This window comes from Aegilops tauschii, chromosome 7, assembly GCF_002575655.3.
Source record: "Aegilops tauschii subsp. strangulata cultivar AL8/78 chromosome 7, Aet v6.0, whole genome shotgun sequence".
Classification (NCBI taxonomy): Eukaryota; Viridiplantae; Streptophyta; class Magnoliopsida; order Poales; family Poaceae; genus Aegilops; species Aegilops tauschii.
The window spans coordinates 79,408,780-79,480,868 of NC_053041.3; the positions used below are offsets into that span (position 1 = coordinate 79,408,780).

Below are 72,089 nucleotides of genomic sequence, written 5' to 3' on the forward strand. Positions count from 1 at the left end.
GCAGGCAACCGGAGGATGACGACGTCCCAATGGAGAACATGGTAGTCGACGATCCGGCGCCAACCCCCTCCTCCACGCCATCCTCGCCGGTGCATTGCACCATGACCATCGGCGAGGCCCGTGCCCAATATATGGACAGGGTGAGGCAGATGCGTGAGGAGCAGTTCCGGGAGGCGTAGGCCGACGCCGCCTACAACCACCATCTCCTCCAGGAGCACCTGCAGGCGGAGGAGCAGATCGCCGCGGAGCGGGCGGAGCAGGAGGCGCTGCTCGACTCGTACCGCTCCGCCCACAAGGGCCGCCTTGAGCGCTGGCGCTACCGCATGCGGGTGGCGGAGGCTGCGGCCGCCTACAAAGAGGCTAGCAAAGAGGGCGATGAAGCGGGCGAGGCTGGCAAGACCGAGGACGAGGCAGAGGACAATGCCGGCTCTGACGAGTCCCCGCTCCGCTGGCGTCGATGAGGCCCTGCTCCGCCGAGGCTCCGCGGCGCCAACAACGAGGCAGAGGACACCGCCGGCTCCGCCGAGGCCCCGCCCCACCAACAACTAGGCAGAGGACACCGCCGGCTCAGCCGAGGCCCCACCCTGCCGGCAATGTGGGGGAGGATTTCCACCGCTCCGCTGAGGCGCCGCCCGCCGGCAAAGAGACAGAGGACATCGCCGGCTCCGCCAAGGCCCCGCCCTGCTGCCAACGAGGCAGCGCCACACAGAAAATGAGGAAGAGTAGAACACGGTAGGTCGCCGCCGCTCGGGTCCAAGTAAGGCCACCGCTGCTACCCTCCGGTTGAAACCAAGCTAGGCGGGTTGACCATTGACGGCCGGTTAGCTTCTTGGCGGCGACGTGGAGTCGGAGAGCTGCGCTGGAGAAGAACGCTGCTTCTACTTAACTGCTGGTGCAGTTGGCTGACTGAGACGTGGGCCCAACAGGCCACATGTCAGTTACGCAACTGCACCTGCAGTTAAGTCACTGAAGCTTCTATTCGGCTCAACGGGACACAGGTGCGTAGCTTCGGTTAATTAATTATACCTCCAGCGCACCCCTTTTTAGTTGAAGAATGTATGAAATGTAATGAAATCCGGCATGTTTATATGAAATCCGACCGTGTATGAATGAATTTATTTTGATTAGTTCGAATTCCTGTATCACTGGCATTGGATGAACATGCAAAACAATACGTACTAGCATTATTCCCAGGGTGATCACCTTGTTTGCAGCAGTTTCATATGTACTCCATCCGGTCCTTTCTAGTCTGCATACAAGTTTTGTCTGCAGTCAAAGTATCTCTACTTTGACCAATCTTATACAAAAAAGTATGCACTTTCACAATGTGCGAAGTAAAAAGGAATAGAAGGAGTACAAAGAGTTTGAGTAGCTTTTTAGCGTTTCTGTACATTGCAATCAAACACATAGGTCTGCCAATTCATAAAGAACATTCAAAACAATCGATGATTATGCATCTCAGCTACTCACATGTCAGAGGCAATATTTACTTCACAAGTAAAGAATAAAGAAAAAATTGATCGACGCTGCTGACGCAAAGGGCGTCCCATTCGAAAATATCAAACGCATGTCTTGCTAAAATCAATGAGCAAAATTTGACAAGGTTGTCCCATTCCAAAATATCAAATGCCTACGATTGTGGAATGGGCAGAGTTTGCCATCAGTTCGGACATTGACATGGCACCTCGTGCTAAAAAAACCAGCTGTTCTTTTTGTGCAGTTCCACCAAAATCAACCAAATTCGCGCGTAGCTTGTATGATTTCGCCCTTATATGTTGCAACGCCTTGAACTTATCAGCACCTCCTTTCTTGTGGTGGAAATGAATGATTCGATGTATTCATGAACATTTTGTGCAGTTCCCATTGAAATCAAGCTGAGCACCCCTGTTTGCACAAATACAAAAAAGTGATTAGTATAAAGCAAACTGTACTATGAATTGACAGTTTCAACAGGCACATACATGGTCCATGTAGAGCACACTTTTAGAAAAATGGAACTCACCAGAAAGAATCCTAGAACAACATTGTACTCGCGCATCACAGCAAAAAATTGGAGATTTGTCAGTCCTTCTGAGCTGAAGTTAGTTTGGTCTTGTGGGGAGTAATGTAACCATCCTTCAACTTCTCCTTGTGAAATATCCTTATCTTACCTCAATGGGATATTACGGTGCACATGCAGATTGGAAGTCTTGTCTCCATTTCTGTAGTTCACTAAAATCAAGCAACATTATCGTACAAGTAGCACAACATATGAAAGCACACTGTAGAATCATGTGAAAGAAGGCTAGTACTGACCTCTCATGATGCGGAATTCAAACAACTCACAAGAAGAAGATTTGAACCAAATTTGCCTTAACGGATAGGAAGTAAGATCTCCTCTTGTGCAGTTCCACTAAGATCAAGCAATCAAGCAACATTGTTAGTGTGACATTTTGGTTGAGCTGCACAAAACACTCTTAAAACAGAAGTGAAGTAGATAACCCTGTTTACACAGAGGTGCAAAGGAAACAATTAGTGGTCAATAAAGGTGGATGACACAGAAGCCAACAAAAAGAAGCATCTACCTTATCTAAATGGGAAAGAAAGCAAGACAGTAGCATTTCTCAAACGGTGGCATTGATTAATATTAACATAGAGATTATATTAACAATAAAATTTGTTAAACATGTAATTTGCTTTTAACTGTGGCATTGCATCAATTTTCCAGCGGCATTATTAGAGGGTGTTTGTTTACAGGGACATTTTGGTGTAGGGACTAAAAAAACTCCGTGTCAGTCCCATCTAAACCAAACAGGAGGGACTTTTAGGGACTAAAAGTGGGCATTTGGGACTAAAGAAAGAAGACCCCGAGGGAGTCTTTTGGGACTTTTTCCAACAGTTTCCCCTGCCACGCATCGCACCTTGTCTCTATTAGTTCATTACTAGGCGTAACATGGTCTTTTAGCATGTCATTTAATAACCTCTAGTCCATGTTTAGTCCCTGGAACCAAGCAGGTAGGGGCTAGGGAGTTTTTAACCAAATAGGGCCTTAGATTAACAACAGCTAATGAGTTGCACGGGACAGTGGACGCACCAGCACCATGTGCATCTACCGATGTACTGTGGTCATGCACAGTCTGTTGCAACAAAGAACAAACAACCAAGGAGCATATTTGTGTTGGTCCCAGTTTTGTTATCTTTAGACACCTTTCCCTATGTGAGCGCAGCAAATCTAGTCCTGCTCAAACTCTACAGCCTTGTCCCTTCCTTTCCTTTTTGAACTAGTACTTTCGCCCCTTCCTTTCCTCTTTGAACCACGTCCTAGATTTATGCGATACAACTTTCCCCACTACTTTCCACCATTCCTTTCCTCTTTGAACCACGTCCTAAATTCATGCTATACAACTTTCCCCCTTCATTTCCTCTTTGAACCACGTCCTAGATTCATGCTATATACAACTTTTCCCACTACTTTCCCCCACTCCTTTCCTCTTTGAACCACGTCCTAGATTCATGGTATACCTGCAGCTAGAGCAATGCATGTGGAGTAAGTAAATTATACCTTAAGGTACTTGGGGCGTGGTTCGGTGGGCGACGGGACGGCGGCGAAGAAGAAGGGGTCGGAGGCCCTCCCGCGCCGCCGCTGGGTGGAAAGTGAACAGCTGCGCCGGTAGTCCCTCGCCGACGGCGACAGCGTTAAGCCTCCTTCCCTTCCCGGCGGATGGATCCTGCTGGCTCTTTGAGCAGCAGTGAGGGGAGAGAGAGGCCAACGAAGTCTTGTTTAGATCTGGAGAGGGCGAGAGAGTGTGAAGAGAGCAACTACAAGCGCTGAGGCTCCAGGGGGAGAGGGCGAGAGAGTGTGAAGAGAGCAACTACAAGCGCTGAGGCTCCAGCGTGTATATATACTGGAGAGAGTGTGTGAAGCGTGCAAACCCTAGAAAACATTTTGACCAGTCAAAGAATCCTCCTGGCACAAATTATGCTCAAGTGTAGTTATCGAACCTGAGACCTCAAGTTTGATGAGCGAACAGGCTAACCAGCTACACAACCCTCCCGTTATGTTCAACGAGAGGGAAATAACCTTTTATAAATTCCTGCATTCGTGTGACAAGCATGCCGTGTTTTTGTGTGTGTGTGTGGGAGTCATTGGGATTTCAATCATAATCGTGTCATGTGGCTTTGGTGGTAAGACTATCCACAGTGGTGCAGAAATAATGCAGCCTTAGTCACCTTACCTCTCTCCACGTAGTACGTTGGGTCCCACCAGTCAGAGTGTGAAACAAACAAATTAATAAGAAAAATTAAAAGCGCCAGCGGTGTATCTTACCTCACACATCTCGCTACTGCTCTGGAACACTGTCCAATTGATCCCTCTGTTCGCTCACGTACTATTTTAAGTGAATCCTTATTATAACATGCACACAAATTTTGGGCACTTGTATTCGACTTAAGTCAGTGTGCCATCGTACCTCGTATACTTACTACTCCCTCCTTCTAGGTGTAATAAGTCACGTTAGAAGGTGCAACGGGACCAAGGTACGTGCGTGTGCGTGTGTGTGTGTGTGTTTAACAGTATGTGTGTGTTAGAGAGAGCGACAGATCGACCTACTCCTACAGAGAGATGTTGTGTAGTGTACGATTTTAGCCGCGAGAGTCGGTGCATCCTCTCGTTTCCGGGCGTGTCCGGTAGGGACATGTGGATAGCTGCCACGCCCGCTCCTGACCAGCCTGGCCCACCCAAAGCCCCTCCATCGCCCGCGCGCGCTTCCCGCCCGAAACGGTCAGCGCCGCTCCAAAGAATCGGTGCCGCATTCATGCCCGGGCAGAGCGGACGCGACCTCTCACTGGCGCAAGAGTGATGGTTGCTTCGTCCGTCCAACTTACTGTTGGGTCTATGTGATTTGACGGCTCATTGGTCTTTATTACTGAGGTGGTAGGACTGCTGGATGTCCCACGCTTTCGACGAAAGGAGGTACTACTACTAGATTACAATTTTCTCCATTCTTACAGCGGAGGCATGCAAGAGAAGTGAAAACACGCAGGCTCAGTGATTATATGGCCCACCTCACACTATCACCGTGCGACACCTAACTCTTTACATAGTACTCCCTCCGTTCCTAAATATTACTAGATGAGTCCCCGCGCGTTGCCGCGGAACAGCGGTATATCTCTCTGCGCAAAATTATCGATTTCATAGAACTAAAAAAACTCTATAACCGCATGACAAATGTGGTAGCCAAACTAAATAAACTCCCATCATCATTTAGATCATCCCACGTCAGGAAAAAAGATCAGCCAACTCCTACTGCATAATAGGATTATATTTTTCTTTTTGACATGTTAATGGGACTTAAAAGCTCACTTACATGCATGCTACCGGTGCATGCTTGCATGCAGACATGTTGATGTGATTTAAAACCCACTCACATGCATGTGCCACGGTATTTCTGCATGCTTGCATGTGGCTTAGTGCGGAGCCTCTCAACGTCTAGATCAGACGGCTATTATGGACTGATTTACTTCATCTAACGGCTACATCAATTTTGATGATGTGGCTCAAGGAGAGGATAGAGAATTCCTAGTAGTGGGGGCTAGCTATTACTAGTAGATAAGTCTTTGTAGAGATTCCACTACATACGGAACAAAATGAATGAATCTACACTTAAAATGCATCTATATACATCCGCATGTGGTTCATGGTGAAATCTCTACAAAGACTTATATTTAGGAACGGAGGAAGTACTAGTATAGTACGTACTGTAATTTATCAGCGAGATAAATTTGTACAATGCTATGAAGCTTCCAGCTTCTGTTACATGTATCTTGCGTCCAAGGTTGCCCGTTGCAACATTTCATCAAGTACAAAGGAGATTAACATGCATGCTATTGCCTCTCAATGATTGACAGATCATAGCAAATATGTACTCCCTCCGTTCCAAAATAAGTGTCTCAACTTTGTGCAAACTTTAGTACAAAGTTGTACTACTACTAAAGTTGACACTTATTTTGGAACAGAGGCAGCTAAAGAAAAAAACGATCCATGCAGTCCCTAGCCCTTGAACCGTGAACCCTGACCAGGCTTCAATTTGTTGGCAACGTTCGAGCTTCCTATTAAATGAAGTTTGCAACCTTTTGACCATCGTATCATTTTGTGCAGTTTCACCAAAATCGAGATGAGCATCCCTGTGGCAAAGAAATTGAAGAAGCGTGATTAGAATAAGATTACTGGGACTAGTTGATGAGACATAAACTCATCAAAAATACAGTACGTAGAAGCCAGTAGAGGTATGTGCGGGGCAAAGAAGTAGAGAAATATCCACAGGTAGTGATGTGGGCAGCTGGATGAGTGGTGCAAGACGGCTGTAAAGGGAGTTGTACCTGAGGGACGTAGCACAACCTTGAGGAGGGCGGCGGGAGGCGGCAACTGCCCACGTCGCGGCAGTGAGCAAGGGACGAAGGCAACCTCACCGGCTTTGTGAGAGAGAACGGCGGGGACCCCTGATCGGGACGTGCCGATAGTGGGTTTTCGCCGTCGGCGATGGCCACCGCATCCACACTAAGCATCCACCCCTTCCCCAAGCAGACGTGATCCGCCGGGATGTTAGAGATGTGGCCACAGTCGTTTTGTGCGAGAGAGTGTGAAGAGAGCAACCCCAGCAAGCAACCGTGTAGGCTGGCCCGTCCTGACTATGTATATAGTGGAGCGGTTTCCTTTTCTCTCCATATGAACCTATCATATTGCGTACGTGCCACTGAAGAAAAAAAAACTTTATTTATAAATGACGCGGCACCTACTACTCGTTCTCCTATAACCTTGCACTTGGCATCTCCAAAATATTAACCTTGCGATTGGCTCTTCGCCTCTTCGGGAAGTCAAGCAATAATGGTAGTGCAATATATATCGTTCTGGCTATATGAGACCGAATGAATTGCTGCACGTCCACCACGTGGGCGAGGGTCGAGGGGCGAGGGAGAGTGCTACATACGGAGCAAAATGAGTGAATCTACACTCTAAAATACGTCTATATACATCAGTGTTTGGAGTATGTACTAGTAGTTCATATTGAAATCTACTAAAGGACATATATATTCGGTAGTAGGGACGAGGAGTAAACGGAGGGAGTAGTAAATTTTTCTCCTCGTCCTGCGAGCCACCGCGCGCATGGGCGAGGGAGCGGGCGTAAGGCGGAGCAAGCTTCACCTCATCCTGCGAGCCACCGTGCCCGTGGGCGAGGGAGACGGCATACTAAGCAAGCTTCTCCTCGTTCTGCGAGTTGACGGGACACATCAAAAGTACTCCAGTGTATAGAGCCTTGCCTCTAAGGTAGGCCCCACATGGTTTGCCTCTTTTTTTAACATAACACGTCAAGTCGCAATTTGTTTGTTCACCCGTGGTAGACGATCCTCCCTCCACCAAGTGGACAACCAGTACACGTGCCAAATTACCACGTGGGCTGCCTTTTTCATACAGAAATGAGCTCCATCGTGTACCGCGCGGGTGTGGTTGGGAAAGAGACGGGAGTACGTGCGCCGTGCATGCGCCTCTTCTCTTCGTGCACGTCCCCCACCTACGTGGGTGTGTGTGAGAGATACAAACCATGTTCGTGAGTGTTTTTTGTTTTGGGGTGGGGGTGGGGTGGGGGTCGATTTCGTGAATTATTTGTGGGAATATGTGTCGATGACATCTCAAACAAAATTTTGCATGCAATGTGTGTGAAATGGAGGCCTATCCATATCATACATAGAGGGTCAGGCAATCCACGAGAAGAGAGGGAGGGGTCATAGCTATCGATAGAGTCGAAGAGAGGATCAAGTGGGTGGGTGCGAGATCGATGAAGAGAGCCATCGAAATTGTGTGTGTGTGCAAGTCAAAGATATAGGGCGACTGGCCTACTGGAACGTTAGAGGGCACATGTCAAGTTTGTGTGTGGCGGGGAGACATGACTAGAGCGCTCGATGTATCGGTGTGTGTGGGGGGGGAGGGGGTGGGGGAGGGGTAGGCAGAGGCCTAACTATAGAGGTAGAACGACTCGTATATGTGTTGAGAAGGAGAGACCCAGCTATGTCTTGAGGGAGATCGGTCGACATCCATACATAACTGAAGGATGGGAAATATGATGGGACAAAGAGAGAGAGGAGAGAGAGGGAGGGAGGGAGAGGGGTAGAGTGCTGGATGGGTGATGGAGTTGCTTCTCGAAGATGGTGGGAGAGGCCTACTAGACAAACTGAGGGTGGAACTGCAATGTTATCAATAAGAGTGGGGATGTGTTTCTATGTGTGCCTGTGCGTGATAGATCTGTCGGGACGCATCCATGGATGATGAAGGGGAACCATGTGTTTGGTAAGCAAACCTAACTAGATCGGTAGATCAATTGTTATTTGTCGGAGGAATGGAGAGACACAACTAATGAGGTAGATCGATTGACGTGTGGGTAAAAACGAGTTATAAGGACCTAGCTAGCTATATGTATAGCGAGAGATCGGTCGGTGTACGTCCATTTGTTAGAGGAAAATAAGGCCCAGTGAGACGGATAGACAGAGAGAATGGAGCTAGGAGGTGGTGCGAGAGGCCCAACTACTAGCTAGAGAGGGGGAGGAGTGTGCGGTTGTGAGATCGATGAAAAGAGGGGCAAGAGTTTACACGTGTGTCTGACCGTATGAGAGACACGAGGCAAGGACACATAAAGGAGGAGATTGAAGGTGTGTGTGTATGTTGTAGGCAGGCATCGCTGGAGAGGTTTATCGATCGGTGTGTGTCGGAAAGGAGTTGTGGAGACTCTGGGAGAACGACCTAAAGAAAAAAAATGAATGTGCCCGGTGGATAGAATGCCGAGGGAGGGGGAGGGCGAGGAGGGCGTGTGCATGCACGAGAGAAAGTTAGTGGTAGCTACAAAGGTTAGAGGATTGTGTGGGTGTAAGAGACTAACAAAGATCATAATTTGATATGAAAGCGGATTCATATATTTGAATAGGAGATCATAGTATTTTAAACATTGCATGCATGAATATAGCGGTGATACACATGCTGTGCACATGTTATACCATAATGTGATAATGCATGGCGTTTGCAACTCACAACTAAATGCCGAACAATCTAAACCATACTATACATCAAACAATCTCACATTTTATTTGAATTTGTGATAATGTGTGGCGTTTGCAGCTTACAACTAAATATCGAACAATCTAAACAATACTATATATTGAAGATTCTCACATTTTATTTGAATTTGTGGTAATGTGTGGTGTTTGCAACTCACATCTAAATACTTGTAGGCGTAGGGGGCGGGGCACCATACATAATGTGATAAACACATTATACATATGAGACATGGTTTAGATTATGAAGATCTAGCTAGAGCTAGAAATGTAATGTGATTTGAAATCAAAATAAAGTGGATTCAAAAAATCTAGTTCGAGTTCATATAATACACATAGTTCATATGTAACTCGAGACTAATCATGTGGTGTGCTTTGAAGATAATACACAAACGATGGTTTAACTTGACAATAATGATGATTGTAGATCTTATTAAAATAGAGAAACGAATTCAAATGCTTTGACTTCACAACAATCATTACTGTAGATCTTATTCAAATAGAGAAACGAATTCAAATTTAGTTCATATTGAAGCGGTAGTATGTACGTTTGGAATGCACTAAAACGTTCACTTGAGTAGTAGGTTGCATGGATTATACACGTAGCGAAATATTTTAATTGAACATAACATGAATTCAAAGTTTTGAATGACATTTGTAGTGCGCATTGATTTGGTACAGTACACGTTAGGCTTGTCCGGAAATTTCAACCCGCGCCTTGTTAGCTCGAAATATTTAAGATATATCTTTGTCTCGTTGTGCTCCGACAACTCCCTCCATCTCAACCCGCGCCTTGCTATTCCGAAATTACAGCGCGCGCGAAAACTCCCACCTCCTGTGAAATCCCGACAAGCAAAATGCCCGTGCTACCCCTGAACCGAAAGAACCGCCTCAAATCAGTGGGGGTACTTTCGTAACTTACCCCACATTTCGGACAAGCGCGTCTCTAAGCCATGGTTCCCCACTGCCATCCCATCCGCCGACCCATTCATACACCGAGGCCGCGAAAACCCGCGACGAAACCCCACACCCTGCTCCGTCCGCCACCCAGCCGGAGCCTCTTCCCCGATGACGTCCACAGCAACACCTCGACGTCCCTCATCCACTGTACCGGATGAGGATCCGTCGTCGATCTCATCGTCCCGCCGATTCAGCCACCCCGTCCTCCAGCTCCAAGGAGCTGCCCCGACGTTCCCCTCGTCTTTCGCGCCACCTCCATTCCCACACCGCCGTCTTCACCTGCACCACCGGAAGAGCATCATCATCACCGTTTCCTCGGATGAAGCTGCGGCCTAATCGGCGCCACCAAAGAGGTTGTACACTAATCGCCGCATTTTCTTCTTGATTCAATCTCACGGTGCTGCCGGCGCTCGGTCCCGAGCCGACACGGCGCGGCTCCATCCACGGCGGCGTCGCCGGCCACTTCCTCCACGGCGTCGCTCCCTCGGCGGCGATGTCCACATCAGCAGGAGCTACTGCTGCTTTAGCTCTCGCTCGCGCTGCTGCTCTGCTCTTGCTCTCGGTCCCCTACCTGGTCTGCTCTTGCTATTGCTCTTGCTCGCGCTGCTGCTCTCGCTCTTGCTCTTGCTTGCGATGCTGCTCTGATTTAGCTACACTTCAGTCGACTGAATCGACTTTTGGGTCAGTCGATTTTTAGGGGGGGGGCTCGCCGGGGTGAAGGAAGAACCAGCCGCAGCGGGGAGGGGGGCTCGCCGGAGAGGTACCCCACTATCTATCTTAGGGTTCAGGATGGGGGCGGTGGTCGCCGGTGGTGGCGGGGCGTTGGCGAGGCGGTGGCGTGGGGATCACCGGAGAAAAAGCTTGGCACGGGGGGGCCTAAAGGGATGGCCGGGGTGGCGGCGGACCGGCGGTGGGGAGTGTTTCCGGGGCGGGCGGGGCGGCGCACCGCCGGCCGCGGGCGGTAGGGGGCTGCTGTTTGGCCGGTGGTTGCTGGCGGCTCAGGGGGGTGGAGGTTGAAGATGAACCGCAGGCCCTTGATTTCGTATCCAACGGCTGCAAAATCGACTGACCAGAGATGAAAAAGTCAGTCGACCGACGTGTACCCTCACCTTGCTAGTGCGTTCAGTTTCGACAGCAAAATTCAGTTTCGACAGCAAAATTCAGTTTGAAAGTTAAGTTCAGTTTCGACAGTTAAGTTCAGTTTCAATAGTTAAGTCCAGTTTCGACAGTTAAGTTCAGAGATGAGCGGCTGATGTATTTTACATCTAGCACTTTGTGGTTATGTATTTTACGTCATGTATTGGAGATGCTATTAGAATTCCACTCAGGTTAACGTTGTTCGTTGTCTCTCTTGTCCTGCTTCAGCCTCGGCGTCGTACAACTCACCGGAGCTGCTCCAACGACGAAACCCTCCATCACAGCGGAGCAGTACCTCGGGCTCCATCTCCAGACGCCTAAGATCTTCTTCCCCTCCTCCGACAGCAAAGTCAGCCGGAGCATCCTCACCGGCCAACCCAATCACGCTGAGATCGACATGGCTTCGCCAAAGAGGTTGTACACTTGTTGCATCTCATTTTTACTCTACATGTTATATACATTGTCCACTGAGCACACGGATTTGTTCCTTTAGTGTCTCCTTGAAAGAAAAAACGTAGGAATTTTAATTTTCATTTGTCCTCCTTTTCAAATTCCTATTCATGAAGCACAAGACTAAGAGATAGTAGCATAATAGCATTATAACCGTACATTTTCTTGTGGTTTGACTTAATCTCACCATGCTTCTTTGCATCCTGTGATCTTCCAATTGTTGTGAATCAAACACCCAGATTGGCAGAAATCCTGTGTTTTTAAATTCTCTGTTTTGCACGTGCATTCCTATCCTATTCATGTCTATTTCCTATCCCTGCATTGTTGGAATCCTCCAATTCAAACGAGCCCTTACAGAATTACTTCTCTTACAGATAGTTGTCAAAGAAAACCTTGCGTGGTTTGTCCCGCTCCTGCTGCGCCGTCGTCCACCCCAGCTCAGCTGCTCCAACGACAGAAGGGTCCAGCACAGCAGGGATCCGGCCTCCAGACTGTCTTTCGCCGCCTCAGATCTTCTTCCCCGCCGCTGGCAGCCATGAAAACTGCATTACCATCATCAACCGAGCAGATGACCTCGAGGACTACACGGGTCCGCAAGAGAGGTCGCACTCTTTCGTGTCTACTTACGTTATGCATCGCTTAATATTACATGCTACTTTATTGTCCTGTTCACCGATTAGACTCTGAGTCAGCTCCAAACTAATGGTCAAACTTGAGTTTTTAAATGGTTGTGAGGTACATATCGGGGCCGCTATCAATAGTATCAATCTACTATCTGGTTAATCTCCGGTGTCTACTATGAGTTTCATGTTGGGTGGGGAACAAATAGTAAAGAAGCCATTATCTGTATTTTTTAACTGAAGCCATTATCTGCCTGCTATTATTGGTTTTGGGTCTATCCACATGTTGCTACCATCACTCTGGATTTCTGCATGCACTCCTTACATAATCTCACTATCTTTTATTCCTATGCATGGCAGTTATTGTAAACAATGGAACTGAACATGTAGAGCAAAAGAGACGAGCCTTGCGTGGCAATAAAATTTCATGCAGACGTCGCTCCATGGTAGGCGCAAAGGCAGCCCCCCCTCCACGCATTTCGGATTGTAATCGAGAGGAAGATATCTGTTCTAAGGGGGATTCAGAAGGAGAAGACAACTCCTATTTACCCCCTGAGGTCTTCGCTCTAACTTGGCATGCTGATGTTGGTTATATCATGCATATGGTGTCTTGCATTGCTTAGTTTATACATCAAATATGTCATCTGCTTAGTTTAGACATCCTTTGTGCGAATGCCATCTGTTTAGTTTATTCATCGTTTATGTGAATTATGCAACGCCATCTTGTTTAGCCAGGCATCATATATGTGAATTTGGCAATGCCATCCTGCTTAGCCAGTCATCTTATATGTAAATTATATCAGGCCATTCTTTTTTTCGTTACATATTACATTTGTCAACAATGTTAGTACATTCAACTGCTCTTCGTGTGCATCAGCCATTTGACACGGTGATGGCAAATTCTAGAGTGAAAACAAGGTCTTCAGAGCAGACTATGCTATCTGACGAAGCACATATCTCGCTGGTTACAGATCGCTCCTCAGAGGAGGATTCAAAGACAGATGACCAGTCCTATCCCCCCCCCAAGGTGTATGCTCTAACTTGGCAAGGTTATGTTGCTCATATCGTGTGTATGGTGTCTCGCATTGCTATGTCATTTGATTAGTTTAGACATGCTTTGTGTGAATGCCACTTGTTCAGTGTTTAATTACCATATATGTGAATTATGCATTACCATCTTGTTGCAAGACATTATATATGTGAATTATACAATGCTATCTTGTTGCAAAGGCATTATATATGTGAATTATGCAACGCCATGCTGTTTAGCCAATCATCATGTATGTGAATTATATCATGCTATCATTTTTTGTATTACGTGTTCCATTTGTCGACAACGTTTGTATATTCAACTACTCTTCCTGTGCATCAGCCATTTGAAGCGGTGATGGAAGTATCTGGAGTGAAAACAAGGTATTCAGAGCAGACAATGCTACCTGCTGAAGCAGACATCTTGCTGGTTACAGAGAGCTCCTCAAAGGAGGATTCAGAGGCTGATGACCAGTCCTATTTCCCCCTAAGGTCTATGCTCAAACTTGGCAGGGTTATATTACCCATGTCATGCATGTTGTCTTGCATTGCTTACTTTTTTCATCATATATGGATTGCCATCTGCTTACTTGCTTACTATATAAATCATATATTTGAATTATATCATGCCATCATGTTTACATAGTACATACACATCATCTATCTGAATTATGGCATGGCAACCCATTTAATAAAGACATCATATAGTTATATCATCTCATCCTATTTAGTGTTTACAGTCATCATATTTTGAATTATGGCATTCTATCCGTGAATGTATGTGAATTATGGCATGCCAACCTATTTAATAAACACATTATATAGTTATGTCATGTCATCCTGTTTACATAGTCTCATATTTTGAACTATGTCTTTCATCTTTTTTAGTTTGCCATCATAATGTGAAATTGTGTCATGCTATCATGTTTAGTTAGCCATCATATATGTGAAATTGTGTCATGCTATCCTGTTTGGTTAGACAACATAAATATGAATTATTTCATGCCCTCTTTTATTCCCCACTATCCATTGCACCTGTCTATCATACAATGTCTATACTTTCAATTACTTTTCTTGTTTATCAGCCATTTGAATTGGAGAGCGTGATGGCAGTATCTAAGGGAGTAACAACACGGTCTTCAGAAAAGATAGTGCTACCAGTTGATGCAGATAGAACCACGGTTGTACTTGCCCAAGGACCAGATCCACCACACATAACCCAGACTCTCGCAGATTGTACCCCTACCCAGTTGGACAGAGAACCAACTACACCCCTTCTAACCCCAACCCCGGCAGATAGTAACCCAGTTCCAGTTGACACAACACCGTCTCCACCACAGAGCACCCAAACACGAGCAGTTAGTAAGGGAACTGCAGTGCCCAAAGCACGAGGACCACCACTCCGAATCCCAACTCAACGCTTAAAGGAGAAGAAGATTTGTTCTTAGGTCAGGTTCTGTAGCTATGGTTCAGACTCCATTGCTCTTGCATTACTGTATTTAGTCATACCAACTATTTTCAATTTTGAAGGATGGAATTGAAACTCCAATGGCGCAACAGGTATGTTTTAAACCTGTTTCTTTAACTGGTTTGCTGTTGAACCTGCTCTATGTTGATTTCAGTTTCAATTGAATAAACAGTTATGTTCTCATGTCATGCACATTACAAGTGTTGTTATTGCTCTATAGTTACCCACACTTATATTCTGTCTATTCTGCTTTGTCTTGAACAAATATTATTTGAACTGTGTCTCTATCTTGATTTGGCAACAAAAACTAGAATGATATAGACCATAAAGTGACCATGGTACATAGATATATGTTTGTTTCATGCTGTTATCCTGTCCACTTTACTACTGAACTCATTTACCAAAATGAGTTTCATATACAACATGGTAAACATGTGATGTGTCTGCTTGTTTCTCTTTTAGAATGCGGACAAAATATTGGAGAACAGTACCGCGTTATCCAATGGTAAAGGAAGTAATGCAGATAAGGTTCAAGATAGTGAGACATCCCTGTTGGTCTCCAAGAAAGCTGATAAAAACTATCTTGACGACAGTGAGGGAACCCAAAAGTCCTGTCTTGATGTAGTGTTCGAGTTACTGGCCACTACTGCTGGCACAAGCTCTTCAAACTCGCTGCCTGAATCAGTTCGTCTTCTTGAGTCTCAACTTCAAGTTGAAAGACATCGATCAGATGTGTTGCGACAGGAAGCTGAAGGACTGAGGAAGTCCCTGCAGAATTCAGATGCATATTTTCTGGTGCAACAGCAAGCGCTGGAGGATTTAAGCGCCAAACAAGAGAAAGATAATAACCTTGCTAAGCATCTTACCATCATTATGGGTACCCAGGATATTGTTTCTTGAGATCTTCTGAAGTGGTTTCAGTTCTGGATTTGTTTTGCTGTGGTGTTTATTTGCGCTGGTCGCCAACTTTGACAACCAGTGTATATGATATGCTGCTTTGTTCCCTATATTTGCACTGGTGGCGAACTTTGATGCCCAGTGGATGTAATATGTGTAATAGCCGTGATAGCCTAGCGTTAGTTGCTTGCTTATTTATTTCCTTGTTGTCTTGTTTATTTGTTTGCTTGTAGTCATTGCAGTTCTTTTTCCGCGGTTAGCTAGTGGCTGCAATAACCTATTTTTTAAAACTAGGCCACAATATCCATGGGCTAATATTTACTATAGTGACACTGGGCCTCCTACTGGCCGTAGAAACAATGGGCCTTCTACGGGCCGTAGAAACAATGGGTCTTCTACGGGCCGTAGAAACAATTGGCCTTCTGCGGGCCGTATCATCAATGGGCCTTATATGGGCCGTATGATCGATTGGCCAAACATGGGCCAAACAGACCGCATTATGGCCGTAAACGGGCTAGATTTGGAATCGTTCGTTCATGGGCCGACCATAACGGGCCATCGTTAATAGGCCGTATTTGATGACGCTATGAAAACGGCCCAACGTATTAACGGACCACAAACGGGCCGACTGTAACCACGGGCTAAATTTGGCCCACAAGCAGAAAATGACAGTAACGGGCCGTAAGTAAACGAATGCTGGAAATGAGCCCAAGAATAAATGGGCTCTGAGAAGGCCGAAAGATAACATGGGCTGGAAATGGCCCAACGGAATAACGGGTCGTTAATGGGTATAAAGTGATACACTGTTCATTACGGGCCAGTTTCACCACGGGCCGTTAATGGGTGTAAAGTGATACACTGTTCATTACGGGCCAGTTTCACCATGGGCCGTTAATAGGCCAAGAGTTACATAGGGCCTCATATGGGCTGAAAGACGTCATGGGCCATACATGCGCCAGAAGTGAAAACGGGCTGGAATCATATTGGATGGCCCAGATGATGCTACTGGGCCTAATTCGGATAGGGCGTAACGGGCCTTGGGTTAGCGGGCTGTAAATGGGCTATATGTGAACAGGCCGTTAACAGGCTTACCACGGGCCGGCCCGCCACCTTTTGACCAAGTCAAACGGGCCGGCCTTTTCACAGGAATGGGCCTCTGTTGGGTCGTGCCACGTGTCGACGTATAATAGGCGCCTTCCGTCCAATGAGTGGATGACATCTATCCCAACGATGAGCCGACACGTGTTTCCTCCAGCCAATGATGATTTTACACGTGGAAAATCCCCATTGGTCGGGGCTGTTAACGGGTTATCGGATCCAAAACCCGACCCGATAGCTTAACGGCGTTCCGTTACGGTGGATGCCACGTGTCGGTCACCCTTGACGAAAGCACTTCTGTGACGCGCGATTTATCGTCATGGAAGTGGACACTTCCGTGATGATAATTTTGGCAATGTCATGGAACACTTCTACGACAGCACAGGTATGACTATCTTGATTCTGTCATAAATTTGTTATGGATGTACATGCATGACAGAAAACGCGACCTAATGTGACAAACACGTATCATCACGGAAGTGTTTTTTTTGTAGTGGTTGGTCACAGAATTGGGACCGATGTCTTGGGGGCGCAGCTGAAAATTGGCTAGTACATGTCGGAAAAATTTCGAACCGGGAGGGCTAAAACCTCGACTCAGATGATCAGCAAACACGACTACCTCTTCGTCCTTGGGTGTAGGAGGATTTTCCGGACCAGGGACCCTCCAGTGGATGACATCTTTCTTGGCTAAAGCGCCCGTTTTAACAAGATTGTTTAACTGCTCTTCAGTTACTCGAGAGGGAGCCCAGTTGCATTCATAGACTTGCTTCGCCATGACAATGGAAATCTGAAACATGATTATTGCCGGTTTAAGATTTACAATGGAAAACTATACAACGGTATAAGGATACAAGCATATTGATAAACCGGATTTGGTTATTCGTAAACCGGAGTCTGACAATGGAAACGGTGTAATGCATTGGCGGTTCAACGGGGGACTAATGGTATCTACCGGGTCATCATTTTTTCCGTGAAGTTAAACCACCCAATCTGGTATTAAAGACGTATAAGTGAAGGGAAAAACAAGTTTCACAGTTTGGCATGAGAATTTCAGATCTGCCGCGCGTTGGATAATCAAAATATACTCTGGTCTAATATCAAGCGCTCAAAAAGTTCAGTGAGTTCAGATGAGTTGGATGTCAAGCAGGTGCCTTAACAAGAAGAAAGGAGTCTAAACTACAAAAGGCGCTAAAAATAGTCAGATCTAACCGGCCATTGGTGCTACCGAAGGAAGAACAGCTTCAAGCCATGAAGAACACCGAATCCTAATGGCGGATCTAGGGCGAGAAGAAGAGGGACTTACTGGTGCAGAAGGAAGCAGCGGAGGATCACCGCTTTTCTCTGATACGATCAGGTTGATGCAGCGGCCTTTGTCGAAGCAGAGGTGAAGGACGACGGCGGCGGCAGAGCTTGAGGGTCGGTCGGCGCGAGGAAGACGACAACGCGAAGAGGCACGAAGAGGAAAATGGAAAGACCCCCTGGCCCTATTTATAAGGGCAGAAAGATAAGCATCAGGCGCAAAAATCGAGGAGCCTAAATTTTGGATATGAGGCAGAGTTGTCGCCTCGATTGTCGGAGGCTCATTAATGAGGGTGGATTATACACAGTTTTAAATAACAGGTGACATCACGGCGGTTTACCATGATCCTAGAAGATGATGTCACAGCGGTTTACAAGATCATGTGAAGATGTTGAAGAAGAAAATTTCTTAAGTATTGAGGATTGACATGAACCAGTTAAAATCAATCTGGGGCCTAATGTTGGGGATATTACTACTGGGCGTAAAGCGGCCAGGAGAGGCCGGGTTAACCCCATAAGTAGTTCATCTGTATCTGAAGTCCATGAAAACAAACGGTGACGCTTTATGGAGGCCCAGGGCCCAAAGCCAGTTTAAGGCATGTAGACGTAAACCGGCATTGATATGTAAACTTGTGTTGTAAGATAGAAGTAGCAGAGACCGAGCCGAACACGATTATCAGCCGGCCTCGGGATTCTGTAAACCGACGGGCGTCAACCCATGTATATAAGGGGATGACCCGTTGGTGGTTCAAGGACAACAGACAACAACTCGAGGCCGAGGTAAAGCGTATTCGCTCCCTGTTCATCGAAACCCCAGCAATTCCATCACAACTAGACGTAGGCTTTTACCTTCATCGTAAGGGGCCGAACTAGTATAAAAACTCTCTTGCGTCCCTTGTCAGCTTTAACCCCTTTAAGTTAACCCGTAGCGATGGCTCCACGACTAAGTCCTTTCTCTAGGACATCTGCCGTGACAAAACCACGACAGGTGTGGTTGAATTGACAACTCAACTGCTAATACTCGCGAATATTCTTTGGCACCCCTTGTGTCGAATCAATAAATTTGGGTTGAATACTCTACCCTCAAAAATTGTTGCGATCCCCTATATACTTGTGGGTTATCAGTGCTCAACGTTATATATTATTTCCCAATGATGTATGGTTATCCTATGATGTTTGAGTAGATCCGTTTTGTCATATGGGTTGATTGATGATCATGATTGGTTTGAGTTGTATGTTTTATTATTGGTGTTGTCCTATGGTGCTCTCCATGTCGTGCAAGTGTGAGGGATCCCCATTGTAGGGTGGTGCAATATGTTCATGATTCGCTTATGGTGGGTGGCGTGAGTGATAGAAGCACGGACCCGAGTAAGTGGGTTGTTGTGTATGGGAGTAAAGAGGTCTTGATACTCAATGCTATGGTTGGGTTTTTACCTTAATGATCTTTGGTAGTTGCGGATGCTCGCTCGAGTTCCAATCATAAGTGCATATTATCCAAGTAGGGAAAGTAAGTTAGCTCATGCCTCTCCCTCATATAAAATTGCAATAATGATTACCGGTCTAGTTATCGATTGCCTAGGGACAAATAACTTTCTCGTGTTACAAAAAGCTCTCTACTAAACACCTAACTTTATTATCTTGCAATTTACTCGTAGTTTTATTCTCACTAAGTAAACTAGTTTTATTCTTGCAAACCTATCCCTTTACACCTACAAAGTACTTCTAGTTTCATACTTGTTCTAGGTAAAGCAAACGTAAAGTGTGCATAGAGTTGTATCGGTGGTCGATAGAACTTGAGGGAATATTTGTTCTACCTTTAGCTCCTCGTTGGTTTCGACACTCTTACTTCTGGAGAAAGGCTACAATTGATCCCCTATACTTGTGGGTTATCAAAGGCCCCATTCTTAACCTCAAGGTCATGAATGCCCAACCCGCCTTCGACTTTGGGGCGGCAAACCACACTCCATTTAGCTAGTCAATATTTCTTTCTCTCGTTATCTCCTTGCCAAAAGAATCTTGATCGGAAATAATACAATCTATGTAAAACTCGTTTCAGCAACTGGAAGAAGGAAATCATATATAGTACCATATTACTTACTACTGAATTTATGAGGACCAATCTTCCACCCAGAGAAAGTAGTTTACCTTTCCAACTGCTAAGTCTTTTTTGCAGTCTCTCCTCGATGTGTTTCCATTCAGCATTTGTGAGTCTCCGATAATGTATTGGTATCCCCAAGTATGTGATTGGAAACTGGCCAAACCCGCATCCAAACAAGTCTGCGTACAGGTGGGCCTCGTCCTATGCCTCGCCAAAGCAAAATAATTCACTTTTATGAAAATTGATCTTAAGACCTCAGATTTGCTCGAATGATGATAAAATTAATTTCAGATTTCTTCCTTTCTCGAGGTCATTGTCCATGAAGAGAATCGCACCATCGGCATATTGAAGGATAGAGAGATCACCATCAACTAGATGATTTTGGTACCTCGTCAATTTGTCCATCAGCCTTGGCACGCTCAATCATGACCGCTAGCATATCCGCTACTATACTGAATAGCGTGGGCGATAACGAGTCACCTTGTCACAATCCCTTCTTTGTTTGGAAATAGTGGCCCATGACATCATTGACCTTAATGGCAATACTACCTCCAGAAACGAAGCTATGGATCATAGAGCGCCAATCTGTAGAAAATCCTTTCATTCTGAGAGTTTGTTGAAGAATGGGCCACTTGCCTTTGTCCTAAGATTTTTCAAAATCTAATTTGAGTACCACCCCATTCAAATTGTGGATTGTTTCATGAAGGATAATGACTCCATCTAGGATGTGTTTGCCTTGCATAAACATTTTCTGTGAAGGATGAATCACATGTTCAACAATCGAATTTAGCCTAATAGTCGCAACCTTCATGAATATTTTAGAACCAACATTAAGGAGGCAGATAGGTCTATATTGTTGTATCCTTTCGGCCTCATTAACCTTGGGTAATAAAATAATCTCACTGAAGTTTAAGCGAAACAATTCTAGTTATAAAAGCTTCTACGATCGATGGATCTGCATCTTCCCCTTTCCCAGGTATTAAAGTAGCTAGTACTTGGTGAATTAGACTGATCTCTGCAAGGTGTATTGCTACTCATCTCAGGGTGATTGCTGAGACCATCTCGTGTTCGTTTCCTCTAATTTGTTCTCATATCCTATCAATTGGTATCAGTAGCCACTTCTATCCTTGGAGGAGAATTGGTTCGTTTCGAGCAAGGATTGGGATCTCTCCTAAAATACCTCTATCTCTGTCTGAGCTATGGCGGGGGTAGACATCATCTAGTCCGTGGCGGAATGGTGAGGTCATTGGCAAGGGATTCGTGATTTTCCCGCGTGAAGTTCCAGAGTTGTGTCCAATCTAGGCATGGGCACCCGCACAAAACACAATGAGATCACTAAGGAGCTAACATTCTGCGTGATGAGGTGACAATACTGGGGCTCAACGAGGATAAAATCTAAGACCAAATTGATGAAGTCAATACTCGGTTGAGCAGTTGAATCGCATGAGGTACAACTTGGCAAGCTGGAGGTAATCATGGAGAAAAATTTTGAGGTTCAAACAAAAATGTTCTTACACTATAAAACATGTCATCTCTTGTGACGAAAATCGTTGTGATGGGGAAAGAACCATCATTTAAGATCATTCTATATGACGGTGACCATCATAAGCTGATGGCCACCCGAAGCAGCCTCCCCCGATATGTCGGGTGATGATTCGATCTAATATTACGTGACTCCGATTAAGTGTCACAAGTCATGTGCATATTCAGTGATTGTCTTGACTGTCATAAAAAATGTTGGACGCGTTAGTGAAAGAAATATAAATAGAAAATTTACCGATTATTTTTGCAACTGGGTTATTTTGTGGCATGTTCTTTGTTAATAGAAATTGCACTGAATAGAGATCGTCCAGTTCCCTCGTAAACAAAGGAATTGGGAACATTAGTACGATGATGTAAGGTTGTGCTCGACTACCATGTTGAATAGAATAAGGATTGTGTGGTTCCCTCGTAGGCAAAGGAATTGGAAACAATGGTACTACGATGCAGGGTTGTGCTCGACTACCACGACACCGGCAATGCAAGGTGAGAGGGCGTCATGGTGAGGCAAAGTGCGCCTGCTGCACATCGAAGTGGTGTGTGATTGTGGGACAGTGAAGTAAGGGTGATTTTAAGTGAGATCTAGTTATTATGAGACATTCTAGCGAGATTGATTCGGTTTTCTCCATTAGGCGATGCAAATTATTATGCAATTTCATGTTTTGGAGGCAATGGGTCAAAAATGGATAACTGATTCAATCTAGATGACCCCAGAATACTCAAAAGGTATTAAGTAGTTTATGCAATTCACGGTTGATCACAAGAACGAAGGTGAAAATATGTTGTGGCCATGAAGTATGTGGAATAATTTGCTATGACATGACATGATACAGACCTTATTGATATTCACATACACATCAATCTATGTCCATCACCTATATAAGGTGGGTCTATCATGGGGAAGTTGTGAGCAATGGTGAAAGTCATAGTACCAATCATGGTGGTTATGTAATTTTTCTTTTCTTTTGAAAGCATATCCAATCTTTATTCCTTCATGTAGTGTGGTGCAACATAATATAATTGCATATTATTATCTTTTACAAAACAATTCATCATGGTAACATACGAAAGCCTTGTTCATATCGAGGCATTGTTTGGGAATCAAGGAAATTCTTACGAAATTTGAGAGATGATCATATGTAATAGTTCATTTTTTAGCAACAATGGAAATTTGACACAATCATGTGGATTAAATCTTTAAATTTAATGCAAATACTAGTCTCTGCCCATGACTTAACTTTCTTGCATCATACACCCATGCGATCATTCGCCGATCAACCATATGTATATTTGAATCGTAATGTTTGTGTTGTGCATTAAATTGATGTGCACGTAGACGAAATATCTAGTGGAGAAATATACATATATATATATATATATGTATATACATATATATATATATATGTATATACATATATATATATGCCATTTATAGATTCTTCAAAACATCCTTTAGAAGATAGACAAGATCAAGACTCTGATGTCAGTGTTTGACCTTCTACATTGTCACATGGCAAGTCAAAATAGTGTGCGTAATATCGCGACTTATAGTAAGATACACTTTGATTATATAGCACTTAATGGATCATATATGTGACGTAGATATATATATTTTGGGCGAGGCATTACTATTACAATTGAAATATGCATTCATTGTCCATCAATACTATATTGACAGTTAATTAGATATGAAATTGCTAGTCTCGATATGTCATAAATCGAATATAATATTTCATCAGAAGATACATGTCACTAGCATTTAAAGTCTTTTAATCATGTTTGACCATCAGAACAAGATTTGCTATATGGTGATGCTATAAATATCGTACCCTCCTCATCAGCCTCTCCATACAAACACTCTTTCGGTATCATACCTCTCATAGTTTTATCCAACTCTCATAAGTTCTCCCCTAAAAAAGCCTCAAATTTCCTCCATGAATCAAAGAGTCAACCAGGAGTGGAACCCCTCTGAGGTAGAGGGGGCAAGATCAATCATTGATTATCTCAACAACTACTACAACAATAATGGCACCAGCCATGAGAAGAACAAGAAGCATGATATCGTGGCCAATCTCAAAGCATGGTTCCCTAGGAAGACCATGCAACAGGTAACAGTCTTGTATGATGATCTTGTTACGGAGATGCATATGTTGCAGTTTCCAGAGAAGGAGTACAATGGTACCAATGGTGACCATGGTGTCATTTACACCGTGGATGGCCTTGTGAATAAAAACTTTGGATTGCAAAAGGAGGTTGCCATGGAAGGAATGGGTATTTTGTTTGGTCGTCCATTAGAGAGTATGCGAACCATGGAGATACAAGAAGAGGTGCAAATGGTGGAGGAGAACAAGGTGGTGTTGGAGAACAAGATGTGCATCCCTCAACCAGTGCTTGCACCACGTGCCAAGGGGTTTTGGACCCCGGAGGAACACAGGTTATTCATGTTTCATCCTTCCTAATTACATGGGATTTAAAAAATTATTTGATTTTGATTATTCGCTTGGAGATGCCGGGTGTATTTTAACAGAAATCATACTATTAACTATTATGTGGGTTTTAATTATCATGAATCGGAGGTTTTTTTATTTTTACTATACTCATAGTGCCCATATCACATTTACCAGAAACAATAGTACCAAGATGTATATATTTTGTTTGTGAACAACCGACTTTATTTCATTATTGTGCTTCCATTATAAGTTAATACCACCCACGCTTATCCTTGCAACTAAAGATGGAGTAGTTAATTATATATTCATAGTAAAGAATGGAACAACTATTGCAAGTATTATCATGGTCTATTTATATCTATTATCAATATATGACCATGGTAGTTATGAAATTCCTTATTCATTTATAATCATCTATTATCACATATTATATTATAACATCATAAAAGATAAACAAAGATGTCCTTTATTAGCACAAGGGTTACTATTTGGTTACAAGTTTTAATACTCCAACTATTGCATTTTTTCACCAGTATATTAATAATCAATATGTCCTTGAAAGAATTAACCTAACTAGTTCATCTTGAACATGGTTATTCTAGGCTCTTTCTCCATGGATTGAGTGCATGTGGTCGTGGAAAATGGAAGGACATATCAAAGTACTTCGTCACTAGTAGGACTCCAGCCCAGATTTCGAGCCATGCACAAAATTACTTCATGAGGCTACAGAGCAAAGGGTCAGGAAGCCAACGCTATAGCATCAACAACGTGGAGCTCGATGATGCTGACCCATGGAAAATGGAAAATAGCTTTAATTTTTGGCAAGCACTCGCCTTGCAATCTACAATTGGTGCTGATAACCAAAATCCAAGTTTTGATTTGCAAAATCCTTCGAATCCATTTGTCACCATGAACAATATAGTCTAGTTTGGAGTTGTCTTTCCTGAAGAAATGGAGTTAGTTGTAGTATATTGTGAGAATGATATGATGTTGTCGTCGTAGTAGGGGCTAGTGAACTTTGTTCCAACAGTATACAAGTATTACTTAGACTTCCTTCAAAGTATTGTATGGGATATCATGTATAAGATGCTATGATTTAAATTATATTTGCATATGTGTTTGGAGAGTCAATAATATGTGTTGTTACTATTTACTATGGTTGTTGTATAAACATTGCAACTGAAATTGATGTGGTATTGGTACGAACATACCATTTTTCTCTGGGTGGTCCTACATATAAGGAGGTGTGATGTGACAACGCTAATAGGCCAGTCAAGAAGGTGAAAACTAGCCTCATTAGTGAAAACTGGTGTCAACCAAGATCGGGATTGATTCTTGAACGGATTGACAAGTTGGATGTGTGCATTAACTAGTTTTGTAGTTCATGGTTGAGAGCAAAGAGGTAAGTTGTGTATTGAAAAGTGAACTAATCTCAATTGGAATCATTTATCTAAACTACATATACTGAATATACGTGTTCATTTTTTCTAAATAACAAATATAGTTGTTCCAACTTCATGGAGGCTTCAAGAAAAAAATGAAGGCTAAAGAGAAGCTTTATTCTGGAGACGAAGCGGGCATTTTGCCTATTAAACTTTAGTACACGATTCAATTCTATTCGACCATAGAGTGTAAACACAATAGAATCTTGGAATGCGGCTACAGAGGCCAGCTGGATCCGTAGAGCCAGCAAGAAGTATGCGCTTGAGAAGCAAGCCTTTGAAAGAAAACATTGTTTCGTGAAAAGTCGATCACTTCTTAATTTTTTATTTGTCTTTAGAGAAATTAGAAGATCAATCTAGGGTTGAAAAACAAACTCACGAACACCACAAATGGTTTTTTATTTGGATCTTCAGATAGAATGTAGGGTAGTGGCCGAATTTCCACTACTTCAGATACAAAATTCCTACACTCCATGATTTTTCCATGACTTCTATAGAAACTAGGAATGGTCAATTATTTTTTCCAAGATATCATCAAGCGTACACCATCAAAGATGGTAGGGTAGTTGGAATGGAAACCCGAAAAACAATGTATACAATGTATACAAAAGCAACACTATGTGTAGCCTATGATGTCAGCTTACCCATAACTTTGCTGAAAAGCCTTTTTTCCTTCTTTTTTACGCAATAGTCCTACAGTGTCTAAGACATCAAAATGCATGCACACCAGATGCCATGGGTTCTAGCATCACCACTGAACACATATGTAGCATTACCATGTCGGCCAAGGTCTTAACTTGAACAAACGGAAGAAGCCCCTCTGGTGTGTCCAAAACCTCATACCGAAAACGATACCAACTAAAGATTGAAGAAACAGAAAGTCTTGCAGAAAACGTATAATAGAAATTTTTGCTTCCTCCGCCTTTATCGCTATTGAGAAGACAAAGTGGCGGACGAGATAAGCACCTAAACAATAGATTACATGATCTGGAGATCTTGATTTGTCGAAATCTAATTGTACGAACACCATGGCGGCACTAGAAGCAACATCACACCATACATACACAAATGGAGCCGAGAGAATCTTATTGTGTCCTGCCACAATTACAATGTGTCACACATTCCAACTAAGCAACAAGTTGAACGTGGACGGTGGTTTCGACGCCGAAGCTAGCACAGGAGGTGCACGAACGGAGGCAGGAATCTTACTAAAGGGGGCCAATGGGAAAGAGAAATATTGAGGGGGGGGGCAATGTTTTCAGGAAGAAGTTTACCATGGGGGGGAGGGGAGAGCCATGGCCCCAGCTCGCCCTCTCTGGCTCCATCCTTGGGGAGGAGCCAACATGATCCTCAGGGATGACAACGGCTCAATTGTGCTCTCCTCTTGCAAACATCTTCATAATTGCGACAGTCCTTTGGAAGTTGAACTTTTGGCATGCATAGAAGGAATTAGCCTTGCTCAGGAATGGTGTCTGAGCGCTCATCATTGAGACCGATTCTGAACTGGCGACCAACTATCATGAGATGAGAGCCAGATCGATCGGCCAATGCAGCGATTGTTAAGGAGATTAAACACCTACTCTAGAGGGATAATCAACATGTCATCTCCATGATCCGTCGATCGAGGAACTGTGTGGCGCATCTCCTCGCTCAGCTAGGGCTTCTTTTTTATAAAATAAAAGAAAAAGAAGAAAGGTTTGTTCTCGCAAAAAAAAGTGAAACACCTAAGAATTGAACTACTAAGAAGTTAAGTAAAAAAATTGAGAGGTAAAGTTGAGTAATTAACACTGAAGAGATCAAAGTGAAACACTAAAAAGTGACACACCACCAGCAGGCGTTGTGTTGTCATTCAGCACAACACACGCAGCATTGCGAGCAGAGGACAACGCGCAGCGCAACTAAAACGCCGGGTGAATCTCATGGCAGACCAACACTTCCTTCCAAGCGCTAGCGAGCAACAGCAAACAGCAAATCCTCGCAGTCTCGCCGATCTGATGGTGGTTCGCTCGCCTCCTCGGTGCTGTCGCGTTGCCTCGCTCCCCTCGCGCCGGCCGGTCGTGGCAGCGTACGTGCGCTCGCTGGAACAATGCAACAAGGGAGCAGTGCCGTCGGCCGCTTCATGGCTGCAACGATGCGCTGGGGCAGCATGGAGGGAGAGGCTCGCTGATGAAGGGAAGGAGAGGTGTTGCCGACCACGGCCGCCGCCGCGGCGCATCTGTTCGGGGGAAACAATGGAACCCATGCGGGCCTGTGCGGGAGGAACACAGAGAGGCTCGGGAGTGTTGGCCAGGCCGAGGAAACAGCCCTCGGGCCCGTAGGCCGATAGTCTTTATTGGAATCTCTAAAAAGACTTATATTTAGGAACGAAGGAAGTAGATTTTTGTGAATATATTTTATGAATTCGTAATGCGAAGGCACCACGCTATTTGGGCACATATATTGTCCTTGCAACTACGTAGCTTGCACACGCGCTGACATACACAAGCACAAGATGATGATGATCAAGATATGGTTTACTCATAAACAATATATGGTTAGTTTTTCTTTACAGCAGTGTTGTTAATTCCAAGATCCTCTGATGCACAATTTTACTAGCTCGTATCTCTAAAGAACCACTAGCATAAACTTGGATGGAGATGATTGATCTTTCTTTGAGAGGAGTTCTCACAGAACAGACTCGCACGCTCAGCAAGATGTCGAGATCGCGAGATGGCACAGGCAGAAAGTATAAGATTAATTTATTGTTAAAAAACAAAGTCAACTTCTTTCTAGAAAAGGACGATATCCCTTGGTCTCTGCATCAATCATTGAAGACAAACACGACTAAGGCAATGAATAATTTTTCTTTCTTTCATTATGATGGAATGTAGGGGCAGCGGTCCAATTTCTACTCCGGGTATAAACTTTTCTTTTCGGACGAGGTACAAACTTCGTGCGTTCACTATTGTCATGTCTAAGGACATCTTCAGAGCGGACCCTCAATTCGCCCGCAAATGTCTAGACCGAGTTGTCCGGGCGCGGTTTTCCATATAACGGCATCCAGCATCGGTCCATGGACCACTTTGCATGTTTTTTTCTCGTAAACCGGAAGCAAACTAGGGGGGGCTTGGTGGGAGTCTGGACCTCCGTCACGTAGGACTCCGACACCGCCGGCCCACCCAAAACCACACCCGAACCCCGTGTCTCCATCCCTTTCCCATTTCTCTACATCCGCTTCACCCCTGGACGTCGTCACCATTGTACCAAGCCGCCCGCCCGCCAAGCCCTGGCATGACCTCTGTGACTCCACACCTTCAGCACGTAGCTTTGCCTACGCCATCGTTCCACACCTATCGTTCGTCCGTCACGCATGTACCATCCTCCCCTACAAATGTCGTCAGTGGGGGTCACCATTCCCCACAAGTGTGTGGTGAGATGCCCGTGCTAAATTTTCAATATTTTTTCTCCCTTTGAAGCAATGGATCAGACATGGAGTACATCGCGAGCACTATGTTGAGTCATCCGATGAATGTCCAACAAGGAGAATTATGCGGATGAAATGGCAATGATGCAAGCGGTCCTTGTAGACATGGGGCATGCAGAAGCTTGTTTGAGTGCATTTGGATAGGGCATTTGAAGTGCTCCAAGCCCATTTTGCTGTTGTTTGTGGACCTGCTAAACAATGGGATTTAGAGACCTGGTGGGAGGTGATGACATGTTGTGTGATCATGCACAACATGATTATGAAGGGTGAGGGTGAAGATGCTGCTGGGGATTTGGAATTTGAGAACATGGGTTATGCAACTTCAAAATTAGAATCCTGTCACATTTGATGAGTTTGTCCAAATGCGTCAACAGATTCGGCATCGACCAACTCATGAGTAGCTTAAGGATGATCTGATTGAGCACCTATGGACGTTAAAGGACACAACTAGAACATATATGCGAGTTGAATTCATGTTTGAACTATTTTATATTTGACGCACTTGAATATTTTCAATCATCGAAGATTTGATATGCAATTATTTTGAGTATTGTGGATCGAGAAAAAAACAGGGACATATGTTTAGGGGACAGTGTTGGATGGCTGGCTCCTCTATCCACATCCGTGGGGTAAATAGTGTGTCCATTTTTAGGGCCGGCGTTGAAGATATCCAAAAACCTCACCAAGCGCCCACCCTCGAGGATGGGATAATGATGACAACGTATATCCTGATGATCCTACATGTTGATTATGATGTTAGCTGATATCATAGTTTTTGCCATGGGTCCTAGCGAGGCCGCTAGCATCTCGCCCTGGGTCTTAACTCGAAACATGCATGAAAAGCACCTCTGACACGTCAGAAATTCAGATGAAGATGATGCCAACTTAAGATTGAAGACGCGTAAAGCCTTCGAGAGAAGGACATATCAGCATATACTCCCTCCCCTTCATTTCAATGGGCCCAACTCCAAAAACTCGTGTACCATTGTAGATTTTTTCTAGGGAAAATGGGATTCGAACCGACCATCTATAATCATGTAGTCCCTCCGATCCATATTAATTGTCGCTGACTCTATTATTTTTCATATTATTTGTTTCCCATTTGATAAGAAAATCAAAACTGAATTGAAGGTTGCACTTACCAATGGGTGCGGACCCTCGTACACTCATCACATGGCCAACCTAGCACATGTGCATGAGTGTGCTGCATGGTAGGTAATTAAGGCGGTTTCTTTCCCTAAGCATAATGTGAGCAAATACAGTGAAATTGACAAAAATATGAGTTAGACCTTATATAAAACGAAGGGGTGAGGGGAGGAGTGCTTTCTCTGACTTTATGACCATTGAGAAGATAAAAATAGGCAGATGGGATAAACCACCTGAACAGTGGCACTTTGGTCGAAGAGATCCAGATATGTCGAAAATACTAACTCTACTAGCTCCGCAACGACACTATGAAACACACCACAAATACTTAAATGAAGCCGAGAGGTTCTTATTGGTTGAGTCATTGCCCCACCGCCATAGCCACGTCATACTGAATAGAAAACTTGAAAGTCTACAACTAAAAAGACACCAAACATGTTGATCCATGATCTCTTCCTCCTACTGGGGCCAAAACGACCACTGAAGATGACAAATACCAATCAAAGACTAGCTTCCTGGCAATGCCCTCGATAATCCCATGTGAGCGGTCTGGTTTATCGATTAACTAAGCAAAATACATCAAATTAAAGAAACATAAACAAATATCAAAACAATTCAAGAAACTAAAAGACACATCGACATTCGTGTAAGACATTGTCCATCTACCCCTGACCGTTCGCATCTCTACTTTCCTATGTTTGTTAAGGCAAAAGATCAACATGCACGTCTTGGATTTACATGGAATCTACATGAGTCACCGACTCATGAATTCTAAGATTGTTGGCCCTTTTTCCTTTGAATTGCAAGCCACCAAATCGGTTTTGTCGCTGGGGAGTTGAGGAAGATGAAAAAAAACACACCAATATTGAATCAAGATGGCAATGGGGCGTGTTACCTGATCCTCGGCGAGGATTTGTTCTACTAGGGGACATGTTTGGGCTATTTTGCTTCCTACGGGGTGTTGATGGTCCAAAATGTCCTCCCGTCAAGGTTGGCGGGTTCGAAGGTGTTGCACTGTCTCTCATATGCGGTCCTCTAATGCCCCGTAAAGATGGGCCACGATACACACAAAGCTCATCTGCCCCAATGACCAAACAATAAATCCTCGTGAATCCACCTGCTCACACATAGTCACACTTCGCATCCATATGTCGTCGCTGGCCACTACTTCCCCTTTTCCTTTCCCTCCCAAATATGATGCCTAGTCCTCTCAAGCTACGCTACTGGCCCTGCCATACTACCCGTTGCTTCCCTACACCACCCTCAACAAAGAGCTACCCAAGTCCCCGTCAATGATGTCATCATGTCGCCTCTCTATTTTTTCGCTTCTGATCTCAAGCCTTCAAGTGTATGCACGTGTATCACTACCGGGGCGGGTCTCCCCACGGGGACCTAATACGCGTCAAGTGTCCAAGACGAGAAGGAAATGGCCCCAATGTTGGGATACGAGGTAGGTAAGGGGGGCACTTTTACTAAGGGGGATCGGGAAGCAAGAGTGATCCCCTGGTGGGGATGCCCTTAATTGTTGCCATCTAGAATAGTGACACAAGATCACTAGACACCATGGCAATCTTAGTTGCAGAACCAATGACATTATTGTTGCCAAGATAGTCCGAGACAACCCATAAACATCCATGGAATATCAATAGTTGAGTCCCGCTTCGGTACAACCCTCTCCTAAAACGTATAAAAGGGCAATATAGTCTTTTCGCACCTTCCCTATACATGCATTAGATGCCCCAATACAACGCGCGTTCTGTTCGACTGATGTCGCACAGGGAGAGCCTCCCGACTGGGCCGGCCCATTATCCCGTGAAAACTGTGAAAACAAACACCCATAAAAAAAATGACAAGCACAAGGGTTCGAACCATGCACCTCATATGGTAAGCGCTCATCGCTAGCCATTCCACCTGATAAACTCGCTGCACAATAAAGAAACGCTAGCTACAAAAATGATCACAGCAACCAGTAGTGTAGCAAACCATTTTCCCTTGTTTCTTTTTTCCTCTTTCATGTTTTTTCCAACAAAATGTAGATGCTTTTAATTTTGTTCAAAATTTCATAAAATGTTCGTTTTTGCCAATTTTGTACATAAATAGAAAAAAATCACATTTTCAGAAAAAGTACAAGAATTTTTTAAAAATATTCGTGTACTTAAAAGATTGTTCAGAATGATAAAACATGAATGCTTTTTGAAAAGTACAAACAAAATTTTGAAAACTAACAATTTTTGGAGAACATGAACAACAATTAGTATTTTCAAACATTTTTTCAATAAGTGCAAAAAATTTGAAACCAAAAAGGGTTATTAAATTTCCTCGAACATTTTGATGAATTTGTAAACAAAAATTGAAAGCATGAACATTTCTTAAATTCCGAAGAAATTTTGAAAGCGCGAATGTAATTTGAAACTCCACGAACATTTTTTGAATATGTGAATAAATTTTGGAAAAAGTCTACTTTTTGACATTGTGAGAAAATTTTGTAAACTAGAACGTTTTTTAAATTGTGAATTTTTTTTGTAAACGGCAACATTTTTAAGAGTAAAATACACCATAAGTCTTAAAACTGTTCGGTGTGTGTCATATTAGTCCGAATACTATGAAAATGCATATATGGGTCCTAAAAGTTTGCCAACTGTGTTGCCCACGGTCCTATCCACCCTGCATCAATTTTGACTTGCACGGGGTGGGAGGTTGACTACTTCGATGTGACAACTTTTTGCACACCCCCTCCCAAAAGGTCATATGTTATAATTTTGTGGCGTTCACACTTGCACACATCCTACCCCTTGTCCTCCTCTCCATATCCAACGGTCACCGTCCACCTCGGCCGCCGAGCGCCGTAAACAAGATGAGCTTCCTGCATCATGCGTTGGAACCACTCTGACACGTCTACCATTTCCGTCGAGGTGGGATCGTCTATGTTGTGGAGGAAGTGGGGACATAACCATTAGAAGCCCGTCGGCTGCTTGCTGCCGCCGCCGCCGCCCTCTCGCGTACGGCAGTGGTGCCACAATCTTTATGGAAGGCAACAACCATCATGTGGGGAGGAGGCTTTGGGGCCGTCGCATGGGAGAGCACAAACGACGACGACGCAGATGCAGGATGGCAAACCTGCTTGCAAAAGTTGGGGTCCGTCCTGAGGTTTTCAATAAAATATCATGTTCAGCAGAGCACTACTAGGAAAAGGGCTATAAATAATATGGACACTAATGGCGCACCACACATGTGGTGCGCCACTACTATATACTAATGGCGCACCACACATGTGGTGCGCCACTACTATATACTAATGGCGCACCATGTGTTGGTGCACCATTAGTGTCCAAATACTAATGGCGCACCACATCCACGGTGCACCACTGGTAAAATTTTTTTTTCAAAATTACTAATGGCGCACCAGGGACAGTGCGCCATTACTAGTTGAACTAGTAATGGCGCACCACTCCCACGGTGCGCCATTAGTAATTTTGTTTCAATTTTTTTTTTGAAAAACTACTAATGGCGCACCGTTGGAGTGGTGCGCCATTTCTAATTGAACTAGAAATGGCGCACCACTCCAACGGTGCGCCATTAGTAACTTGGCCCATTCCACCGAATGCACCCCCCCACCTGTGGACCGCCTTTTCAGTTTTCAAAAAAATAAAAGAAAATGATGGAAATGTCAAAAAAATAAAAGAAAATAAGTTTCCCATGTGATATGTGGTCTACTTGTTGGGAAAATTTACAAATATGAATTTCGACTTTATTTGCAAAATCTCTCTGGAATTTGTAAAATGGGCATAACTTTTGCATACGAACTCGGATTAAAAAGTTTTATATATGAAAAAAAAATCATCTACTCAAAAAGATACATCCGAATTTAACTGGGGGAACCCCGTTAAACATTTTTAAAATCCTCAAAAACCTAACAGAAAAAAGTTACGGGGCTTTCAAGATCTAGAGGCAAAAAAATTCAAAAAATTTCAAACTTACTAGTGGTGCACCATTGGGAATTTTTTTTCAAAAATTGATACGTAATATGACCGGGAAGTTTGAAATATTTTTCAAAATTTCATCATACTCATGAATATGAACAAAGTCCTAGACATCAACAAGGTTTAATAGGATTGATATGATAGATATATCAACAAGTGCCTGTTAAGTGAGGTGGTGCTGGGGTTGGATAGAATTGCGAAGTTAAGCGTGCTCGGGCTGGAGTAGTGTGAGGATGGGTGACCTTCCGGGAAGTTTGACCACTTAGTGCGATTTGACTTGACAATAAGCATATTGACCCGAGATTAAGCCATAGTGACCCGAGATTAAGAAAAAAACGAAAAAAATTGAAAAAAAATTGAAAAAAAAATTCTGAAAAAAATTGAAAAAAAATTGTTACTAATGGCGCACTTCTATGTGGTGCGCCACTTAGTAATGGCGCACCGTGGGCTACAGTGCGCCATTAGTATCTGGTATACTAATGGCGCACCACTGGTGCGCCATTAGTATTTAATACTAGTGGCGTGGTACTAGTGGCGCATCAGTAGTGCGCCATTAGTAGGCAAAACTGGTGCGCCACTAGTAGGCCTTTTCCTAGTAGTGGAGAGTGCTTGGGTATGCTAGAAGGGTTCGTTTGGAAGCAGCTCATTACTAGACATCCCTTAAATGGCCCTGCATGACCAATTCGAGGCACCATGCCAAGTTTTTTGAGTTTTCGGCAATTCTTGCATTTTCTGGAGTTTTTTGGTGGAAAATGGCCAATAAATTGTCGGACGTGACGCAACTTGCATATGGTGTCAGAATTCGTTCAAACCTGTCATCGATGCCTACCATGGCAAATCTCACTTGCTTCCAAAAGTTGGGGTCATTTCATGCATGTCAAGAAATAGACCGTGTTCATGGTAGGCGAGACGGGTCCATTTGGGAGCACTTCGTTTCTCAACATCTCTAAAATGGCTCCAATTTTTTTCTCGGTATTGTATGACCAATTCAAGGCACCATGCCAATTTGTTTCAGTTTTCAACAATTCTTGCATTTTTCTGAAGTTTTTGATGATAAATTGCCGGACGTGACGCAACTTGCATACAATGTCCAAATTCGTTCAAAGTTGGCATAGTAACTACCATGGACATGCCCACCTGCTTGCAAAAATTGGGATCAGTTCATGCATAGAAAAATAGACCATGTTCAATGGAGGAAGTTCGAGTAGGCCAAAATGGTTCGTTTGAGAGTATGTTTTTGTTCATGGCCTTGTATGACCAATTCAAAGTACCATCCCAAGTTGTTTGAGTTTCCGGCAATTCTTGCATTTTCTGAAGTTTTCTCGGTGAAAAAATGGTCAATAAATGGTCGGACGTGACACAACTTGCATACGGTGTCAGATTCATTCAAACTTGGCATGGGTGCCTACCATGGGTATGTCCGCCTACTGGCAAAAGTTAGATCATTTTATGCATGTCCAAAAATGGACCATATTCAACGGAGAGTGTTTGGATAGGCGAAAGGGTCCGTTTGAGACCACATTGTTTTCGGCATCTGTCACATGACCCAAATTATTCCATGAGCTTATATGGTCAATTCAAGGTACCATGCCAAGTTGTTTGAGTTTCCGACAGATTTTGCATTTTTTGGAGTTTTGTCGGTGAAAAAAGGCCGATAAATAGTCAGACGTGTCACAACATGCAAACAGTGTCGTAAGTCATTCAAATTTGGCATGCATGCCTCATATGTATGTGAGGCTGCTGAAAGAATTTTGGGTCATGTATCCACAGTCCAAAAAACCACTAGTTGAGAGGAGTGTGCTAGACTAGGCCAAATGAGTGCATCCGTGAGCATTTAGTTATTTTTTTCTAATTTGATTGCTTCATTTATTTGTAATTTCTGCCATTATCAATCAACAAGAACATTTTGTTATGCACTAATCATTTTTTTGAAATTTGTCAACAATTTTAAATTTTCAAATTGTGTATGAAAATTTGACAAGTTTGAACACCTTTTCCAAAATTTGTAACAAATTTCCAACAATTGATGAAATTTTTTAACAAAAATTAAAAACAATGTACTATTTTAAGAAATTATCAGCTTTTTTTAAGCACAAATATTTCTTAGATCTGTGAACAAAATATTCGAAAATATGATTTTTTTTAATTCCAGAATATTTTAAAATTCTAAAAATATTTGAAAACAAGAACATTTAGGGTATTCCAAACAAATTTCCCAATTTTTGAACAAGTTTCAAAAAGAACAATAAAGTTTGAAAAGAAAAAAATGATATGTGTGTGTGTCTGCTTCTGTATTGTGTTTCGCTAAAAGAAACTAGAAATTCAAGATAAAGGGGCTAAACGTCTCATGTAATGTAACGGGTGCTAGTGGCTTCGTTGGAACCCATGGTGGAATGCAGGGGTAGTGGTCGAATTTCTACTGCTCCGGGTACAAACTTCCTACACTCACCGTCACGTGATTCCTGTAAAAACTGTGAAGAGGCCATTATCATGTCTAGGACCTCACACCAAGCGTCCACCGTCGACGGGATAACAAAAACGCATATTGTGGCGACGTAGATTGTGATGCTAGTTCGTATAACAGTTTTGCCATGGGTTCCAACGAAGCCACTATCTGTAAAAATCAATAGGAAGTGTTTGACTTTCTCGAAGAAAAATATCAGAAGGTTCGTTTTTTTTTTTGAGACAAATAGAAGGTTAGTTTTTTTGAATTTCAGAACTAACTGAGTTAGTAACTTCTGCTAACTGAGTTCCAGGGCCCAAGTGTCATCTTACTATCATCAGGAATTCAGAAGATTAAAACGTTACGGACAAATGCTAGCCATTTTTGGTAACTAAGAGCAAAGGAATGAATTGCAGAAAACCACCACATTTAGGACTTCGTTTGTGGAAAACCACCGGGTCACTAATTTTTTTTGCAAAGATCACCGCGGATTCGGTAAACTTGTTGCAAATAGCACTAATTGGGTGATTAGCTGCGTTTGATCACTTTCTGACAAGTGGGGCCGGGTTGTAAGGAGCTGACTTGGCAAAACAATTGCATACACACCCCTGAATTTCACAAATACACCCTTATTAAAAAATTAAAAAAGCAATCAGCCCCTTTCACCCCCGTCGTCTGTGTCCTCCCAGGCGGCGGCGACGAAGCCGGACACCAAATCCGGCGAGGCCTTCAACGTGGCGCTCCTTGGGGACATCAGGGTGACCGCGCCGGAGCTGGTGCCGCCGTCTTCCTCGCGCGCAGCAGCTGGTGGGCACAACGGCCGGCGTGCCGCGCGACGGAGCAGGAGGCCGTGGGGCTGTGCCGCGGGCGCGCCGACCCGCACGCGGTCACCGTACGCCACCGCGATGCGCTCAGGGGCGGGCACGCTGCGCTCGACTGGTCGCTCCTGCCCATCTCCTCCCTGCTCCACCTCCTTCTCGTCTCCGTGTCCGCTCTGCCGGGGCTCACGCTCCCCGCCACGGCAACCCGACGGTTGGCAGGGTCAGGGCGCCGCCGTATCGGCCGAGCCACACCACCTAGTGAAGAAAAGCAGCGGGGTTGCATGGGCGGTGCTGCGCCCCGGCGGCGTCATGTTCGGCCACGACTACTTCACCGCCGCCGACGACCGCGGCGTCCGGCGCGCCGTTACGTTGTTCGCCAGGGTGAAGGGACTCACCGTCCGGCCCCAAGGCTAGCACTGGATCCTCTCCCCGAAGCCGCGCGGCGACGGCCGGTGACGCGTTCTCTCGGTCGGTCTCTCCGGTGTGCGTTCGCGTGCTTGTCGCGGTCACCGGCCTCCGCATGCTTGTTGGGAATCGTAGCATAATTTAAAATTTTCCTACGTTCACCAAGATGCATCTATGGAGTATACTAGCAACGAGGGGAAAGGAGTGCATCTACATACCCTTGTAGATCGCGAGCGGAAGCGTTCCAATGAACATGGATGACGGAGTCGTACTCGCCGTGATCCAAATCACCGATGACCGAGTGCCGAACGGACGGCACCTCCGCGTTCAACACACGTACGGTGCAGCGACGTCTCCTCCTACTTGATCCACCAAGGGGAAAGGAGAGGTTGATGGAGATCCAACAGCACGACGGCGTGGTGGTGGATGTAGCGGGTCTCCGGCAGGGCTTCGCCGAGCTTCTGCGAGAGAGAGAGAGGTGTTGCAGGGGAGGAGGGAGGCGCCCAAGGCTGTTCTCCTACTGCCCTTCCTCCCCCCCCCCTTTATATAGGCCCCTTGGGGGGGGCCGGCCCTGGAGATGGGATCTCAAGGGGGGGGCGGCGGCCAAAGGGGCGAAGGGGTGCCTTGCCCCCCAAGGCAAGTGGGAAGCCCCCCCACCCTAGGGTTCCCAACCCTAGGCGCATGGGGAGAGGCCCATGGGGGGCGCCCAGCCCACTAGGGGCTGGTTCCCTTCCCACTTCAGCCCATGGGGCCCTCCGGGATAGGTGGCCCCACCCGGTGGACCCCCGGGACCCTTCCGGTGGTCCCGGTACAATATCGGTAACCCCCGAAACTTTCCCGGTGGCCGAAACGTGACTTCCTATATATAATTCTTCACCGCCGGACCATTCCGGAACTCCTCGTGACGTCCGGGATCTCATCCGGGACTCCGAACGACTTTCGGGTTTCCGCATACTCATATCTCTACAACCCTATCGTCACCGAACCTTAAGTGTGTAGACCCTACGGGTTCGGGAGACATGCAGACATGACCGAGACGCCTCTCTGGTCAATAACCAACAGCGGGATCTGGATACCCATGTTGGCTCCCACATGTTCCACGATGATCTCATCGGATGAACCACGGTGTCGAGGATTCAATCAATCCCGTATGCAATTCCCTTTGTCAATCGGTATGTTACTTGCCCGAGATTCGATCGTCGGTATCCCAATACCTTGTTCAATCTCGTTACCGGCAAGTCTCTTTACTCGTACCGCAATGCATGATCCGGTGACTAACGCCTTAGTCACATTGAGCTCATTATGATGATGCATTACCGAGTGGGCCCAGAGATACCTCGTCGTCACACGGAGTGACAAATCCCAGTCTCGATCCGTGCCCACCCAACAGACACTTTCGGAGATACCCGTAGTGCACCTTTATAGTCACCCAGTTACGTTGTGACATTTGGCACACCCAAAGCACTCCTACGGTATCCGGGAGTTGCACGATCTCATGGTCTAAGGAAAAGATACTTGACATTGGAAAAGCTCTAGCAAACGAAACTACACGATCTTTTATGCTATGCTTAGGATTGGGTCTTGTCCATCACATCATTCTCCTAATGATGTGATCCCGTTATCAATGACATCCAATGTCTATAGTCAGGAAACCATGACTATCTGTTGATCAACGAGCTAGTCAACTAGAGGCTTACTAGGGACACGTTGTAGTCTATGTATTCACACATGTATTACGATTTCCGGACAATACAATTATAGCATGAATAATAGACAATTATCACGAACAAAGAAATATAATAATAACCATTTATTATTGCCTCTAGGGCATATTTCCAACAGTCTCCCACTTGCACTAGAGTCAATAATCTAGTTACATTGTGATGAATCGAACACCCATTGCGTCCTGGTGTTGATCATGTTTTGCCCTAGGGAGAGGTTTAGTCAACGGATCTGCTACATTCAGGTCCGTATGTACTTTACAAATATCTATGTCTCCATTTTGAACACTTTCACGAATGGAGTTGAAGCGACGCTTGATATGCCTGGTCTTCCTGTGAAACCTGGGCTCCTTCGCAAGGGCAATGGCTCCAGTGTTGTCACAGAAGAGAGTCATCGGGCCCGACGCATTGGGAATCACCCCTAGGTCGGTAATGAACTCCTTCATCCAGACTGCTTCCTACGCTGCCTCCGAGGCTGCCATGTACTCCGCTTCACATGTAGATCCCGCCACGACGCTTTGCTTGCAACTGCACCAGCTTACTGCTCCTCCATTCAAAATATACACGTATCCGGTTTGTGACTTTGAGTCATCCAGATCTGTGTCGAAGCTAGCGTCGACGTAACCCTTTACGACGAGCTCTTCGTCACCTCCATAAACGAGAAACATATCCTTAGTCCTCTTCAGGTACTTCAGGATATTCTTGACCGCTGTCCAGTGTTCCATGCCGGGATTACTTTGGTACCTTCCTACCAAACTTACGGCAAGGTTTACATTAGGTCTGGTACACAGCATGGCATACATAATAGACCCTATGGCCGAGGCATAGGGGATGACACTCATCTTTTCTATATCTTCTGTCGTGGTCGGGCATTGAGCTGTGCTCAATTGCACACCTTGCAATACAGGCAAGAACCCCTTCTTGGACTGATCCATACTGAACTTCTTCAATATCTTGTCAAGGTATGTACTCTGTGAAAGACCAATGAGGCGTCTTGATCTATCTCTATAGATCTTGATGCCTAATATATAAGCAGCTTCTCCAAGGTCCTTCATTGAAAAACACTTATTCAAATAGGCCTTTATACTTTCCAAGAATTCTATATCATTTCCCATCAATAATATGTCATCCACATATAATATGAGAAATGCTACAGAGCTCCCACTCACTTTCTTGTAAACACAGGCTTCTCCATAAGTCTGTGTAAACCCAAACGCTTTGATCATCTCATCAAAGCGAATGTTCCAACTCCGAGATGCTTGCACCAGCCCATAGATTGAGCGCTGGAGCTTGCATACTTTGTTAGCATTCTTAGGATCGACAAAACCTTCTGGCTGCATCATATACAACTCTTCCTTAAGGAAGCCATTAAGGAATGCCGTTTTGACGTCCATCTGCCATATCTCATAATCATAGTATGCGGCAATTGCTAACATGATTCGGACGGACTTCAGCTTCGCTACGGGTGAGAAAGTCTCATCGTAGTCAACCCCTTGAACTTGTCGATAACCCTTAGCGACAAGTCGAGCCTTATAGATGGTCACATTACCATCCACGTCCATCTTCTTCTTAAAGATCCATTTGTTTTCTATGGCTCGCCGATCATCGGGCAAGTCAGTCAAATTCCATACTTTGTTTTCATACATGGATTCTATCTCGGATTTCATGGCTTCTAGCCATTTATCGAAATCCGGGCCCGCCATCGCTTCTTCATAGTTCGAAGGTTCACCGTTGTCTAACAACATGATTTCCAGGACAGGGTTGCCGTATCACTCTGGTGCGGAACGTGTCCTTGTGGACCTACGAAGTTCAGTAACTTGATCCGAAGCTTCATGATCATCATCATTAACTTCCTTCCCAGTTGGTGTAGGCACCACAGGAACATTTTCCCGCGCTGCGCTACTTTCCGGTTCGGAAGGGGTGACTATCACCTCATCAAGTTCCACTTTCCTCCCACTCAATTCATTCGAGAGAAACTCCTTCTCTAGAAAGGACCCGTTCTTGGCAATGAAGATCTTGCCTTCGGATCTGAGGTAGAAGGTATACCCAATAGTTTCCTTGGGGTATCCTATGAAGACGCATTTTTCCGACTTGGGTTCGAGCTTTTCAGGTTGAAGTTTCTTGACATAAGCATCGCATCCCCAAACTTTTAGAAACGACAGCTTAGGTTTCTTCCCAAACCATAATTCATACGGTGTCGTCTCAACGGATTTAGACGGAGCCCTATTTAAAGTGAATGCGGCAGTCTCTAAAGCATAGGCCCAAAATGAGAGCGGTAAATCAGTAAGAGACATCATAGATCGCACCATATCCAATAGAGTGCGATTACGATGTTCGGACACACCATTTCTCTGAGGTGTTCCAGGCGGCGTGAATTGTGAAACTATTCCACATTTCCTTAAGTGTGTACCAAATTCGTGACTTAAATATTCTCCACCACGATCTGATCGTAAGAATTTTATTTTCCTGTCACGTTGATTCTCAACTTCACTCTGAAATTCCTTGAACTTTTCAAAGGTTTCAGACTTGTGTTTTATTAGGTAGACATACCCATATGTACTTAAATCATCAGTGAGAGTGAGAACATAACGATATCCTCCGCGAGCCTCAACACTCATTGGACCGCACACATCGGTATGTATGATTTCCAATAAGTTGGTTGCTCGCTCCATTGTTCCGGAGAACGGAGTCTTGGTCATCTTACCCATGAGGCATGGTTCGCACGTGTCAAATGATTCGTAATCAAGAGACTCCAAAAGTCCATCTGCATGGAGCTTCTTCATGCGCTTGACACCAATGTGACCAAGGCGGCAGTGCCACAGATATGTGGGACTATCATTATCAACTTTACATCTTTTGGTATTCACACTATGAACATGTGTAACATCACGTTCGAGATTCATCAAGAATAAACCATTGACCAGCGGGGCATGACCATAAAACATATCTCTCAAATAAATAGAACAATCATTATTCTCGGATTTAAATGAGTAGCCATCTCGAATTAAACGAGATCCAGATACAATGTTCATGCTCAAAGCTGGCACTAAATAACAATTATTGAGGTTTAAAACTAATCCCGTAGGGAGATGCAGAGGTAGCGTGCCAACGGCGATCACATCGACCTTGGAACCATTCCTGACGCGCATCGTCACCTCGTCCTTCGCCAGTCTCCGTTTATTCCGTAGTTCCTGCTTTGAGTTACAAATATGAGCAACCGCACCGGTATCAAATACCCAGGAGCTACTACGAGTACTGGTAAGGTACACATCAATTACTAGTATATCACATATACCTTGGGTGTTGCCGGCCTTCTTCTTGTCCGCTAAGTATTTGGGGCAGTTCCGCTTCCAGTGACCACTTCCCTTGCAATAAAAGCACTCAGTCTCGGGTTTGGGTCCATTCTTTGACTTCTTCCTGGTAACTGGCTTACCGGGCGCGGCAACTCCCTTGCCGTCCTTCTTGAAGTTCTTCTTACCCTTGCCCTTCTTGAACTTAGTGGTTTTATTCACCATCAACACTTGATGTTCTTTTCTGATCTCTACCTCAGCTGATTTCAGCATTGAATATACCTCGGGAATGGTCTTTTCCATCCCCTGCATATTGTAGTTCATCACAAAGCTCTTGTAGCTTGGTGGAAGCGACTGGAGGATTCTGTCAATGACCGCGTCATCCGGGAGATTAACTCCCAGCTGAGACAAGCGGTTGTGCAACCCAGACATTCTGAGTATGTGCTCACTAACAGAACTGTTCTCCTCCATTTTACAGCTGAAGAACTTGTCGGAGACATCATATCTCTCGACCCGGGCATGAGCTTGAAAAACCAGTTTCAGCTCCTCGAACATCTCATATGCTCCATGTTTCTCAAAACGCTTTTGGAGACCCGGTTCTAAGCTGTAAAGCATGCCGCACTGAATGAGGGAGTAATCATCAGCACGCTGCTGCCAAGCGTTCATAACGTCTTGGTTCTCAGGGATTGGTGCTTCACCTAGCGGTGCTTCTAAGACATAATCTTTCTTGGCTGCTATGAGGATGATCCTCAGGTTCCGGACCCAGTCCGTATAGTTGCTGCCATCATCTTTCAGCTTGGTTTTCTCTAGGAACGCGTTGAAATTGAGGACAACGTGGGCCATTTGATCTACAATACATAGTGTAAAGATTTAGACTAAGTTCATGATAATTAAGTTCATATAATCAAATTATTTAATGAACTCCCACTCAGATAGACATCCCTCTAGTCATCTAAGTGAAACATGATCCGAATTCGACTAGGCCGTGTCCGATCATCACGTGAGACGGACTAGTCAAGATCGGTGAACATTTCCATGTTGATCGTATCTTCTATACGACTCATGCTCGACCTTTCGGTCCTCCGTGTTCCGAGGCCATGTCTATACATGCTAGGCTCGTCAAGTGAACCTAAGTGTATTGCGTGTGTTCCGAGGCCATGTCTGTACATGCTAGGCTCGTCAACACCCGTTGTATTCGAACGTTAGAATCTATCACACCCGATCATCACGTGGTGCTTCGAAACAACGAACCTTCGCAACGGTGCACAGTTAGGGTGAACACTTTCTTGAAATTATTATAAGGGATCATCTTACTTACTACCGTCGTTCTAAGCAAATAAGATGCAAAAACATGATAAACATCACATGCAATCAAATAGTGACATGATATGGCCAATATCATTATGCTCCTTTGATCTCCATCTTCGGGGCACCATGATCATCTTCGTCACCGGCATGACACCATGATCTCCATCATTGTGTCTTCATGAAGTTGTCACGCCAACGATTACTCTACTTCTATGGCTAACGCGTTTAGCAACAAAGTAAAGTAAATTACATGGCGTTATTCAATGACACGCAGGTCATACAAAATAATAAAGACAACTCCTATGGCTCCTGCCGGTTGTCATACTCATCGACATGCAAGTCGTGATTCCTATTACAAGAATATGATCAATCTCATACATCACATATATCATTCATCACATCTTCTGGCCATATCACATCACATAGCACTTGCTGCAAAAACAAGTTAGACGTCCTCTAATTGTTGTTGCAAGTTTTTACGTGGTTTGTAGGTTTCTAGCAAGAACGTTTCTTACCTACGTAAGACCACAACGTGATTTGCCAATTTCTATTTACCCTTCATAAGGACCCTTTTCATCGAATCTGTTCCGACTAAAGTAGGAGAGACAGACACCCGCTAGCCACCTTATGCAACTAGTGCATGTCAGTCGGTGGAACCTGTCTCACGTAAGCGTACGTGTAAGGTCGGTCCGGGCCGCTTCATCCTACAATGCCGCCGAAACAAGAAACGACTAGTAGCGGCAAGAAGAATTGGCAACATCAACGCCCACAACTGCTTTGTGTTCTACTCGTGCATAGTAACTACACATAGGCCTGGCTCATGATGCCACTGTTGGGAATCGTAGCATAATTTAAAATTTTCCTACGTTCACCAAGATGCATCTATGGAGTATACTAGCAACGAGGGGAAAGGAGTGCATCTACATACCCTTGTAGATCGTGAGCGGAAGCGTTCCAATGAACGTGGATGACGGAGTCGTACTCGCCGTGATCCAAATCACCGATGACCGAGTGCCGAACGGACGGCACCTCCGCGTTCAACACACGTACGGTGCAGCGACGTCTCCACCTACTTGATCCAGCAAGGGGAAATGAGAGGTTGATGGAGATCCAACAGCACGACGGCGTGGTGGTGGATGTAGAGGGTCTCCGGCAGGGCTTCGCCGAGCTTCTGCGAGAGAGAGAGGTGTTGCAGGGGAGGAGGGAGGCGCCCAAGGCTGTTCTCCTACTGCCCTCCCTCCCCCCTTTATATAGGCCCCTTGGGGGGGGGCGCCGGCCCTGGAGATGGGATCTCAAGGGGGGGGCGGCCAAAGGGGGGAAGGGGTGCCTTGCCCCCCAAGGCAAGTGGGAAGCCCCCCCACCCTAGGGTTCCCAACCCTAGGCGCATGGGGGGAGGCCCATGGGGGGGCGCCCAGCCCACTAGGGGCTGGTTCCCTTCCCACTTCAGCCCATGGGCCCCTCCGGGATAGGTGGCCCCACCCGGTGGACCCCCGGGACCCTTCCGGTGGTCCCGGTACAATACCGGTAACCCCCGAAACTTTCCCGGTGGCCGAAACTTGACTTCCTATATATAATACTTCACCTCCGGACCATTCCGGAACCTCTCGTGACGTCCGGGATCTCATCCGGGACTCCGAACAACTTTCGGGTTTCCGCATACACATATCTCTACAACCCTAGCGTCACCGAACCTTAAGTGTGTAGACCCTACGGGTTCGGGAGACATGCAGACATGACCGAGACGCCTCTCCGGTCAATAACCAACAGCGGGATCTGGATACCCATGTTGGCTCCCACATGTTCCACGATGATCTCATCGGATGAACCACGGTGTCGAGGATTCAATCAATCCAGTATGCAATTCCCTTTGTCAATCGGTATGTTACTTGCCCGAGATTCGATCGTCGGTATCCCAATACCTTGTTCAATCTCGTTACCGGCAAGTCTCTTTACTCGTACCGCAATGCATGATCCGGTGACTAACGCCTTAGTCACATTGAGCTCATTATGATGATGCATTACCGAGTGGGCCCAGAGATACCTCTCCGTCACACGGAGTGACAAATCCCAGTCTCGATCCGTGCCAACCCAACAGACACTTTCGGAGATACCCGTAGTGCACCTTTATAGTCACCCAGTTACGTTGTGACGTTTGGCACACCCAAAGCACTCCTACGGTATCCGGGAGTTGCACGATCTCATGGTCTAAGGAAAAGATACTTGACATTGGAAAAGCTCTAGCAAACGAAACTACACGATCTTTTATGCTATGCTTAGGATTGGGTCTTGTCCATCACATCATTCTCCTAATGATGTGATCCCGTTATCAATGACATCCAATGTCCATAGTCAGGAAACCATGACTATCTGTTGATCAATGAGCTAGTCAACTAGAGGCTTACTAGGGACACGTTGTAGTCTATGTATTCACACATGTATTACGATTTCCGGACAATACAATTATAGCATGAATAATAGACAATTATCACGAACAAAGAAATATAATAATAACCATTTATTATTGCCTCTAGGGCATATTTCCAACAATGCTGTCGAGGCAGGGGCGAGCAAAAGGGCACGAAGCCGGCGGAGGAGCAGCCAGGATCTGGTTGGGGCGAGGTGCAGGAGGGCCGGGAGCACGGATCCACACACGCCGGTGGGTCAGAGGCTCTTCCTTGCGACGACGGCGGCTCTAGCTCCGGCGCGGTCACCCTTCCATCCACAGAGACGAAGGTGAGAGGGAGCTCGAGATCCCGGCAGGTTCACCGGTGGCAGGTATCCCACCCTCAGCCGTCCCCCCTTCCATCCTCCATCCCGCCCACGAGCGCCAGGAAGGGACGGCCTCCCTCAGCCGAGCACCCGGCGCACCAGCGTCCCTCCTCCCCCGCGTAACAGCTCCGGCCAGGGCGCGGCATCCCGGCGGGTTTGGTCGATTCGGTCCTTGCAGTTTGTGCACATGGATCTGATTGAGTTTGTTTTTTAGATTCAGGGGTGTGTATGCAATTGTTTTGCCAAGTCAGCTCCTTACAACCCAGCCCCACTTGTCAGAAAGTGATCAAACGCAGCAAATCACTCGATTAGTGTTATTTGCAACAAGTTTACCGAATCCGCGGTGATCTTTGCAAAAAATTAGTGACCCGATGGTTTTCCGCAAACGAAGCACCAAATGTGGTGGTTTTCTGCAATTCACTCAAGAGCAAAGCTTACAGCTTCATTTTGGTGAATCTTGTTAAACCCTGTGAATATTTATATTTGGTAATAAACCTCTCTGAACTACGATGAATCTTCTTAAGAGTAAATTGCTAAATAGAATACCACAAAAGGACCAGCTGTTGCACATAACCAACAAACAGGATTAGAAAGGGGGACACCAAGTGCTCAACTCTCACAGCAAGAGCCACCAAATCAATGTTTCAGATGCTTCATCTAAGAGAAATGCAGCTGGAAACGGTGAACTGCTCAAACAAAACAGTGAAAGAAAAAGAAGGCAGCTTATGTTCAAATCCTGAAAACAATGTAATGTGCAGTTTTCATTCTTGTAGTGCTGCTGTATAAAATCTGAATTTTGTTCATACGTTACAAATTCTTTTTCCTACTCCATTGCCGACACTCAAAACAGCACAACTAGAAGCACGATCAGCAGCTCACAGAAAGCCGCTACATTTTGCAGTTTTAGTAAGTTCATAGCCTAGCAGAAACACAAGATCATCAACTCATTACTGGCAAGAACCACTGCCTTTTCATTTATACTTGGTGCATCATCATCCAAAAAAGAAATGAAAGATCATCAACCCATCGCAAGAACCCCTACAGGTAAATGCTTCATTCGGGAAGCACCACAGAGATGAATGCCAGAAAAACGATACTCCATGGCTGGAGGCAACGATTTCAGAAGTTCTGAATCATAGAACCGTGAGGCCATAACAGACAGGTTCCCCCCTGTCTCGTCGACAAAACGGAGCAAGTTTTAGTTAGCAGAAGAAACACAAGAGCTCATAAGTTTTCTCGACCTATTTCTATCTATATGTAAAAGTAGGCATCTAGCTCTGCTGTCATTGTGCCGGGCCAAAATTCTGAGGAGGTGAACTCTCAGGACTCCTGTTCCGACCTTTCTCTACTCTGCGTGGACATCCGGGTATCGCAGCCTACCATAGACTGAATAAGCAGAAATAATGAGTCAGTTAGGCATCAGACCATTAATCAGTAACAATATAAATGACAATATAATTTGCAAGGAGCTAAGCTTTTATGCACTATCTATTGTAGGATACTATCTGAATTTTGCTAACAGGTTAGAAACTTAGTATCTTCTCTGCAAAGATGAAACGAGATGACTGAACTTGATTTGGCTTTTTTGGGTTCCATAATTTCTAATAGCGGCAAGATGTTACGAAAAGGACGAACTGAATTATCTGAATCAAGAAAAGAAATGTGGAACCAGTAGTTTCGACTAGCTTCAGAGTTCAGACAATCTTTTACCATGTGTACACAGACTGATAAATCCACATGGCATTGGCACCTACTATTCCCATTCAACTACTTTTACCTTTCTACAGGACTACATCAGTTTCAGAAAAGTGCCTATCATAATATCCTTTTTTCCAAGCATGATCAGACTAGCACTCACTAAAGCAAGACTCTAAATATTTCTTTTGCATCTTAAGACTGTAAATATCATGTTCATGCAGTAAGCAATATCTAATCTAACATCTGCGCAAAAGATCACTAGGAAGCAGACCAACAATCTAAATATCAAAAGTAGTGTAGGAACCAAAATTTGTTCACAGGTTATTCAACACAGGGAAAATGGGCTAAATCTTTTTCGTTAAGGCTGAAATAAGAGATGAATCAACTGATTTGGCATTTTAAGTTCCGTAATCGTACTGGCTTTACAAAAAAGAAAAGCATTACTGGCGGCGAATAGGACCAAATAGAGGAACTGAATTGTCTGAATCAAGTTTGACTGTAACCAGCACTTTCCATATCTGAATCAAGTATGGAAAACACTTTCCACATCAAGGTTGAGTGGAAGCATGTTACTTGTGAAATGATTTGTTCCCCACAATAACTAGCTAGCCATATATAGAGCATCTTTACTTGTGTAGTACGTACAAGACTACAGCAGTCGCAGACAATTGCCAACTCCCAACAGTTTCAGACACCCCCCCAAAAAAAAGTTTCAGACCACAGCAGATTCAGTTAACTATTACTAACAATTTCAGTAAACAGTTTCTCAGACTTTAGCAGTTTCAGTAAACTGTTTCTCAAGCACAAGCCGATCATGGACATTCAGGAAATCGACACCAAAATCTGTTCATTGTGCCTAACAAATTTAATCAAGATGATTAGGAACTTAGGAATTAGGACATGGAGAGGTAGGCTCTCACCAGGAGTCCCGCACTGGACGACGACGATCTCGAGGGTTTCCCCGGAGCCGCCATGGGGCAGGTTGGCGACGAGCGGCGTCGGCCTCCCGTAGCGGCCCGCTCGGACGCATGCGACGAGGTCGAAGATGTGCAGGTTGACGCGGGTGGACAGCTCGTCCCTCAAATGGTGCACGGACCTCCCCCTGAAAGGGAAGGCATCCCAGCCTTCCTCCTCGGCGTAGAACCCCTCTTCGTTCGCCCGCACGAACCGGATTGTCCGCCACACCCCCGGCCTGAGCCCGAACCAGTCGCCGGGGGGCTGCAGGAGTCGCAAAGAAGCTTGGTTATGTACTCAAGAAGCAGGACGAGAAGTCAAGAAATCACAAATGCGTTCAGGAACTGTGATCTCGAGGGCGCAAGAAGTCAAGAAACGGAGCAACGGCAAGAACAGAACCAGAAATTGCTCTCCAACTAATGAAAGTATGAAGAACTCACGCGAACAGGATAATGAGGGATAGGCACATCCATTCTGGAGGGGACGGTCTGGAGGGTCCAGCACATCATGGTGCTGGTGTTGTTGGCGTCGTCGACGCTGACGCGGGTGTTCCAGGGGAGGTGCCTGCCATTGGCGCGGAGGTAGCGGCCGCCGGCGTTGCGGAGCATGAAGTCCCCGCTGGAACCCGCCTCGACGGCCCGCCACATGATGGCCTCCACCTCCGGCTGGTCGTAGTCCCGCAGCTCGGCGCGGAAGCCGAGGTGGCCGAGCGCGAGCGGCGCCCGCGTGGCCGTGGCGGCAAGGTATCGGCCGTAGGCGGCGCTGTGGAGGAGCAGGTACGTGCCTTGGTAGATGTGCACCGTCCACGCCGTCTCCAGCGTCGCGCGGCGCCGGCGGAGGGAGACGCTCCGCCCGTCGTCGTTGGCGTGGAGGTACGTGCCGTGCACGCCGCTCCGCAGCCGCACGTGCTGCCTGTCGTGGAACTTGTCCATCGGTCGCCGGCGGTGGGCGCTGCTGCGCGGTGGAGAGAGGAGGGTTTTCTTGGGGCTCCGGCGAGCTCTGTTGGCTGTTGGTTGAGGCGGTTACGCCGGGCGCCAACGCGAAGGCGGGTATTTGAAGGTGCCTGACACCATCGCCGTCCAGGGCTTTGGGTTTCGGGCCGTTTACTCGGCCCGGCCCACACTCCCGAGAAAGGCCTCGCTTGCGATCCCCAAACACGCGCGTGGCGGCGGCGGCCGGCAGCGCCCCAGCGGCCAGCGCGCCGGCGCGGCGAAGAATTGGCCGGTGGCATTGTTTCCTCTCCTTGCCCTGCCCCGGCACGCCCTCCCGGCACCAGCAAAGCGAGGTAGAGCGACAATGGCGAGGAGGCAAACCACCATCAGATCCGGCGAGAATGCTGCTGCTTGCTGTCCTCCTCTGCCCTGTGCTAGCCTCTGCTGCGTGTGTGTGCGTGACACCTGGTGGTGTGATGGTGTTTGTCCTAGCCTGATCTGATCTCAGTTTCTCATTATTTTGATGTTTCCCTTTGTCTTCTGTAATTGTGGTCATGTGGAGTTATCCAATTGTTGTAAAATTGTGTCATGTGGCATTCGTGTTTTGGCATGATGGTTTAACGACTTACGTTCAACGGATGTTCATGAGTGTCTTATACCCGCAAAAAATAAAAGGGTGTCTTGACAGCGATAATATTATTGGTGTTACTGTGATTGTCATGTTGTATAGTGCTCTTGTTTTACTATTTAAGATGTCAACACGGACATCCTCGGCCCGTCCCCGTGGAGCAAAAGCGCTCCTGTTACCCACCTCGTATCTCAGCGTCAGGGTTGTTTTCTTCTCGTCCCGGACCCTTGACAGCTATTTGTTCCTCGTGAGGAGACCCGCACCGGCTGTCAGAACCACCTAGTGATGTATTATATGTGTAAGCCTGAAGGCTTGAGGCCGAAAGCCAAAAAACAGTGGCAGCGGGATGAAAACGTCGACCGGGGCTTGGGTTGCTCCTTGGTGAGGGTGGACTATGGAGGCGATGAGCAATGTGGCAGGGTCAATGCCATAGCTTGAGATGACTAGGCATCATGCATGGGAAAGGGAGGGAAAAGGAAGTAGTGGTCACAAGCAACCTATGAATGTGAAGTGTGACTGTGCGTGGATTCATGGGGATTCAGAGTTTGGTTACTGGGCTCGATGGGCTTTGTGGGAATCATATCCAATCTGTACACACTTTTACGGAGTTTCATGGGGTTCAGGTACGGTGGACAATAGGCCCCATGCGTATGTGGCCACTTGGTGGTCTTTTCTCTATTTCTTGTATGCTTATCCAGCAGGATCCTCTTTATTGTTGAACTTTCCACTTTTGTATGGACGTGATGTTGGCCTTATTTATAACTAGCACAAATGCCGGTGCGTTGCAACGGGGCATGCATATTCTATACAATACCAATTTTGTGTGACATATCTTTAGGATACATAATCTATGGTTCGATATCAATTGTGTGTATCACATATATTTTTTACTATCACGTACATCAAGCGACAATGCCAACCTTTTTTACTGTTGAGTTACTCCTTCCTCCACCCTACATGTATGTCTCTTTGTGTTCTGCATCATCTTAGAATGACTATCTTTCCCTACCGCGTGATCTTTCGATGACTCTATAAGAAGTTCATGTTAGCTGTAGTTGCTCATCTTGATTGGATATTGAACCATGGAGGTTGGCTCATGTTGTAAGAAATGTTTAAATTTCCACTATTTCAGTTTTCTTTTTGTCTGAGGGTGGTTGGTAAATGTCTCTACCGGGTAGCAATCTCGAAAAACCGTCTGAGTATTGTAGGAGTTCCAAGGCACATCTACAATAGCTTTATGAGATTGCTTAAGCCACTATTGAATACAAAATAAAATTTGACAATAACTTTAATGGAAAATTTTACCACAATGCACTGGCCCTTTAGAAATGTAAATATTCCCTTATACCTTTTTTTTGCGGGTCAAATATTCCCTCACACCTGGTGTAGAGTGTGCAAAGTTCATACATTAAAAAAATAGGTTTCTACGTAAATTATCAAATATATAACTAAACATTCATGTAATGACATGCATGAAAAAACTATACAATAGAGCGGGGGTGATCGATTGTCTCTTCAACAAAGGGAAAATGAGATAGCAAAGAGATAGATTCCCAAACTATGATTTTAGGCATGGAATGCTATTACTGTTCATCAGATAAAATAACATTTCATATGATAATATAAAATCACAATAATTAGCCAAATCTGTAAGTAAGAAGTGTTCTGATGTTGTATAGACTTTTAATAATTTGAAATCATACTCAGCAGCAAACTTGTGTGCCTATAATTCCATGCTTGTTCATTTTATAAGCTCCACGATTCAATCGCTCCTCATACACACACGGCCCCGGCCTGAACTCTTTTTGCGTGTGTATATGTGCGCAGACCATGCGTGTTCCTCGTCCTTAAATCTGAGTCCATATCTGATCCTCTGATTGCTGCTTGCTGATTCTGGTACAACACACTGTGTATATAAATTGGCGGGATTTGATGTAAAAAAGCGATGCGGACTAATTAATTTAGAAACGTGCATGTTTTTCTAACATAATTGTAAGTCAACTCAGTTGGGTTTGTCCTTCCTGCAGGAATAAATATTTTTTGCTGCAGACCAGGCCCAACATCGGCCCATGTGCGGGATAGAGGGTCCATAAATTTGTTTGCATTAAAACGGCCTAACTCTAGCTTTCATTGCAATTGAGCGCTAGCCCAACTGGTTATGGTCATAGTGGCAAATTGGAAGGTCTGGAGTTCGACTCCCACCACGCTTCGTTTTTCTTTTTTCTATTTCGTACGCACTCTAACGTCGTCCTATTTCGTACACGCTCTACGCACGAGGGACGGACGAAAATCCGGTGCAGATGACGGACCAAAAAACTTAGGAAAGGACCTGATGATGAAAAAAGTGGAGAAACAATCCTCCCTTTAATATTAGATAAAGATAAAGAAGTGGGGCAAAGGCTATTTCGTACACGCTCTACGCACGAGGGACGGACGAAAATCCGGTGCAGATGACGGACCAAAAAACTTAGGAAAGGACCTGATGATGAAAAAAGTGGAGAAACAATCCTCCCTTTAATATTAGATAAAGATAAAGAAGTGGGGCAAAGGCTATTTCAAGAGCAGACCCACAAAACCCCGACAGAAAAACATTTGGACATCAACAACCCCTCGGGAAGCAAAATGAGCCCAAACCATCCCCTAATAGAGCAATTCCCCGTCGAGGACCGAGTAATCAGGCTTGCTTTGCCATCTTCATTCACTATTGTTGTGCTTTTGGTCATCTTCCTTGACGCCACGGTAACATAAAGGCGGTTTGATGACCTGCAATTCAAAGGGAGAGCCCCAACGATCTTACGATTCCATAGTGGGCAACTCATGCATGTTCTTCGAAGTCATTTAGGAAAATCCAAGATGCGCATGTTGATCTTATCTACCAAATCCTATGAAAGTCGAGATGTGAAAAAGGTTTGGATAAAGGGACGACGTCTCACATGAATGTTTTTTGAACACAGTACAGATGCAAGCGCTCATATACAGGTGCATACACTCACCCTATAAACGCACACACGCACACCCTACCCCTATGAGCGCCTATGTTGATGTATATTTTCATTTATTGGATTATTTTCATAATTATTTATATTCCTTTAATTTAATTTAGTTTGCTTAGTTCATCGATAAAATCAGACTGTTTGTATGTGGTCATCAAGGGCATCGCCATGAAGTTAGTTTTTCACCCTCATATTGATTCTATTTGTTGCCCCTCGTGGTTATTCTGACCCCAATAGGTGGAAGAGGCAACATGTTGGATATGTTTTTAGTTCTAGACTTTCAAGATTTCTATTTGGCATGACGCTACCATGCATGACGTTGGGGGTAGTGACTCAATGAACAAGAGCCTCTCAACTCTATTTGAGTATGTGTGGTGATGCTTTATAGTGTTTGTGTGGAGCTAGCGGAGTTAGAGTTTGACGAGCGAGCCATTGTTTAAGTGGTTTGTCCCATTTTCTTTTTTCTATTTCGTACGCACTCTAACGTCGTCCTATTTCGTACACGCTCTACGCACGAGGGACGGACGAAAATCCGGTGCAGATGACGGACCAAAAAACTTAGGAAAGGACCTGATGATGAAAAAAGTGGAGAAATAATCCTCCCTTTAATATTAGATAAAGATAAAGAAGTGGGGCAAAGGCTATTTCAAGAGTAGACCCACAAAACCCCGACAGAAAAACATTTAGACATCAACAACCCCTCGGGAAGCAAAATGAGCCCAAACCATCCCCTAATAGAGCAATTCCCCGTCGAGGACCGAGTAATCAGGCTTGCTTTGCCATCTTCATTCACTATTGTTGTGCTTTTGGTCATCTTCCTTGACGCCACGGTAACATAAAGGCGGTTTGATGACCTGCAATTCAAAGGGAGAGCCCCAACGATCTTACGATTCCATAGTGGGCAACTCATGCATGTTCTTCGAAGTCATTTAGGAAAATCCAAGATGCGCATGTTGATCTTATCTACCAAATCCTATGAAAGTCGAGATGTGAAAAAGGTTTGGATAAAGGGACGATGTCTCACATGAATGTTTTTTGAACACAGTACAGATGCAAGCGCTCATATACAGGTGCATACACTCACCCTTATAAACGCACACACGCACACCCTACCCCTATGAGCGCCTATGTTGATGTATATTTTCATTTATTGGATTATTTTCATAATTATTTATATTCCTTTAATTTAATTTAGTTTGCTTAGTTCATCGATAAAATCAGACTGTTTGTATGTGGTCATCAAGGGCATCGCCATGAAGTTAGTTTTTCACCCTCATATTGATTCTATTTGTTGCCCCTCGTGGTTATTCTGACCCCAATAGGTGGAAGAGGCAACATGTTGGATATGTTTTTAGTTCTAGACTTTCAAGATTTCTATTTGGCATGACGCTACCATGCATGACGTTGGGGGTAGTGACTCAATGAACAAGAGCCTCTCAACTCTATTTGAGTATGTGTGGTGATGCTTTATAGTGTTTGTGTGGAGCTAGTGGAGTTAGAGTTTGACGAGCGAGCCATTGTTTAAGTGGTTTGTCCCATTTTCTTCTTCTTCTCTTTACAACGGTGGTATATGTGTCTTCTTTCATATTGTGTTTTGCTAAAAGAAACTAGAAATTCAAGATAAAAGGGGGCTAATCGTCTCATGTAATGTTAGGAGGGGCAAATCAATTCAATGTACTAATTTCCTATGACAAGAGGACAATTAGGAAGCAAGTATACATGTATGTGTGAGAGCTTGGGCAAAAATCATTGCCAAGATGATAGCCTCCCGGCTTGCTCCTTTAATGAACGAGCTCACCTCCCAAGCTCAGAGTGCTTTTATCAAGACAAGGATCATCCACACAACTTCCTTTTTTGTCCGCAACTATGCTCGTAGGCTCTAGCACACAAAAACTTGGCCCTGTTGTGCAAGCTTGACATCAAGAAAGCCTTTGGCTATGTCAGCTGAGAGTACATGTTTGACCTGTTGTGGCAGTTGGGTTTTCCTTTGCGTTTCAGAGATTGGCTTGCTGCATTATGGTGTTCTGCCTCGTCCAGAGTAATCCTTAGTGGGATCCCGGGTCAGCCTCTCGCTCATGGCCGTTGCCTGCATCAGGGCGACCCATTGTCGCCCCTCCTCTTCATGCTCGCCATCGATCACCTGGAGCACATTCTTGAGATTGCCACCCGCCACGATGACTTGCATCGGCTGCGCGGGCGTTGCCCTTTCCCGCGCACCTCGCTCTATGCAGATGATGCCGACATCTATTGTTGATCGGAAATGATGTAGAATTTCTGAAAAGCATAAAGGGTTGTTTGAAAGGAGTTTTTCAAAGGAAGACATGGGTAAAGCTGCTTACATATTGGGCAACAAGATCTATAGGGATAGATCAAGATGCCTGATAAGACTTTCATAGGGCACATACCTTGACATGATTTTGAAGAAGTTCAAAATGGATCAGTCCAAGAAGGAGTTCTTGCCTGAGTTGTAAGGTGTGAAGTTGAGTAAGACTCAAAGCTCGACGTCGGCAGAAGAAAGAAAAAGGACGAAGGTCGTCCCCTATGCCTCAGCCATAGGCTCTATACGGTATGCCATGCTGTGTACCGCACCTGATGCGTGCCTTGCCACATGTCTGGTAAGGGGGGGTACAAGAGTGATCCAGGAGTGGATCACTGGACAGCGGTCAAAATTATCCTTGGAGGAATAAGGAAATGTGTCTCGGTTATGGAGGTGATAAAGAGTTCGGAGTAAAGGGTTACGTCGATGCAAGCTTTAACACCTATCCGGATGACTCTGAGTAGCAAACCGGATACATATAGTGGAGCAACCATTTGGAATAGCTCCAAGTGAAGCGTGGTAGCAGCATCTACAATATGACATAGAGATCTGCGAAGTACATGCGGATCTGAATGTTGCAGACCTGTTGACTAAAACCTCTCTCATAAGCATAACATGATCAAAGCCCAGAACTCATTGAGTGTTAATCACATGGTGATGTGGACTAGAGTTATTGACTCTAGTAAACTCTTTGGGTGTTAGTCACATGGCGATGTGAACTATGAGTGTTAATCACATGGCAATGTGAACTAGATTATTGAATCTAGTGCAAGTGGGAGACTGTTGGAAATATGCCCTAGAGACAATAATAAATTAGTTATTATCATATTTCCTTGTTCACGATAATCGTTTATTATATATCCATGCTAGAATTGTATTGATCGCAAACTCAAATACATGTGTGGATACATAGACAACAACGTGTCCCTAGTGAGCCTCTACTAGACTAGCTCGTTGATCAAAGATGGCTATGGCTTCCTAGCCATGGACATGAGTTGTCATTTGATAATGGGATCACATCATTAGGAGAATGATGTGATGGACAAGACCCAAACTATAAACGTAGCATGTGATCGTGTCAAGTTTATTGATATCGTTTTTTGCATGTCAAGTATATGTTCCTATGACCATGAGATCATGCAAATCACTGACACCGGAGGAGTACCTTGTGTGTACCAAACGTTGCAACGTAACTAGAATACTATAAAGGTGCTCTACAAGTATCGCCGAGGGTGTCTGTTGAGTTGGCATGGATCAAGACTGGGATTTGTCACTCCGTATGACGGAGATGTATCTCAGGGCCCACTCGGTAATACAACATAACAACAAGCTTGCAAGCAATGTGACCAATGAGTTAGTCACAGGATCTTGTATTATGGAACGAGTAAAGAGACTTGCCGGTAATGAGATTGAACTAGGTATGGAGATACCGACTATCGAATCTCCGGCAAGTAACATACCGATAGACAAAGGGAACTACATACGGGATTAGCTGAATCCTTGACATCGAGGTTTGATCGATAAGATCTTCGTTGAATATGTAGGAACTAATATGGGCATCTAGGTCCCGCTATTGGTTATTGACTATAGAGGTGTCTCAGTCATGTTTACATGATTCTCGAACCCGTAGGGTTGCACGCTTAACGCTCGGTAGCGCTAGGGTAGTATTGAGATATTAATAGTGGAAACTCCGAAGGATGTTCGGAGTCCTGATGGGATCCGGGAAATCACGATGAGCTCCGGAATGGTCCGGAGGTAAAGATTTATATATGGGAAGTCATATTTTGGGCTCCGGAAAAAGTTCAGTTTTTTCGGTATTGTACCGGGAAGGTTCTAGAAGGTTCCGGGGGTTCCACCGTGGGGCCCAACGACCTAGGAAGGGACCACATGGACCGAGGGGTGGGGCTACAGCCCACTTAGTCTGGCCGCCCCATTCCCTAGGGCACATGTTGTTTAAATCTAGAGATAAGGTCTTATCTCTAAATTTAAAGGGTTGAATCTAGAGATAAGATGTTATCTCCAAGTTTAAAGGGATTTCAACCTTGTGGCCGGCCCTAGATGGGTTTTGGATGCCCTCCCCTGCCCCCTAGCCTATATATAGATGGGGGAGGCGCATGGGGGAAGCCAACCCTTCACCCTTGCCCATTGCCTCTCCCAACTCCTCTCGCGTTTCACCGGTACGCGCTTGGCGAAGCCCTGCCGGAGTTATGTTGCCACCACCACCACCACACCGTCGTGGTTCAGATCTCATCTACCTCCTCTCTCTCGCTTGCTGGATCAAGAAGGAGAGGACGCCGCTGAGCCGCACGTGTGCTAACCTCGGAGGTGCCGTCCGTTCGGCACTTGATCGGGGGTTCGTGGACGGATCGTGATTGGATCGCAAAGACGTTCGACTACTGATACGTCTCCAACATATCTATAATTTTTTATTGTTCCACGCTATTATATTATTGTAAGGGCATTTCCCTACTTTGTGTTTTGGATGATGATGACAACCCTTTAATGGTCTAATCATGTGCTAAGTGCTTCAGGTTCTCGGTGATTAGGCTTTCATCGGTTGGCTATTCTCTCTGGAAGGAAAAGATCGAAGACGGAGTTTTCTACGTGTTTATCTCTTTGGTCGTAGGGAACCTATACTATTAAGAGAGAATCCACATTGGAAGGAGTTGGGGGAATCCTCGCACGTACACTTTTGCCACCCCATTTGTTGCTTTCCATGTTTTGTGTGAGAGAGTGCTCCCTCTCTTTTCAACTGCCTACTGTGTTCTCCCAGCGGTTGTACCGCTCGTTCGAGCAGTTGTACCGCTGGCTCCTGGCACTTACCCAACCACCGTCCCAGGGGTGATACCCTGGGGTTGAACAGCCCAGTCATAACCAAGCGGTTGTACCGCTGCTCCCAGGCGGTTGTATCGCCACAATGCTTAAAATTGACTGCGGGTGTCTCTGGCGGTTGTACCGGCCGAGTACCGCTCAACAACCGGCCTAGTTTCTGTTTTGATGCGGTACTTGGGCGGTGGTGGCCTGGTTGGTCCGGTTGTGCCCCGCAAACTGGTACTACCGGTGCCCTAAGCGGTTCTACCACTTGGGACTTAGCCACCCGAAGTGTCCAGGGCCAGGCGGTTGCACCGGTCCTATACCGCTCGACTACCGCACTCAGGGATGACACCCTACTGTTTCAATGCAGTGGTTGAGCGGTGGCTGGGCGGTTGTTCCGGTTGTTCACACCGACCGGTACTACCGCCTGCTCGCTCGGTTGTACCGCCTGGTAGGGTTCTGCAGGTAAACCATGAGTCCCGGTTGTACCGGGACAAGGAGCGGTTGTACCGCTGCAGTGCTGATTTCGCAGTAACGGTTGGATTTTAGGGTTTGCTATATAAGGGTGGTTCTTCCACCTACCACATCTACCTCTTGCCTCTCTCACACCACCATTAATGCCACTCAAGCTTTCTTGCCCGATCTCTCTCTCTAGCCACTCAAACTCGTTGTTTTGCTAGGGATTGAAGGAGGAGACCTAGATCTACACTTCCACCAAAGGATATTTGCTTCCCCCATACTTTCTTGTCTGGATTTTATTACTCTTGGGTGTTTGTCCACCCTAGACGGTTGAGGTCACCTCGGAGCCACATTCCATTGTGGTGAAGCTCCGTGGTTTCGTTGGGAGCCTCCAATTCAGTTGTGGAGAGAGCCCCAACCTTGTTTGTAAAGGTCCGGTCGCTGCCTTCAAGGGCACCAATAGTGGAATCACGGCATCTGCATTGTGTGAGGGCGTGAGGAGAATACGGTGGCCCTAGTGGCTTCTTGGGGAGCATTGTGCCTCCACACCGCTCCAACGGAGACGTACTTCCCCTCAAAAGGAAGGAACTTCGATAACACATCCTCGTCTTCACCAGCTCCACTCTTGGTTATCTCGAACTTTTACTTGTGCAAGATTATATTGTGTTCTATCCTTAGCTTGCTTGTGTTCTTGTTGTTGCATCATATAGGTTGGTCACCTAGTTGCATATCTAGACAACCAACTTTGATGCAAAGTTTAAATTGGTAAAGAAAAGTTAAAAATTGTTAGTTGCCTATTCACCCCCCTCTAGTCAACTATATTGATCCTTTCAATTGGTATCAGAGCCTTGTCTCTTTATTAAGGACTTTGTCGTCCGAAGAGTATAGTTGACTCCGTAGACGGTGAGGAGGAGCACCCCGGTGTGATTCCGTCCTTGTTTACGGCCGATGGGGAAACCTCGGTCTCACGCGAAGAGTTCAATGTGGCTTTGGACACATTGAAAACTTCCATGACGGCCGAGGTCAAAGGCATGCTCAAGAACTTTCTTGATGGTCTCAAATTATCCACCGCACCGTTGGAAGTGGTTGATCCCACTAACAAGGTGACGGATGCTAACTCCAACAAGGGGGAAGCTACTAGTGAGAAAGTTCCTTTGTCTAGTGGTAGAAATGGTAGTGGCATCTTTGCCCATGTGGAACCTCCTCTTACTTATGGAGGACCCATTCCCTCCACTCATTTAAATCATGCTGGCCCTCCTCCCAAGATTGTGAAAAATGAGGATTTTGACGCTTGGGTTTATCGCTTTAAACGTCATTTAAATCATGTTAATACTAATCTTTGGAGAATCATTGAGCAAGGTTTCTATCCGCATGACCCAAGCAACTTCACCCCTAGAGAAGCCGTGGATCATCAATTCAACGAGAATGCTCTCTTCATCATCCAAGATGCAATTCCTTCCGAAGATCTTGCACATCTCCGACCTTTCACCATGGCCAAGGAAGCATGGCACCATGTTGTCTCCCTTTACAAGGGAAGCGCAAGCATTCAACGCTCCAACTATGAAGTGGTGCAAGATGAAGCCGATGAGTTCGCAATGAATGAAGATGAAGAACCTCGTGAGCTTTACCGGAGGCTAACCACTTGTTGGAAATATGCCCTAGAGGCAATAATAAAATGGTTATTATTGTATTTCCTTGTTCATGATAATTGTCTATTGTTCATGCTATAATTGTATTAACTGGAAACCGTAATACATGTGTGAATACATAGACCAAAACATGTCCCTAGTAAGCCTCTAGTTGACTAGCTCGTTGATCAATAGATGGTTATGGTTTCGTGACCATGGACATTGGATGTCATTGATAACGGGATCACATCATTAGGAGAATGATGTGATGGACAAGACCCAATCCTAAGCATAGCACAAGATCGTGTAGTTCGTTTGCTAAGAGCTTTTCTAATGTCAAGTATCGTTTCCTTAGACCATGAGATTGTGCAACTCCCGGATACCGTAGTAATGCTTTGGGTGTACCAAACGTCACAACGTAACTGGGTGGCTATAAAGGTGCACTACAGGTATCTCCGAAAGTGTCTGTTGGGTTGGCACGAATCGAGACTGGGATTTGTCACTCCGTATGACGGAGAGGTATCTCTGGGCCCACTCGGTAATGCATCATCATAATGAGCTCAATGTGACTAATGAGTTAGCCACGGGATCATGCGTTACGGAACGAGTAAAGAGACTTGCCGGTAACGAGATTGAACGAGGTATTGGGATACCGACGATCGAATCTTGGGCAAGTAACATACCGATGGACAAAGGGAATTGTATACGGGATTGATTGAATCCCCGACATCGTTGTTCATCCGATGAGATCATCGTGGAACATGTGGGACCCAATATGGGTATCCAAATCCCGCTATTGGTTATTGGCCGGAGAGGTGTCTCGGTCATGTCTGCATGGTTCCCGAACCCGTAGGGTCTACACACTTAAGGTTCGGTGACGCTAGAGTTGTTATGGGAAATAGTATGTGGTTACCGAAGGTTGTTCGGAGTCCCGGATGAGATCCCCGACATGACGAGAAGCTCCAGAATGGTCCGGAGGTGAAGATCGGTATATTGGACAAAGGGTATTGGAGACCGGAATTGTTCCAGGGGTACCAGGCTATGGCCAGCATGTCCGAAAGGGGTTTCGGAGGCCCCGACAAGCGTTGGGGGGGCCTTATGGGCCAAGGGGAAGGGGCAAACCAGCCCACTAAGGGGCTGTGCGCCCCTCCCAACCCCTCTCGCGTAACCAGGGGAGGTGGGGGTGCCACCCCTAGGGCAGCCGCCCCTCCCGGCTTGGGGGGCAAGTTTCCTAGGGGGTGGGGGCGCCCAAACCCATCTAGGGTTTCCCCTGGCCGCCGCCTCCTCCTCTAGATCCATCTAGAGGGGCCGGCCCCCTCTCCCCTTCCCCCTATATATAGTGAGGGGGTGGGAGGGCAGCAAACCCTTGGCCTGGCGCAGCCCTCTCCTCCTCCTCCGTAGTGCTTAGCGAAGCTCTGCCGGAGAACCATGAGCTCCATTGCCACCATGTCGTTGTGCTGCTGGAGTTCTCCCTCAACTTCTCCTCTCCCCTTGCTGGATCAAGAAGGAGGAGATGTCCCCGGGTTGTACGTGTGTTGAACGCGGAGGCGCCGTCCGTTCGGCGCTAGATCGGATCTTTCGCGATTTGAATCACTGCGAGTACGACTCCATCAACCGCGTTCTTGTAACGCTTCCGCTTAGCGATCTTCAAGGGTATGAAGATGCACTCCCTCTCTCTTGTTGCTAGCATCTCCTAGAATGATCTTGGTGACACGTAGGAAAATTTTGAATTATTGCTACGTTCCCCAACACCACTCTCGCGGTCTCACTACGAGATCATAGGAGCAAGGATACGGATGACAATTGGATCAAGCTCAAGTTCCTCAAGGCCATGATGCCTTACCACAAGGCCATGTCCTCCGTCATTCGTCAAAGGCCGGACTTCCACACCTTGTCCTCAAGTGAAGTGTTGGATGAGTATGTGGCAATGAGGATCTTGGACAAGACCGCCGACAATGCAGTGTTGCGTTCTCAAAGAGCTAAGAAGCCCAACCTTGCTTTGAAGGCCAAAGTTAGTGTGGAAGAAGAGGATGAAGAGGAAGAAGAGGAGCAACCCCGAAGATACAAAGTATGCTTATCATGAGCACATGGCTCTCGCTTCAAGGCAATTTTGGAGCAAGAAAAACACAAGGCCCAACTTCAACAAGAGCAACTCAAGTGGCACGAAGGGCAAGCAACATGTGAGGACTTGCTATAATTGTGGCAATGTGAGCCACTTTGTTGCGGAATGCCCATATGAGAAGAGGGAAGACAATGGTGGCAAGCTCATCCGAAAAGACAAGGCCAAGTCTTTCCCCAACAAGAGCAACTTCACCAAGAAGACTCCTCCCAAGGGGTTGGTGGCACAAGAAGAGTACAATGAGGATGATGATGATGATGATGAAGATGGTGAGTCGGTTGCCATGGCCTCCATTGCCATTGCAACAACTCCTAGGGTGTCTCTCTTCGACTCACCCAATGAGAACATCACCACCAAGTGCCTCATGGCCAAAGCCACCAACAAGGTAACCCCCAACACCAAAACTACCATCATTACTAATCCTTCTTTGATGGATTGCATTGATGAAAATGAGGGGTCTAATGGGGAGGAAAATGAATTTGAGTCTTTTATGAGTAAGCTCAAGGGTAAATCCAAGAAGCACTTTGTTGCTCTCTTGGAACAACTTGGTGAAGCCAATGACTTGATTGAGGCTCACGAAGAAACCATCTCTAAGATGGAGGGGCATAGTCGTGACTATGCCGATAAGATATCAGATCTCTCTAACGCTCTTGAGGAAGAGCGTGGTCATCGTTTAACTCTTGAGGAGTCATACAACGATGATCATGCTAAATTAAAGAAAGATCTTGATCATGCTCTTGTTGTATCTCGTGTGCTAAATTCTGAGAAGGCCAAACTTGGGGTTGATCGTGCTAGACTCAAGGAGGAGTCTGATATACTTGACAAGGCTCACAAGGCCTTGAAGGGTACTCATGCTAGTCTTAAAGAGTCTCATGATCAAACTCCAAGTGTAGCTAACCAAGGAGAAAGCCACTTTTTCTCATATGGTTTTAATTGATAATGCAAATGCTACTAACCCTTGTTGTGAGCATGTGCATCTTGTTGAGGAGAATGCAAAGTTGAAGGAGCAACTTGAGAAAGGGCTTGTGTCGTGCATACAAGGTGAGAAGAACCTCAATGACCTTTTGAACAATCAAAAGGAACTTGTGGCCAAGGAAGGGATTGGGTTTGCACCCATGTCCAAGAACAAGAAGAAGAATGACAACACCAAACGACCTCCTCCTCTCAAGGAAAATTTTGTGAAGGAGGGAGAGGGTGCTTCCAAGGAGAAGAAGAACAATGGGAAGGGTGGTGGTGTCAAGAAGGGCAATGCCACCCGTTCCAACAAAGCCGACGATTTTAACCCTTCTTATGTGTTGTGCCGTGCTAGTGATGGGCATGTTTATGCCAAATTTGTTGGTTCTCCTTATGAGTACATTGAATGGTCTATTTGGGTTCCTAAGACCCTTGTTACTAACATCAAAGGACCCATTACAAAATGGGTACCTAAAACCAAGCATTGATCTCTTGTAGGTGTTTGCTTCCGGTGGGGGATCATGGTTGCTCCACTAGTAGAAAACTGGGCTTTGGTCATAGGGCAATATTCACATTAGTCCCGGTTCAGTCACGAACCGGGACTAATGTGAGCATTGGTCCCGGTTCGTGCGGCCAGGGGCCTGCCGGGCCTCGTGGGGGCATTGGTCCCGGTTCGTCCGGACCCTTTGGTCCCGGTTGGTGGGACAAACCGGGACCAATGGGCCACGCTCCTGGCCCACCACCCTTTAGTACCGGTTCATAACACAAACCGGGACTAAAGGGCTGGTCCTAGTTGCGGCCAGTGTTTAGTCCCACCTCGCCAACCGAAGGGCGCTCACACCAGTTTATAAGCCCGTCCCTCTCTGCCTTGTTGAGCTCCTCTCAAAGTGAAAATAGATGCCCTTATACAGGGAATTTGACCTAAATTCACAGTAAATTTCTTTGAATTTCATAGAAATTTATTATGAATTTAGGTTGAATTTTCTCTATAGGCGCATCTATGTTCATTTTTTATAGTAAATGAAAATAAATAAACCTTAATACAATAAAATAAAATAAACTGTAGTAACTAAAATAAATAAACCTTAATAAATTAAATAAAAATAGCAGCAGTAAAATAAATAAAAATAGCAGCAGTAAAATAAATAAAAATAAAATAATTAAAGTAAAATACATAAGTAATTAGAAATAAAATAAATAAGTTTTTTGTTGTAAGTAGAAACAAAACAAAACAAATAAAGCAAAAGAGAAAACAAAAAACAGAGAAAAAAAATTATGCCACCTACTGGGCCACCACGGCCTGAATACGACTTGAAACCCATCCGTGGGCCAGGATTCAGGCCCGTAGAAGGCCCAGTAGGCCCCACAGGCAAAGAGTATGGTTAGGCCCGAAAGCCTGCAGTTGAGAGGAGCTCGAGAGGGTGGGCGCAGCAGCGCTTATAAACCACTCTCGAGCCCTCTCAACAAGCGAGGTGGGACTAAACTTTTGACGCGGGGCAGCACAAGGCCTTTGGTCCCGGTTGGTGCCACCAACCGGGACTAAAGGGGGCATTGGTCCCGGTTCGTGGCACCAACCGGGACCAAATGCCTTTAGTCCCGGTTGGTGCCACGAACCGGGACCAAAGAGTTCCCTATATATACCCCATCGCCACAGCAGAGCACTCCACAGTGCTCTGTTTTTTCTGGCCGGCGAGCGGAGGGCATTTGGGTGCTCTAGCTCACCTCCTATGCACATGAGGTGTTCGATGAAATGTCTGAGCCACACTAGTTAATCTTTCTCCTCTCGAAACTCGACCTCCGAGCTCCATTTTCCCCGAGATTTGTCTAGGTTTAGCGGTCCGTCACGTCCCGTCCCCATCTTCACCGCCGTCGATCGCCCGCGCCGATCTCGTCGCCAGCACCACCGTGGTGAGCCTCTTGTTCTTATCTTCTTTCTGAAAGGAAAAAATTCTTACTTTAGATAGTTACTTGTCTAATTTTGTTACTTTTATTATTCCTTCTTATTACATAGTGCGATGGTTTTCGTATCCGCCCCCGTCGGCCCTCGTCCTGTCTATGATTTGGATGTGGTATATATTATCTTTTTATAACTATTTGGTTCATTTATTGTTTATGACAAATATACCAACCAACGTGACATAGATTTTATTTATCTAGGAGGTGGTTGAACCGGAAATTCTAACCGACCCTATTGTCGAGAGGTTAAATTTAGTTGAAGAAGAAAACAATTACTTGAAGGAAAAAATAAAAAAAATTGAGGAGGAGAAGATGATATTGGAGTTGCATGTTGCGGATGTCGTCGATGATCACAAGATCAAGATGGATGCAATGCGCTTGAAGATTAGAAAGATTAGAAAATATGCCATTCATACCAAGGCTTGGTATCATTATGCCGTTGGATCAATTGTTACCTTGGTTGCGATTATGATCGCATTTGTTTCCGCATTCAAATGTTTTACATAGTTTCAATGTATGGTTTAATTAATTAGATGCTCTGGAGAGCTATATATATGTTGTTAGATGAGAACTATGTATGTACTTTGGTTTTAATGTGATGATGAACTTCTATTAATTTGGTCACTTAATTATCTATTCATGATGTTCTGTAATGGTTTTTGACACACTTAATTATATATAATGCACGCAGATGAACCGTCAATGGATGTACGGTGACAGACACACCTCCGAGTATTAAGGGCGTGCATGATTTTCTCGAAGTGGCTGAGGCAAACAAGCAGAATGGTTTTATGTGTTGTCCATGCCCTATATGTGGGAATACGAAGTCTTACTCTGACCGGAAAATCCTTCACACCCACCTGCTTTACAAGGGTTTCATGCCACACTATAATGTTTGGACGAGGCACGGAGAAATAGGGGTTATGATGGAAGACGGCGAAGAAGAAGAGGACGATGACAACTATGTGCCCCCTGAATATGGTGATGCTGCAATGGGGGAAGCTGCTGAAGATCAAGAGGAACCAGACGATGTGCCCAATGATGCTGCAAGGGGGGAAGCTGCTGAAGATCAAGAGGAACCAGTGCCCGATGATGATGATCTCCGCTGGGTCATTGTCGATGCAAGGACGCAATGCGAAAGTCAAAAGGAGAAGCTGAAGTTCGATCGCATGTTAGAGGATCACAAAAAAGGGTTGTACCCCAATTGCGAAGATGGCAACACATCATACGATGAGACAAAGCGCCACATAGTTCTTTCAGGAAAAAGGGACATTGTGGGAGTGGAGGGCAAGACAGACATGTCTGAAGATTATGAAAAGTTTCATGAAATTCCTCCCTTCAAAGTCAAGGCTGACCCAAGCATCCTGATAAACGATGAAGATTATCCATGGTTACGGCGCAATAAGCAAATGACACAAGCGAAGAAAAAGTGAAGACTTTCTCCCGCAACTATTATGATGATACCATGCCAACTTTGTAACAGACGAGTATGATACCATTGTCCGTTTTGTACACGAAGTGCATCTAGTTTTTGCCGTAACCCTCTCAACTTTCTTGCACATGCTATGTGGATGAAATGATGATACCATGCCAACTTTCAACCTTTTCAGAGTTCATTTGAAATGCTTTTCAATTTTAGGGTCTTATAGCTGAAAATAATTAGTAAATGCATGAAAAATAACAGGCCAAAAATTAAAAATTATGCCACCTACTGGGCCACCACGGCCTGAATACGATTAGAAACCCATCCATGGGCCAGGATTCAGGCCCGCAGAAGGCCCAGTAGGCCTACAGACATGTACAGAGAGGTTAGGCCCGTAAGCCTGTTGGGGATCGTAGCAGAAATTTAAAATTTTCTACGCATCACCAAGATCAATCTGTGGAGTCATCTAGCAACGAGAGCGAAGGAGTGCATCTACATACCCTTGTAGATCGCGAGCGGAAGCGTTCAAGAGAACGGGGTTGATGGAGTCGTACTCGTCGTGATCCAAATCACCGATGACCGAGCGCCGAAAGGACGGCACCTCCGCGTTCAACACACGTACGGAGTAGCGATGTCTCCTCCTTCTTGATCCAGCAAGGGGGAAGGAGAGGTTGATGGAGATCCAGCAGCACGACGGCGTGGTGGTGGAAGTAGCGGGATTCCGACAGGGCTTCGCCAAGCGCCGCGGGAGGAGGGAGATGTGTCACGGGAGGGAGAGGGAGGCGCCAGGGCTTAGGTCCTCCTGCCCTCCCTCTCCCCTCACTATATACAGGGCCCCTGGGGGGGCGGCGGCCCTAGGAGATGCAATCTCCAAGGGGGGGCGGCGGCCAAGGGGGTGGCTTGCCCCCCAAGCCAAGTGGGGCGCCCCCACCCCTAGGGTTTCCAACCCTAGGCGCAGGGGGAGGCCCAAGGGGGGGCGCCCCAGCCCACCAGGGGCTGGTTCCCCTCCCACCTCAGCCCATGGGGCCCTCCGGGATAGGTGGCCCCACCCGGTGGACCCCCGGGACCCTTCCGGTGGTCCCGGTACAATACCGGTGACCCCCGAAACCTTCCCAGTGGCCGAAGCTGGACTTCCTATATATAATTCTTCACCTCCGGACCATTCCGGAACTCCTCGTGATGTCCGGGATCTCATCCGGGACTCCGAACAACTTTCGGGTTACCGCATACTAGTATCTCTACAACCCTAGCGTCACCGAACCTTAAGTGTGTAGACCCTACGGGTTCGGGAGACATGCAGACATGACCGAGACGACTCTCCGGTCAATAACCAACAGCGGGATCTGGATACCCATGTTGGCTCCCACATGTTCCACGATGATCTCATCGGATGAACCACGATGTCGAGGATTCAATCAATCCCGTATACAATTCCCTTTGTCAATGGGTACGTTACTTGCCCGAGATTCGATCGTGGGTATCCCAATACCTTGTTCATTCTCGTTACCGGCAAGTCACTTTACTCGTACCGTAATGCATGATCCCATGACCAAACACTTGGTCACATTGAGCTCATTATGATGATGCATTACCGAGTGGGCCCAGAGATACCTCTCCGTCATACGGAGTGACAAATCCCAGTCTCGATTCGTGCCAACCTAACAGACACTTTCGGAGATACCCGTAGTGCACCTTTATAGCCACCCAGTTACGTTGTGACGTTTGGAACACCCAAAGCACTCCTACGGTATCCGGGAGTTGCACAATCTCATGGTCTAAGGAAATGATACTTGACATTTGGAAAAGCTCTAGCAAACGAACTACACGATCTTGTGCTATGCTTAGGATTGGGTCTTGTCCATCACATCATTCTCCTAATGATGTGATCCCGTTATCAATGACATCCAATGTCCATAGTCAGGAAACCATGACTATTTGTTGATCAACGAGCTAGTCAACTAGAGGCTCACTAGGGACATGTTGTGGTCTATATATTCACACATGTATTACGATTTCCGAATAACACAATTATAGCATGAACAATAGACAATTATCATGGACAAGGAAATATAATAATAACCATTTTTTATTGCCTCTAGGGCATATTTCCAACAGTCTCCCACTTGCACTAGAGTTAATAATCTAGTTACATTGTGATGAATCGAACACCCATAGAGTTCTGGTGTTGATCATGTTTTGCTCTAGGGAGAGGTTTAGTCAACGGATCTGCTACATTCAGGTCCGTATGTACTTTACAAATATCTATGTCTCCATTTTGAACACTTTCACGAATGGAGTTGAAGCGACGCTTGATATGCCTAGTCTTCCTGTGAAACCTGGGCTCCTTGGCAAGGACAATAGCTCCAGTGTTGTCACAGAAGAGAGTCATCGGGCCCGACGCATTGGGAATAACTCCTAGGTCGGTAATGAACTCCTTCACCCAGATTGCTTCTTGTGCTGCCTCTGAGGCGGCCATGTATTCCGCTTCACATGTAGATCCCGCCACAACGCTTTGCTTGCAACTGCACCAGCTTACTGCCCCACCATTCAAAATATACACGTATCCGGTTTGTGACTTAGAGTCATCCAGATCTGTGTCGAAGCTAGCATCGACGTAACCCTTTACGACGAGCTCTTCGTCACCTCCATAAACGAGAAACATATCCTTAGTCCTCTTCAGGTACTTCAGGATATTCTTGACCGCTGTCCAGTGTTCCATGCCGGGATTACTTTGGTACCTTCCTACCAAACTTACGGCAAGGTTTACATCAGGTCTGGTACACAGCATGGCATACATAATTGACCCTATGGCCGAGGCATAGGGGATGACACTCATCTTTTCTCTATCTTCTGCCGTGGTCGGGCATTGAGCCGTGCTCAATTGCACACCTTGCAATACAGGCAAGAACCCCTTCTTGGGCTGATCCATATTGAACTTCTTCAATATCTTGTCAAGGTACGTACTTTGTGAAAGACCAATGAGGCGTCTTGATCTATCTCTATAGATCTTGATGTCTAATATATAAGCAGCTTCTCCAAGGTCCTTCATTGAAAAACACTTGTTCAAGTAGGCCTTTATACTTTCCAAGAATTCTATATCATTTCCCATCAACAGTATGTCATCCACATACAATATGAGAAATGCTACAGAGCTCCCACTCACTTTCTTGTAAACACAGGCTTCTCAATAAGTCTGTGTAAACCCAAACGCTTTGATCATTTCATCAAAGCGAATGTTCCAACTCCGAGATGCTTGCACCAGCCCATAGATGGAGCGCTGGAGCTTGCATACCTTGTTAGCATTCTTAGGATCGACAAAACCTTCCGGCTACATCATATACAATTCTTCCTTAAGAAAGCCGTTAAGGAATGCCGTTTTGACGTCCATTTGCCATATCTCATAATCATAGAATGCGGTAATTGCTAACATGATTCGGACGGACTTCAGCTTCGCTACGGGTGAGAAAGTCTCATCGTAGTCAACCCCTTGAACTTGTCGATAACCCTTAGCGACAAGTCGAGCCTTATAGATGGTCACATTACCATCCACGTCTGTCTTCTTCTTAAAGATCCATTTATTTTCTATGGCTCGCCGATCATCGGGCAAGTCAGTCAAAGTCCATACTTCGTTTTCATACATGGATCCTATCTCGGATTGCATGGCTTCAAGCCATTTGTTGGAATCCGGCCCCGCCATCGCTTCTTCATAGTTTGAAGGTTCACCGTTGTCTAACAACATGATTTCCATGACAGGGTTGCCGTACCACTCTGGTGCGGAACGTGTCCTTGTGGACCTACGAAGTTCAGCAGTAACTTGATCTGAAGCTTCATGATCATCATCATTAACTTCCTCCCCAGTCGGTGCAGGCACCACAGGAACATCTCCCCGCGCTGCGCTACTTTCCGGTTCGGAAGGGGTGACTATCACCTCATCAAGTTCCACTTTCCTCCCACTCACTTCTTTCGAGAGAAACTCTTTCTCCAGAAAGGACCCGTTCTTGGCAACAAAGATCTTGCCTTCGGATCTGAGGTAGAAGGTATACCCAATGGTTTCCTTAGGGTATCCTATGAAGACGCATTTTTCCGACTTGGGTTCGAGCTTTTCAGGTTGAAGTTTCTTGACATAAGCATCACATCCCCAAACTTTTAGAAATGACAGCTTAGGTTTCTTCCCAAACCATAATTCATACGGTGTCGTCTCAATGGATTTCGACGGAGCCCTATTTAAAGTGAATGCGGCAGTCTCTAAAGCATAGCCCCAAAACGAGAGCGGTAGATCGGTAAGAGACATCATAGATCGCAC

The 72,089-nt window shown here is 45.5% G+C and overlaps 1 protein-coding gene and 1 long non-coding RNA gene across 2 annotated transcripts; one reads left to right on the forward strand and one right to left on the reverse strand.

Moving 5' to 3' along the window:
• Window positions 1–23,509: 23,509 nt before the first annotated feature.
• LOC120969873 (uncharacterized) lies at window positions 23,510–25,237 on the forward strand. Its single transcript, XR_012188730.1, has 2 exons — window positions 23,510–24,107; window positions 24,726–25,237. It is a non-coding gene; the product is annotated as an uncharacterized lncRNA (long non-coding RNA).
• A 24,138-nt stretch (window positions 25,238–49,375) lies between these two features.
• LOC109742095 (uncharacterized) lies at window positions 49,376–50,495 on the reverse strand. Its single transcript, XM_073503720.1, has 3 exons — window positions 50,004–50,495; window positions 49,530–49,827; window positions 49,376–49,452 (listed from the first exon to the last, which is right to left on the reverse strand). The coding sequence occupies exons 1-3, from the start codon at window positions 50,493–50,495 to the stop codon at window positions 49,376–49,378; spliced, it is 867 nt and encodes a 288-aa protein (XP_073359821.1).
• Window positions 50,496–72,089: the final 21,594 nt, after the last annotated feature.

What these genes read in the sequence shown, in the direction of transcription:
- LOC109742095 (XM_073503720.1), bottom strand. Translation starts at nt 50,495, where the DNA reads ATGGACAAGTTCCACGACAGGCAGCACGTGCGGCTGCGGAGCGGCGTG. An exon ending in TCCCTCATTATCCTGTTCGC is followed by an intron (nt 49,828 to 50,003) that starts GTGAGTTCTTCA and finishes CGACTCCTGCAG; the next exon opens with CCCCCCGGCGACTGGTTCGG. An exon ending in CGTCCAGTGCGGGACTCCTG is followed by an intron (nt 49,453 to 49,529) that starts GTGAGAGCCTAC and finishes CACAATGAACAG; the next exon opens with ATTTTGGTGTCGATTTCCTG.